We start from the raw sequence: 72,089 nt of genomic DNA, 5'->3' as shown, positions 1-72,089 counted from the left end.
AAGATATAGCATATAGGATTGGCAATATCGTCCGCTATTATTCTCAGTCATTTTCCATCCAAGTTGTCAGAGCCCGGTTGCTTGTCATTGCTGATAGACAATAAAAAATGTTTTAACTCCTGCACACTCACTTTACGGAATTCAAAATTACAATTATTGTCTTTCATCATTTGGTCAGATATACTTGGATGTGTAGTGTCTGTGTTTGTTGCTGGCATGTTATGCCTAAGTTTGCTAATCTTGGCAATGAAATAATAATTAAAATAGTTGGCAATATCAGTTGGTTTTGTGATGAATTAGCAATCTATTTCAATGAATGATGGACCTGAGGTTTCCTTTTTCCCCAAAATGTTATTTAAGGTGCTCCAAAGCTATTTACTATCATTCTTTATATCATTTATCTCTGTCTCATAGTATAGTTTATTCTTCTTTTTATTCAGTTTAGTCACATGATTTCTCCATTTGCAGTGTGTCCAGTGCAGCGACTGTTTGCTCCTCAATACACACCACGAACTAACAAATATTCTTTACATCAACAACATTGGAATAACTACAAAACTTATTGTATGACCTCTGATACACTATATTAGGCCCAGCCTGACCTCTTATACACTATATTAGGCCCAGCCTGACCTCTTATACACTATATTAGGCCCAGCCTGACCTCTTATACACTATATTAGGCCCAGCCTGACCTCTGATACACTATATTAGGCCCAGCCTGACCTCTGATACACTACATTAGGCCCAGCCTGACCTCTTATACACTATATTAGGCCCAGCCTGACCTCTGATACACTATATTAGGCCCAGCCTGACCTCTTATACACTATTAGTCCCAGCCTGACCTCTTATACACTATATTAGGCCCAGCCTGACCTCTTATACACTATATTAGGCCCAGCCTGACCTCTTATACACTATATTAGGTCCAGCCTGACCTCTGATACACTATATTAGGTCCAGCCTTTGGAACTTTGGTTTTCCTAGATATGGCTACTATATTGTGATCACTACATTCTATGGATTTGGATACTGCTTTAAAGCAAATATCTGCAGCATTAGTAAAGATGTGATCAATACATGTTGATGATTTAATTCCTGTGCTGTTTGTAACTACCTGGTAGGTTGACTGATAACCTGAACCAGGTTGCAGGCACTAGTTAGAGTTTGAAGCGTTTTCTTGAGTGGGCAGCTTGATGAAAGTTAGTCCATATTTAAATGACCCAGAAAATATACTTCTCTGTTCATACAATGTACAATATCAAGCATTTCACACATGTTATCCAGATACTGACTGTTAGCACTTGGTCTATAGCAGCTTCCCACCAGAATGGGCTTTAGGTGAGGTAGATGAACCTGTAGCCATATTACTTCCACAGTATTTAACATTATCCAGATACTGACTGTTAGCACTTGGTCTATAGCAGCTTCCCACCAGAATGGGCTTTAGGTGAGGCAGATGAACCTGTAGCCATATTACTTCCACAGTATTTAACATGAGATCCTCCCTAATCTTTACAGGAATGTGGCTCTGAATATAAACAGCAGCACCTCCGCCTTTGGCATTTCTGTATTTTCTATAAATGTAACATTGTATTGCTACCACTGTGTCATCAAAGGTATTGTCTAAGTGAGTTACAGAGATAGAATATGAATGTCATCTGTTACTCCAGACAAAGAGGGTTCCATTGGAGAACTCCATTATAAATCATAATCTGGGTCAGGTGGGCATCATTTCAAAGTTGACTATATTGCCAATATACCCAGCTAAGTTATAAAACATGATATTACAGTGTTAGGATTTCACAATGCAATTCAGAGAAACAGATGGTAATTCTTATGCGCATAGAAAGCAGTCATGAGGCTTTCAGGCAAATGTTCTTTCACAATAAACAACCATTCTGTCCAGGATGGAATTTAACATCCTTAGAAAGCATGAGCTCTTGAGTTGGGAAAATCTTGTGCAATACACCGACGCATGTCTTGTATTCAAGATCCTTAATAGCCTGGCTCCCCCTCCACTCAATATTTTTGTTAAACAGAAAACCCAAACATATGGCAGCAGATCCACAAGGTCTGCCATGAGAGGTGACTGTATAGTTCCCCTAAGGAAAAGCACCTTTAGTAAATCTGCATTCTCTGTGAGAGCTTCCCATGTCTGGAATACACTGCCATCAGACACACATAACTGCACCACATATCACACTTTCACAAAATGCTTGAAGACCTGGCTGAAGGTCAATCAGATTTGTGAACATGGTCCCTAGCTGTGTGTTGCCGCTTTCCATGTTGTCTGTTGTCTGTAGCTTGTGAGGTGTGGAAACACTTTGTTGATTTTATGAATTTTGTCTTGCTGCTTTTTGTCCTATGTTGCTCTGTCTGTATGCTATGTCTTGCTTGTCCTATGTTGCTCTGTCTGTATGCTACGTCTTGCTTGTCCTATGTTGCTCTGTCTGTATGCTACGTCTTGCTTGTTCTATGTTGCTCTGTCTGTATGCTACGTCTTGCTTGTTCTATGTTGCTCTGTCTGTATGCTATGTCTTGCTTGTTCTATGTTGCTATGTCTGTATGCTACGTCTTGCTTGTCCTATGTTGCTCTGTCTGTATGCTATGTCTTGCTTGTCCTATGTTGCTCTGTCTGTATGCTACGTCTTGCTTGTCCTATGTTGCTCTGTCTGTATGCTATGTCTTGCTTGTCCTATGTTGCTATGTCTTGCTTGTTCTATGTTGCTATTGTCTATATTGTAATTGTTTTTAATAACCTGCCCAGGGACTGCGGTTGAAAATTAGCCGGCTGGCTAAAACCGGCACTTTTACTGAAACGTTGATTAATGTGCACTGTCCCTGTAAAAATAAAAAATAAACTCAAACTCAAATAACCCAGGGTATGACGTCATGTCATCTTGTAGCTGTACATCTAACATCGTGATCAGAAACGTTGACACTGAATATGGCAGTTTTTACCCACAAGCCATATGACTCCTGAACAGGTAACCCGGACTATTTGCATTGTGTGCCCCCCATCCCAACCCCTCTTTTACGCTGCTGCTTACTGTCTGTTTATCATATTTGCATAGTAACTTTAACCATATCTACATGTACATACTACTTCAATCAGCCTGACTAACCGGTGTCTGTATAGAGCCTCTCTACTGTATATAGCCTCGCTACTGTAGATAGCCTCTCTGCTGTATATAGCCTCGCTACTGTATATAGCCTCGCTACTGTATATAGCCTGTCTTTTTACTGTTGTTTTATTTCTTTACCTAGCTATTATTCACCTAATACCTTTTTTGCACTATTAGTTAGAGCCTGTAAGTAAGCATTTCACTGTAAGGTCTACTACACCTGTTGTATTCAGCATTTCACTGTAAGGTCTACCTACACCTGTTGTATTCAGCATTTCACTGTAAGGTCTACTACACCTGTTGTATTCGGCATTTCACTGTAAGGTCTACTACACCTGTTGTATTCAGCATTTCACTGTAAGGTCTACTACACCTGTTGTATTCAGCATTTCACTGTAAGGTCTACCTACACCTGTTGTATTCAGCATTTCACTGTAAGGTCTACTACACCTGTTGTATTCAGCATTTCACTGTACGGTCTACCTACACCTGTTGTATTCAGCATTTCACTGTAAGGTCTACTACACCTGTTGTATTCAGCATTTCACTGTAAGGTCTACTACACCTGTTGTATTCAGCATTTCACTGTAAGGTCTACTACACCTGTTGTATTCAGCATTTCACTGTACGGTCTACTACACCTGTTGTATTCAGCATTTCACTGTAAGGTCTACTACACCTGTTGTATTCAGCATTTCACTGTAAGGTCTACTACACCTGTTGTATTCGGCATTTCACTGTGAGGTCTACTACACCTGTTGTATTCAGCATTTCACTGTACGGTCTACTACACCTGTTGTATTCAGCATTTCACTGTGAGGTCTACTACACCTGTTGTATTCAGCATTTCACTGTGAGGTCTACTACACCTGTTGTATTCGGCATTTCACTGTGAGGTCTACTACACCTGTTGTATTCGGCATTTCACTGTAAGGTCTACTACACCTGTTGTATTCGGCATTTCACTGTGAGGTCTACTACACCTGTTGTATTCAGCATTTCACTGTAAGGTCTACTACACCTGTTGTATTCGGCATTTCACTGTGAGGTCTACTACACCTGTTGTATTCAGCATTTCACTGTAAGGTCTACTACACCTGTTGTATTCGGCATTTCACTGTGAGGTCTACTACACCTGTTGTATTCGGCATTTCACTGTAAGGTCTACTACACCTGTTGTATTCAGCATTTCACTGTAAGGTCTACTACACCTGTTGTATTCGGCATTTCACTGTGAGGTCTACTACACCTGTTGTATTCAGCATTTCACTGTAAGGTCTACTACACCTGTTGTATTCAGCATTTCACTGTAAGGTCTACTACACCTGTTGTATTCGGCATTTCACTGTGAGGTCTACTACACCTGTTGTATTCAGCATTTCACTGTAAGGTCTACTACACCTGTTGTATTCAGCATTTCACTGTGAGGTCTACTACACCTGTTGTATTCGGCATTTCACTGTGAGGTCTACTACACCTGTTGTATTCAGCATTTCACTGTAAGGTCTACTACACCTGTTGTATTCAGCATTTCACTGTGAGGTCTACTACACCTGTTGTATTCAGCATTTCACTGTGAGGTCTACTACACCTGTTGTATTCAGCATTTCACTGTAAGGTCTACTACACCTGTTGTATTCAGCATTTCACTGTGAGGTCTACTACACCTGTTGTATTCGGCATTTCACTGTAAGGTCTACTACACCTGTTGTATTCAGCATTTCACTGTGAGGTCTACTACACCTGTTGTATTCAGCATTTCACTGTAAGGTCTACTACACCTGTTGTATTCAGCATTTCACTGTGAGGTCTACTACACCTGTTGTATTCAGCATTTCACTGTAAGGTCTACTACACCTGTTGTATTCAGCATTTCACTGTAAGGTCTACTACACCTGTTGTATTCAGCATTTCACTGTGAGGTCTACTACACCTGTTGTATTCAGCATTTCACTGTAAGGTCTACCTACACCTGTTGTATTCAGCATTTCACTGTAAGGTCTACTACACCTGTTGTATTCAGCATTTCACTGTAAGGTCTACTACACCTGTTGTATTCAGCATTTCACTGTGAGGTCTACTACACCTGTTGTATTCAGCATTTCACTGTGAGGTCTACTACACCTGTTGTATTCAGCATTTCACTGTAAGGTCTACTACACCTGTTGTATTCAGCATTTCACTGTGAGGTCTACTACACCTGTTGTATTCGGCATTTCACTGTGAGGTCTACTACACCTGTTGTATTCAGCATTTCACTGTAAGGTCTACTACACCTGTTGTATTCAGCATTTCACTGTGAGGTCTACTACACCTGTTGTATTCAGCATTTCACTGTAAGGTCTACTACACCTGTTGTATTCAGCATTTCACTGTGAGGTCTACTACACCTGTTGTATTCAGCATTTCACTGTAAGGTCTACTACACCTGTTGTATTCAGCATTTCACTGTGAGGTCTACTACACCTGTTGTATTCAGCATTTCACTGTAAGGTCTACTACACCTGTTGTATTCAGCATTTCACTGTAAGGTCTACTACACCTGTTGTATTCGGCATTTCACTGTGAGGTCTACTACACCTGTTGTATTCAGCATTTCACTGTAAGGTCTACTACACCTGTTGTATTCAGCATTTCACTGTGAGGTCTACTACACCTGTTGTATTCAGCATTTCACTGTAAGGTCTACTACACCTGTTGTATTCAGCATTTCACTGTGAGGTCTACTACACCTGTTGTATTCAGCATTTCACTGTAAGGTCTACTACACCTGTTGTATTCAGCATTTCACTGTGAGGTCTACTACACCTGTTGTATTCAGCATTTCACTGTGAGGTCTACTACACCTGTTGTATTCAGCATTTCACTGTAAGGTCTACTACACCTGTTGTATTCAGCATTTCACTGTGAGGTCTACTACACCTGTTGTATTCAGCATTTCACTGTAAGGTCTACTACACCTGTTGTATTCAGCATTTCACTGTAAGGTCTACTACACCTGTTGTATTCAGCATTTCACTGTGAGGTCTACTACACCTGTTGTATTCAGCATTTCACTGTAAGGTCTACTACACCTGTTGTATTCAGCATTTCACTGTAAGGTCTACTACACCTGTTGTATTCAGCATTTCACTGTAAGGTCTACTACACCTGTTGTATTCAGCATTTCACTGTGAGGTCTACTACACCTGTTGTATTCGGCATTTCACTGTAAGGTCTACTACACCTGTTGTATTCAGCATTTCACTGTAAGGTCTACTACACCTGTTGTATTCAGCATTTCACTGTGAGGTCTACTACACCTGTTGTATTCAGCATTTCACTGTAAGGTCTACTACACCTGTTGTATTCAGCATTTCACTGTAAGGTCTACTACACCTGTTGTATTCAGCATTTCACTGTAAGGTCTACTACACCTGTTGTATTCAGCATTTCACTGTAAGGTCTACTACACCTGTTGTATTCAGCATTTCACTGTAAGGTCTACTACACCTGTTGTATTCAGCATTTCACTGTAAGGTCTACTACACCTGTTGTATTCAGCATTTCACTGTAAGGTCTACTACACCTGTTGTATTCAGGCATTTCACTGTAAGGTCTACTACACCTGTTGTATTCAGCATTTCACTGTGAGGTCTACTACACCTGTTGTATTCAGCATTTCACTGTAAGGTCTACTACACCTGTTGTATTCAGCATTTCACTGTGAGGTCTACTACACCTGTTGTATTCAGCATTTCACTGTGAGGTCTACTACACCTGTTGTATTCAGCATTTCACTGTAAGGTCTACTACACCTGTTGTATTCAGCATTTCACTGTGAGGTCTACTACACCTGTTGTATTCAGCATTTCACTGTAAGGTCTACTACACCTGTTGTATTCAGCATTTCACTGTGAGGTCTACTACACCTGTTGTATTCAGCATTTCACTGTAAGGTCTACTACACCTGTTGTATTCAGCATTTCACTGTGAGGTCTACTACACCTGTTGTATTCAGCATTTCACTGTAAGGTCTACTACTACACCTGTTGTATTCAGCATTTCACTGTAAGGTCTACTACACCTGTTGTATTCAGCATTTCACTGTGAGGTCTACTACACCTGTTGTATTCAGCATTTCACTGTAAGGTCTACTACACCTGTTGTATTCAGCATTTCACTGTGAGGTCTACTACACCTGTTGTATTCAGCATTTCACTGTAAGGTCTACTACACCTGTTGTATTCAGCATTTCACTGTGAGGTCTACTACACCTGTTGTATTCAGCATTTCACTGTAAGGTCTACTACACCTGTTGTATTCAGCATTTCACTGTGAGGTCTACTACACCTGTTGTATTCAGCATTTCACTGTAAGGTCTACTACACCTGTTGTATTCAGCATTTCACTGTAAGGTCTACTACACCTGTTGTATTCAGCATTTCACTGTGAGGTCTACTACACCTGTTGTATTCAGCATTTCACTGTAAGGTCTACTACACCTGTTGTATTCAGCATTTCACTGTAAGGTCTACTACACCTGTTGTATTCAGCATTTCACTGTGAGGTCTACTACACCTGTTGTATTCAGCATTTCACTGTAAGGTCTACTACACCTGTTGTATTCGGCATTTCACTGTAAGGTCTACTACACCTGTTGTATTCAGCATTTCACTGTAAGGTCTACTACACCTGTTGTATTCAGCATTTCACTGTAAGGTCTACTACACCTGTTGTATTCAGCATTTCACTGTGAGGTCTACTACACCTGTTGTATTCAGCATTTCACTGTAAGGTCTACTACACCTGTTGTATTCGGCATTTCACTGTAAGGTCTACTACACCTGTTGTATTCAGCATTTCACTGTAAGGTCTACTACACCTGTTGTATTCAGCATTTCACTGTAAGGTCTACTACACCTGTTGTATTCAGCATTTCACTGTAAGGTCTACTACACCTGTTGTATTCAGCATTTCACTGTAAGGTCTACTACACCTGTTGTATTCAGCATTTCACTGTAAGGTCTACTACACCTGTTGTATTCAGCATTTCACTGTGAGGTCTACTACACCTGTTGTATTCGGCATTTCACTGTGAGGTCTACTACACCTGTTGTATTCAGCATTTCACTGTAAGGTCTACTACACCTGTTGTATTCAGCATTTCACTGTGAGGTCTACTACACCTGTTGTATTCAGCATTTCACTGTAAGGTCTACTACACCTGTTGTATTCAGCATTTCACTGTAAGGTCTACTACACCTGTTGTATTCGGCATTTCACTGTAAGGTCTACTACACCTGTTGTATTCAGCATTTCACTGTAAGGTCTACTACACCTGTTGTATTCGGCATTTCACTGTAAGGTCTACTACACCTGTTGTATTCAGCATTTCACTGTAAGGTCTACTACACCTGTTGTATTCAGCATTTCACTGTGAGGTCTACTACACCTGTTGTATTCGGCATTTCACTGTAAGGTCTACTACACCTGTTGTATTCAGCATTTCACTGTAAGGTCTACTACACCTGTTGTATTCGGCATTTCACTGTGAGGTCTACTACACCTGTTGTATTCAGCATTTCACTGTAAGGTCTACTACACCTGTTGTATTCAGCATTTCACTGTAAGGTCTACTACACCTGTTGTATTCAGCATTTCACTGTAAGGTCTACTACACCTGTTGTATTCAGCATTTCACTGTAAGGTCTACTACACCTGTTGTATTCAGCATTTCACTGTAAGGTCTACTACACCTGTTGTATTCAGCATTTCACTGTAAGGTCTACTACACCTGTTGTATTCAGCATTTCACTGTGAGGTCTACTACACCTGTTGTATTCAGCATTTCACTGTAAGGTCTACTACACCTGTTGTATTCAACATTTTACTGTAAGGTCTACTACACCTGTTGTATTCAGCATTTCACTGTAAGGTCTACTACACCTGTTGTATTCGGCATTTCACTGTAAGGTCTACTACACCTGTTGTATTCAGCATTTCACTGTAAGGTCTACTACACCTGTTGTATTCAGCATTTCACTGTAAGGTCTACTACACCTGTTGTATTCAGCATTTCACTGTAAGGTCTACTACACCTGTTGTATTCAGCATTTCACTGTAAGGTCTACTACACCTGTTGTATTCAGCATTTCACTGTAAGGTCTACTACACCTGCTGTATTCAGCATTTCACTGTAAGGTCTACTACACCTGTTGTATTCAGCATTTCACTGTAAGGTCTACTACACCTGTTGTATTCAGCATTTCACTGTGAGGTCTACTACACCTGTTGTATTCAGCATTTCACTGTAAGGTCTACTACACCTGTTGTATTCAACATTTCACTGTAAGGTCTACTACACCTGTTGTATTCAGCATTTCACTGTAAGGTCTACTACACCTGTTGTATTCAACATTTTACTGTAAGGTCTACTACACCTGTTGTATTCAGCATTTCACTGTAAGGTCTACTACACCTGTTGTATTCGGCATTTCACTGTGAGGTCTACTACACCTGTTGTATTCAGCATTTCACTGTAAGGTCTACTACACCTGTTGTATTCAACATTTCACTGTAAGGTCTACTACACCTGTTGTATTCAGCATTTCACTGTAAGGTCTACTACACCTGTTGTATTCAGCATTTCACTGTAAGGTCTACTACACCTGTTGTATTCAGCATTTCACTGTAAGGTCTACTACACCTGTTGTATTCAGCATTTCACTGTAAGGTCTACTACACCTGTTGTATTCAGCATTTCACTGTAAGGTCTACTACACCTGTTGTATTCAGCATTTCACTGTAAGGTCTACTACACCTGTTGTATTCAGCATTTCACTGTAAGGTCTACTACACCTGTTGTATTCAGCATTTCACTGTAAGGTCTACTACACCTGTTGTATTCAGCATTTCACTGTGAGGTCTACTACACCTGTTGTATTCAGCATTTCACTGTAAGGTCTACTACACCTGTTGTATTCAACATTTTACTGTAAGGTCTACTACACCTGTTGTATTCAGCATTTCACTGTAAGGTCTACTACACCTGTTGTATTCGGCATTTCACTGTGAGGTCTACTACACCTGTTGTATTCAGCATTTCACTGTAAGGTCTACTACACCTGTTGTATTCAACATTTCACTGTAAGGTCTACTACACCTGTTGTATTCAGCATTTCACTGTAAGGTCTACTACACCTGTTGTATTCGGCATTTCACTGTAAGGTCTACTACACCTGTTGTATTCAGCATTTCACTGTAAGGTCTACTACACCTGTTGTATTCAGCATTTCACTGTAAGGTCTACTACACCTGTTGTATTCAGCATTTCACTGTAAGGTCTACTACACCTGTTGTATTCAGCATTTCACTGTAAGGTCTACTACACCTGTTGTATTCAGCATTTCACTGTAAGGTCTACTACACCTGCTGTATTCAGCATTTCACTGTAAGGTCTACTACACCTGTTGTATTCAGCATTTCACTGTAAGGTCTACTACACCTGTTGTATTCAGCATTTCACTGTGAGGTCTACTACACCTGTTGTATTCAGCATTTCACTGTAAGGTCTACTACACCTGTTGTATTCAACATTTTACTGTAAGGTCTACTACACCTGTTGTATTCAGCATTTCACTGTAAGGTCTACTACACCTGTTGTATTCAACATTTTACTGTAAGGTCTACTACACCTGTTGTATTCAGCATTTCACTGTAAGGTCTACTACACCTGTTGTATTCGGCATTTCACTGTGAGGTCTACTACACCTGTTGTATTCAGCATTTCACTGTAAGGTCTACTACACCTGTTGTATTCAACATTTTACTGTAAGGTCTACTACACCTGTTGTATTCAGCATTTCACTGTAAGGTCTACTACACCTGTTGTATTCGGCATTTCACTGTAAGGTCTACTACACCTGTTGTATTCAGCATTTCACTGTAAGGTCTACTACACCTGTTGTATTCAGCATTTCACTGTAAGGTCTACTACACCTGTTGTATTCAGCATTTCACTGTAAGGTCTACCTACACCTGTTGTATTCAGCATTTCACTGTAAGGTCTACTACACCTGTTGTATTCAGCATTTCACTGTAAGGTCTACTACACCTGTTGTATTCAGCATTTCACTGTAAGGTCTACTACACCTGTTGTATTCAACATTTCACTGTGAGGTCTACTACACCTGTTGTATTCAGCATTTCACTGTGAGGTCTACTACACCTGTTGTATTCAACATTTCACTGTCAGGTCTACTACACCTGTTGTATTCAACATTTCACTGTGAGGTCTACTACACCTGTTGTATTCAGCATTTCACTGTAAGGTCTACTACACCTGTTGTATTCAGCATTTCACTGTAAGGTCTACTACACCTGTTGTATTCAGCATTTCACTGTAAGGTCTACTACACCTGTTGTATTCAACATTTCACTGTGAGGTCTACTACACCTGTTGTATTCAGCATTTCACTGTGAGGTCTACTACACCTGTTGTATTCAACATTTCACTGTCAGGTCTACTACACCTGTTGTATTCAGCATTTCACTGTGAGGTCTACTACACCTGTTGTATTCAACATTAACGTAGATTTTATTTGAGTTTGAATGAAAGCTGTATTTATTATAATCCTTAACATCTCATCTTTATATATACACTGCTCAAAAAAATAAAGGGAACACTAAAATAACACATCCTAGATCTGAATGAATGAAATATTCTTATTAAATACTTTTTTCTTTACATAGTTGAATGTGCTGACAACAAAAATCACACAAAAATTATCAATGGAAACCAAATTTATCAACCCATGGGGGTCTGGATTTGGAGTCACACACAAAATTAAAGTGGAAAACCACACTACAGGCTGATCCAACTTTGATGTAATGTCCTTAAAACAAGTCAAAATGAGGCTCAGTAGTGTGTGTGGCCTCCACGTGCCTGTATGACCTCCCTACAATGCCTGGGCATGCTCCTGATGAGGTGGCGGATGGTCTCCTGAGGGATCTCCTCCCAGACCTGGACTAAGGCATCCGCCAACTCCTGGACAGTCTGTGGTGCAACCACAGGTGGATGGAGCGAGACATGATGTCCCAGATGTGCTCAATTTGATTCAGGTCTGGGGAACGGGCGGGCCAGTCCATAGCATCAATGCCTTCCTCTTGCAGGAACTGCTGACACACTCCAGCCACATGAGGTCTAGCATTGTCTTTCATTTCACGGTGTTTGGCTGTAAGCACCTGTGGACGTCGGGCCCTCATGCCACCCTCATGGAGTCAGCGGTCCTGTTTCTGACCGTTTGAGCATGCACATTTGTGGCCTGCTGGAGGTAATTTTGCAGTGCTCTGGCAGTGCCCCTCCTGATCCTCCTTGCACAAAGGCAGAGGTAGCGGTCCTGCTGCTGGGTTGATGCCCTCTTACGGCCTCCTCCACATCTCCTGATGTACTGGCCTGTCTCCTGGTAGCGCCTCCATGCTCTGGACACTACGCTAACAGACACAGCAAACCTTCTTGTCACAGCTCGCATTGATGTTCCATCCTGGATGAGCTGCACTACCTGAGCCACTTGTGTGGGTTGTAGACTCCGTCTCATGCTACCACTAGAGTGAAAGCACCGCCAGCATTCAAAAGTGACCAAAACATCAGCCAGGAAGCATAGGAACTGAGAAGTGGTCTGTGGTCACCACCTGCAGAACCACTCCTTTATTGGGGGTGTCTTGCTAATTGCCTATAATTTCCACCTGTTGTCTATTCCATTTGCACAACAGCATGTGAAATGTATTGTCAATCAGTGTTGCTTCCTAAGTGGACAGTCTGATTTCACAGAAGTGTGATTGACTTGGAGTTGCATTGTGTTGTTTAAGTGTTCCCTTTATTTTTTTGAGCAGTGTATATAGAGTCATCTTAATTGACAGAATTGTCCTTACTCAGACAACAAAACATTTGCAAAAGTTTCCCTGATTAGACCGGCTGTCAGGCAAAACCCATACAGAGCAGAGCCAGAGATCTGACGTCATGTTTTGCATGTTACTGTACAGCCACTATGTTCCAATTTAGGTGTCTATTAGTGCCCAAATCTACCATTGTCAAACCGTATACGGGTACGAGTGTAAAGGGCCACACTAATGAGGAAATATATATAATTATTGAACAAATCTGTGAGTTTACTTTCTTTACTATATTTTGCCATATCTAGTTAATTTATATTACGCTACTGTACATGATGTGGGCAGCACAGGAGACTGCCGAGGGGAGAAATTCTCATAATAATGACCGGAACAGAGCAAATAGAATGGCAGCCAACACATGGAAACCATGGAAACCAATGTGTTTGATGTATTTGATTCCATTCCACCAATTCTGCTCCAGTTCTTACCAGCAGCCCGTCCTCCATCATTACAAAGTGACGTTTTGACCGCATGGAATTGGGGAGAATCACACATCCCTTTGACCTCAGATTGGTGATGTTGGTAGAAGAGCTTACAGTTAGCACGATGACACAATATTAGTTGCTTTAAACAGATATCTTTGGTTCTGTACTGTTGATTTTGTCATACGCGCTGGGGGTCGCAGCTATTATTTTCTTTCTCAAACGGCAAGGATCATTTCTGGGAGGTCTTTCTATAAGAGTTGCTGACCGCACACCAACACATGGATTTGAGAGTCAAACTGTCAACGAGTAAGATTTTTGCAACAATCCAAAATGCAGCTGGCTGTCTTCTACAACTTGCACTCTAACCAGTAATATAAATATTATTCCCAGATTCTGTGTGTTTTTATAGTAAGGTTAGTTTGAACAGGACGTGTTCAAGAGGAGGCTGGTGGGAGGAGCTGTAGGAGGACGGGCTCATTGTAATGCCTGGAATAGAATACATGAAACGGTATCAAACACAGTGAACTCAGTTCCATTGATTCCATTCCAGCCGTTACAATGAGCCCGCCCTCCTATAGTTCCTCCCACCAGCCTCCTCTGAACCCCTTATTCTATTGAATGCAATGTGATATCAATATGAGTGATTGATAAATAAGTGTTGCGTTTCTCTTTCCGTTTTGATTATGCATCACTCCAATGGAGCTGACTGTCCTCTACATGTTGTCCTCACATAACCAGTAATACATATCTCCAGTTGCCATGGTTTTTTGGTTAGTTTCAACAGAGTGTACAACCTTGATTTCCCCCCTAATCAATATGAGTGATGACTTGCCACTTGTCAAAATAAGTGTTTTTGGTGTGTGTGCAGTTTAAAAGGTGTTATTTTAAAATATAACAGTAATATGATTACTATTGTTTCACATGTATCGGCAGGCATAACATTTTCTATTTAGGTTTTCAATATGTCACTAACTGTTTCTGCATATTGGTTATTGATTTGGACATGTTAATTAAAACTGTGTTTGGGATTATTTATCCAAACGTCTTGTCAACAGGAAGCAGCAACAGCTTAACACTTAATAGGATAAATAAATAAAATTAATAAATTTAACTTTACAAAATGTATTTCCAATGGTACTTAATGAGGTAATAAGTGATGAATGAGTCCCAAAACGTGCTGCGGGTGATTGTGATCGTGTTCGCCCTGCTTAGGGCAATACTACAATACTCTGACTCCTGGAAAATAATGCAAGCCTTTTCGATTTGATTATTTTCTGTGAATCTTTGAACATTTTCCAGACAAATCTGTAAGAGCGTGTGTGTAGGTGGCAGGAAGTCAGGCGCAGGAGAATCGAACTTGGTATAAATGGAGTCGTTTAATAAACTATACAAAACTCCATAACCAAAAGTACAAAATAAATAACAGTGGGTACAAGGACCCGTCGCGCACCAAAAACATTATACACCAACATACAATAAAACAATCTCCAACAAGGACATGAGGGGAAACAGAGGGTTAAATACACAACATGTAATGGATGGGATTGGAACCAGGTGTGAAGGAAGACAAGACAAAACAAATGGAAAATAAAACATAGATCAACGATGGCTAGAAGGTCGGTGACGTCGACCGCCGAACAAGGAGAGGGACCGTCTTCGGCGGAAGTCGTGACAAAGTCGCTATTGATAAAGTGCAGAATATGTCCAAACTGATGTGTAAAGGTACATAACTTTCTATAAGAATGAGCGAGGCCACTGTCCAATATGATGTACAATACCAAGGATTCTTTGGGCTACTTTCAGATTGATACTTTATTCCTTTATGAAGACATAGTATTTATTCCTTTATGAAGACAGTATTTATTCCTTTATGAAGACATAGTATTTATTCCTTCATGAAGACATAATATTTATTCCTTTATGAAGACATAGTATTTATTCCTTTATGAAGACATAATATTTATTCCTTTATGAAGACATAGTATTTATTCCTTTATGAAGACATAGAACCTTATTCCCTTCATAAAGGAAAAAATGCTATTTGTAGTGCACTATGTAGGGAATAAGGTTCTATTTGTAGTGCACTATGTAGGGAATAAGGTTCTATTTGGGACGTAGACCTCATCCACTCCTGTACGATGACCTGTATTCCACCTCAGAACATTCATTTTCCTGGCCTTGACGGACGGTGACCTGTATTCCACCTCAGAACATTCCTTTTCCTGGTCTTGAGGGATGGAGACCTGTATTCCACCTCAGAACATTCCTTTTCCTGGTCTTGAGGGACGGAGACCTGTATTCCACCTCAGAACATTCCTTTTCCTGGTCTTGACGGAGGGTGACCTGTATTCCATCTCAGAACATTCCTTTTCCTGGTCTTGACGGACGGAGACCTGTATTCCACCTCAGAACATTCCTTTTCCTGGTCTTGACGGGGGATGACCTGTATTCCACCTCAGAACATTCCTTTTCCTGCTCTTGACGGACAGTGACCTGTATTCCACCTCAGAACATTCCTTTTCCTGCTCTTGACGGACAGTGACCTGTATTCCACCTCAGAACATTCCTTTTCCTGGTCTTGACAGACGGTCCTTTGAACAGCAGGTTTCTCTGATTGTGTTCTCGGCTTTATTGAAATGTGACTTTCTCCTCACATACCATGGGAGGGCTTTTCACATAGCATGGGAGGGCTTTTCACATACCATGGGAGGGCTTTTCACATACTATGGGAGGGCTTTTCACATACTATCGGAGGGCTTTTCACCTACTATGGGAGGGCTTTTCACATACCATGGGAGGGCTTTTCACATACTATGGGAGGGCTTTTCACCTACTATGGGAGGGCTTTTCACATACCATGGGGGGGCTTTTCACATACTATGGGAGGGCTTTTCACATACTATGGGAGGGCTTTTCACATACCATGGGAGGGCTTTTCACATACTATGGGAGGGCTTTTCACATACTATCGGAGGGCTTTTCACCTACTATGGGAGGGCTTTTCACATACCATGGGAGGGCTTTTCACATACCATGGGGGGCTTTTCACATACTATGGGAGGGCTTTTCACATACTATGGGAGGGCTTTTCACATACTATGGGAGGGCTTTTCACATACTATGGGAGGGCTTTTCACATACCATGGGAGGGCTTTTCACATACTATGGGAGGGCTTTTCACATACTATCGGAGGGCTTTTCACCTACTATGGGAGGGCTTTTCACATACCATGGGAGGGCTTTTCACATACTATGGGAGGGCTTTTCACCTACTATGGGAGGGCTTTTCACATACCATGGGGGGGCTTTTCACATACTATGGGAGGGCTTTTCACATACTATGGGAGGGCTTTTCACATACCATGGGAGGGCTTTTCACATACTATGGGAGGGCTTTTCACATACTATCGGAGGGCTTTTCACCTACTATGGGAGGGCTTTTCACATACCATGGGAGGGCTTTTCACATACCATGGGGGGCTTTTCACATACTATGGGAGGGCTTTTCACATACTATGGGAGGGCTTTTCACATACTATGGGAGGGCTTTTCACATACTATGGGAGGGCTTTTCACATACCATGGGAGGGCTTTTCACATACTATGGGAGGGCTTTTCACATACTATCGGAGGGCTTTTCACCTACTATGGGAGGGCTTTTCACATACCATGGGAGGGCTTTTCACATACTATGGGAGGGCTTTTCACCTACTATGGGAGGGCTTTTCACATACCATGGGGGGGCTTTTCACATACTATGGGAGGGCTTTTCACATACTATGGGAGGGCTTTTCACATACCATGGGAGGGCTTTTCACATACTATGGGAGGGCTTTTCACATACTATCGGAGGGCTTTTCACCTACTATGGGAGGGCTTTTCACATACCATGGGAGGGCTTTTCACATACCATGGGGGGCTTTTCACATACTATGGGAGGGCTTTTCACATACTATGGGAGGGCTTTTCACATACTATGGGAGGGCTTTTCACATACTATGGGAGGGCTTTTCACATACCATGGGAGGGCTTTTCACATACTATGGGAGGGATTTTCACCTACTATGGGAGGGCTTTTCACATACTATGGGAGGGCTTTTCACATACCATGTGAGGGCTTTTCACATACCATGGGAGGGCTTTTCACATACCATGGGAGGGCTTTTCACATACCATGGGAGAGCTTTTCACATACCATGGGAGGGCTTTTCACATACCATGGGAGGGCTTTTCACCTACTATGGGAGGGCTTTTCACATACCATGGGAGGGCTTTTCACATACCATGGGAGGGCTTTTCACATACCATGGGAGGGCTTTTCACATACTATGGGAGGGCTTTTCACATACTATGGGAGGGCTTTTCACATACCATGGGAGGGCTTTTCACATACTATGGGAGGGCTTTTCACATACTATGGGAGGGCTTTTCACATACCATGGGAGGGCTTTTCACATACCATGGGAGGGCTTTTCACATACCATGGGAGGGCTTTTCACCTACTATGGGAGGGCTTTTCACATACCATGGGAGGGCTTTTCACATACCATGGGAGGGCTTTTCACATACCATGGGGGGCTTTTCACATACTATGGGAAGGCTTTTCACATACTATGGGGGGGCTTTTCACATACCATGGGAGGGCTTTTCACATACTATGGGAGGGCTTTTCACCTACTATGGGAGGGCTTTTCACATACCATGGGAGGGCTTTTCACATACCATGGGAGGGCTTTTCACATACTATGGGAGGGCTTTTCACATACTATGGGAGGGCTTTTCACCTACTATGGGAGGGCTTTTCACATACCATGGGAGGGCTTTTCACATACTATGGGAGGGCTTTTCACCTACTATGGGAGGGCTTTTCACATACTATGGGAGGGCTTTTCACCTACTATGGGAGGGCTTTTCACATACCATGGGAGGGCTTTTCACATACCATGGGGGGCTTTTCACATACCATGGGAGGGCTTTTCACATACCATGGGAGGGCTTTTCACATACCATGGGAGGGCTTTTCACATACCATGGGGGGGCTTTTCACATACCATGGGATGCGCTTTTCACATACTATAGGAGGGCTTTTCACATACCATGGGGGGGCTTTTCACATACCATGGGGGGGCTTTTCACATACCATGGGAGGGCTTTTCACATACTATGGGAGGGCTTTTCACATACCATGGGAGGGCTTTTCACATACTATGGGAGGGCTTTTCACATACTATGGGAGGGCTTTTCACCTACTATGGGAGGGCTTTTCACATACCATGGGAGGGCTTTTCACATACCATGGGGGGCTTTTCACATACTATGGGAGGGCTTTTCACATACTATGGGAGGGCTTTTCACATACCATGGGAGGGCTTTTCACATACCATGGTGGGGGATTTTCACAATCTCAAGCTCTGATGTACTAGCCTAATATACATTAGTCTAGTGAGGCCAGAAGTGAACTGGTTAAATCACAGCTCCTGGGTAACCGGTTAAATCACAGCTCCTGGGTAACCGGTTAAATCGCAGCTCCTGGGTAACCGGTTAAATCGCAGCTCCTGGGTAACCGGTTAAATCACAGCTCCTGGGTAACCGGTTAAATCACAGCTCCTGGGTAACCGGTTAAATCACAGCTCCTGGGTAACTGGTTAAATAGGGAATAGGGTTCTATAGGACTCTGGTCTAAAGTAGTGTACTATATATAGGGAATAGGGTTCTATAGGACTCTGGTCTAAAGTAGTGTACTCTATATAGGGTACTATAGGGCTCTGGTCTAAAGTAGTGTACTATATAGGGAATAGGGTTCTATAGGGCTCTGGTCTAAAGTAGTGTACTATATATAGGGAATAGGGTTCTATAGGGCTCTGGTCTAAAGTAGTGCATTATATATAGGGAATAGGGTTCTATAGGGCTCTGGTCTAAAGTAGTGTACTATATATAGGGAATAGGGTTCTATAGGGCTCTGGTCTAAAGTAGTGTACTCTATATAGGGAATAGGGTTCTATAGGACTCTGGTCTAAAGTAGTGTACTCTATATAGGGAATAGGGTTCTATAGGACTCTGGTCTAAAGTAGTGTACTCTATATAGGGAATAGGGTTCTATAGGGCTCTGGTCTAAAGTAGTGTACTATATAGGGAATAGGGTTCTATAGGGCTCTGGTCTAAAGTAGTGTACTATATATAGGGAATAGGGTTCTATAGGGCTCTGGTCTAAAGTAGTGTACTCTATATAGGGTACTATAGGGCTCTGGTCTAAAGTAGTGTACTATGTACAATCACATTGAGGTGCTTAATTGTTACTCAGAAGTGATTTGATGTTGAGATAAAAACGGCTGCATTGGACCTTTAACGTTGAGCTCATTCTTGTTCTATTGTTTAACTCCGCCTATAGACCCTTTAACCCCGCCTATAGGCTAGATCACAGACCTTCCCTCCCTTGTCTTGTCTGCCGCTTATTGGTTGAATCCTTTCCCTCCGACCCCAGCGGACTTCGAGCAGTTAACAGCCCAGATGATGAAAACATATCGGCATACTACAATGTATATACCGCATACAAGGCAATGTAGATCGCGTTCAGGATTCCAATAACTTAACCTGACATTTGAGTGAATGACATCATTTGGTCTGGTAAATCCTCGCCGTGCAATCGGAAGCAGCATGTTTCGATTAGTTTATCTGACTTCTGAGTGTTTCATGGATTCTTTGCGGGAATTTTGTTCAGTAGTCTACTCAGAATAGAGGTAAGTTGACGTTTTGTAACTGAAGTTTATTTGTTATTAGTCTGACCGACTTTGCACCGCTAATGATTATTTGAAGATGATTGATCATGTCAATCACGATATTAGAATGTGGATTTCTTTTCACAGGTCACGATTGCTTAGAGAATATTTTGTTGAACTTCAGTGACCCATTGGTGCACGCAGCCACGTGAAAAGTAACGCTGATACTTTGTATCGATGGATGCAATCATGAAACTGTCGCAACAACTGCCGCGTTCAAAATAACTGGGAACTCGGAAAACTCCGACTTCAGTTTTTTCAAGACAAATGAGAAATTGCAAAAAATGAACTCCCACTGGGAAAAATCGTTTTGTACGGTCATCCAACTCGGAATTCCACGATGGGAACTCTGCATCTTTCTGTGGCTCTGACTTTCCGAACAGAAGATCACTAACGTTATGGTTTTTCCAGCGGTCTTGGAAGCGCCAAACGTCCACTAGAGCACGTTTGCATGGCCTGGTGCTCGGGTGGATGGAGATTTCACTTCATGACCAATGGAATGGTCTAAATAATTTAATTCCGCCCCTCCGGCGCACCGGGCCATGCAAAATCGATCCGCCCATTGTAGTGCGTTGAATCACCTAGCCAGACACTGTTCACATGCTAGTAGGAACAACGAAACTCAGACATTTCCGACTTGCTAATTGGTTGTAGTTATACACTCGCTGCGTTCAACCAGTTAGCAAGTCAGATACAAAAAAATTAAGCAAATATTTGTTACTCAATTGCATTGATATAAATGTATTTCAAGTCCATCTCAGAAAGGCATACTAGTTTCAGATTCCCCGAGCCCTGACACAGTAGGCTTACCCCATTACCACAATGGTGTTAAAGTTTTCCTGAAAATGTATGGGGGCTCCGAGTCCAATAGTGGGCTACAGGAGCCTAACGTTCTTCCTTATAGTCTAAGGATCTTACATGTTCTAGTTAAAGGAGAATTGGCTCTGGAAACCAAAACAGCTAAATACTCCATCTAAACATGAATCGATTCTCAAATGTGGTGTGGTTTTAGAAACATAACTTCCTCTACTTTCATATCACATCAAAATAATGTCACGAATGCAAAATACATTTACTGCTCAGTTTTAACCTGGTTTAACAGTTGTAGCCGACAGAGTTTTTTTCAGTGACAACAGGTTTGTGGCGTCTGTCTTCCGTTTACACACAGGTGTTCAGAGACGCAGATGGCTAATTAGCACAGGTAGTCAGTTCTGTCTTCCGTAAACAAGCGCTGTAAAATGGAAATATGTCCGTGTGGGCACGTTAACCCTATAAAGGTCTGTATCAATTTAATTTTTTAAAAATGTATTTTGTATTATTTCTTGCTGTTATAAAATATAATGTCCGTATGCTTTCAAAACCACAAACTCTGTCTGTTAATGTTTAGGCCGAGCGTCGCAGCTCTTTAACAAAACTCCCCTGTACAGAAGACTCCTTCATCCAAACACTCTGTAATGGAATGGAACTCAGAATCATGATCACGTGCTAGGGAGCTTCAGGATGGCTGCATCAGTTGGTTGAATCTTATAAACCTGTGCATGGTTTTACATAGTGACATTTGCATACTTTCCCTAAGAGGCTATTCATGCAAACAGCTATTAGACTATTCTGTGTCAAAGGTAGCCTACGTATTTGCAAATGCATCAACTTAATTTGCTTTAGAAAGTTGAGCTTCTTTGCAAACCTTTCTTTGTTGCAGCAGGAGGTATGACAATGACATGTCAGAGGCTAGACATGTAAATTCACTATCTAGACTCCATTGGCACGTCTAGCATATACCGTATGTGTGTGTATATATACATATGTACAGTGCCAGTCAAAAGATTGGAAACCTACTCATTCAAGGGGTTTTCTTTATTTTTACTATTATCTACATTGTAGAGTAGTGAAGACGTCAAAACTATGAAATAATATACAGTTGAAGTCGGAAGTTTACATACACTTAGGTTGGAGTCATTAAAACTAGTTTTTCAACCACTCCACACATTTATTGTTAACAAACTATAGTTTTGGCAAGTCGGTTGGGGCATCTGCTTTGTGCATCACGCAAGTAATTTTTCCAACAATTGTTTACAAACAGATTATTTCACTTATAATTCACTGTATCACAATTCCAGTGGGTCAGAAGTTTACATACACTAAGTTGATTGTGCCTTTAAACAGCTTGGAAAATTCCAGAAAATAATGTCCTGGCTTTAGAAGCTTCTGATAGGCTAATTGACATCATTTGAGTCAATTGGAGGTGTACATTTGGATGTATTTCAAGGCCTACCTTCATTTACATTACATTTACATTTAAGTCATTTAGCAGACGACTTACAAATTGGTGCGTTCACCTTATGACCTTCAAACTCAGTGCCTCTTTGCTTGACATCATGGGAAAATCAAAAGAAATTAGCCAAGACCTCAGAAAATAAATTGTAGACCACAAGTTTGATTCATCCTTGGGAGCAATTTCCAAATGAGGTACCACGTTCATCTGTACAAAATTGTCTGTACAAACAATAGTATGCAAGTATAAATGCCATGGGACCACGCAGCTGTCATACCGCTCAGGAAGGAGACGCGTTCTGTCTCCTAGAGATGAACGCACTTAGGTGCGAAAATCCCAGAACAGCAAAGGACCTTGTGAAGATGCTGGAGGAAACGAGTACAAAAGTATTTATATCCACAGTAAAACGAGTCCTATATCGACACAACCTGAAAGGCCGCTCAGCAAGGAAGAAGCCACTGCTCCAAATCCGCCATAAAAAAGCCAGAGGTTTGCAACTGCACATGGGGACAAAGATTGTACTTTTTGGAGAAATGTCCTCTGGTCTGATGAAACAAAAATAGAACTGTTTGGCCAGAATGACCATTGTTATGTTTGGTGGAAAAAGGGGGATGCTTGCAAGCCAAAGAACACCATCCCAACCGTGAAGCATGAGGGTGGCAGCATCATGTTGTGGAGGTGCTTTGCTGCAGGAGGGACTGGTGCACTTCACAAAATAGATGGCATCATGAGGATGGACAATTATGTGGATATATTGAAGCAATATCTCAAGACATCAGTCAGGAAGTTAAAGCTTGGTCCCAAATGAGTCTTCCAAATAGACAATGACCCCAAGCATACTTTCAAAGTTGTGGCAAAATGGCTTAAGGGCAACAAAGTCAAGGTATTGGAGTGGCCATCACAAAGCACTGACCTCAATCCTATAGAAAATTTGTGGGCAGAACTGAAAAGCATGTGCGAGCAAGGAGGCCTACAAACCTGACTCAGTTACACCAGCTATGTCACGAGGAATGGGCCAAAATTCACTCAACTTATTGTGGGAAACTTGTGGAAGGCTACCCAAAACATTTGACCCAAGTTAAACAATTTAAAGGCAATGCTACCAAATACTAATTGAGTGTATGTAAACTTCTGACCCACTGGGAATGTGATGAAAGAAATAAAAGCTGAAATAAATAATTATCTCTACTATTATTGAGATTATTGGGATTGTTTACTAGGATTAAATGTCAGGAATTGTGACATACTGAGTTTAAATGTATTTGGCTAAGGTGTATGTAAACTTCTTCATGAATCAATTGGACATTTTTAATAAGAAAGGAAGATGTTCCTAACCAAATACAGTTTGTTTTGTTTTCTCAGATGTATAAACTGAAGGTAGAAGCCTAAGTATTATTGTTTATTAGTTTACTCCAATTGGGGGAAGGGTTGTTGGGGAATATTTTACCCCAAAAAGATATGGGGGATTGGAAATGATGCAGACAGTTACATTGTTGCTTCCATCAATCTTTCCTCAATATTAAGCTGATCCACCCCTTTAAAAAATATATAAAACAATTAACCGCAGAGGGTATCCACATCCAATGGACAGCAGTGGAGAAGGTGGAAAGTTATAAGTTCCTAGGCATACACATCACAGACTAACTGAAATGGTCCACTCACAAAGACTGTGTGGTGAAGAATGCGCAACAGGCGCCTCTTTAACCTCAGGAGGCTGAAGAAATTTGTCTTGTCACCCAAACATTTACAGGTGCACAATCGGGCTGTATGTCAGCCTGGTACGGCAACTGCATCGCCCTCAACCGCAAGGCTCTCCAGAGTGTGGTGCGGTCTGCACAACGCATCACTGGGGGCAAACTACCTGCCCTCCATGACACCTACAGCACCCGATGTCACAGGAAGGCCAAAAAGATAATCAAGGACATCGACCACCCGAGCCACTGCCTGTTCACACTGCTACCATCCAGAAGGATATATATATATATATATATATATGGAATCATGTAGTAATTTGTTAAACAAATCAAAATATATTTGAGATTCTTCAAAGTAGCCACCCTGTACCTTGATGACAGCTTTGCACACTCTTGGCATTCTCTCAACCATCTTCACCTGGAATGCTTTTCCAACAGCATTGAAGGAATTCCCACATGCTGAGCACTTGTTGGCTGCTTTTCGTTCACTCTGCGGTCCAAGTCATCCCAAACCATCTCAATTGGTTTGACGCCGGGTGATTCTGGAGGTCATCTGATGCAGCAGTCCATCACTCTCCTTCTTGGTCAAGTAGCCCTTACATAGCCTGGAGGTGTGTTGATCATTGTCCTGTTGAAAAGCGCAAACCAGATGGGATGGCGTATTGCTGCAGAATGCTATGGTAGCCATGCTGGTTGTGTGCCTTGAATTCTAAATAAATCACAATGTCACCAGCAAAGCACCATCACACCACCTCCTCCATGCTTCACGGTTGGAATCACACATGTTGAGACCATCCATTCACCTACTCTGTGTCTCACAAAGACACAGTGGTTGGAACCAAAAATCTCACATTTGTCCATTACTCGTGTTTCTTGGCCCAAGCAAGTCTCTTCTTCTTATTGGTGTCCTTTAGTAGTGGTTTCTTTGCAGTAATTTGACCATGAACGTCTGATTCAAGCAGTCTCCTCTGAACAGCTGATGTTGATGTGTCTGTTACTTGAACTCTGTGAAGCATTTATTTGGGCTGCAATTTCTGAAGCTGTTAACTCTACTGAACTTATTCTCTGCAGCAGAGGTAACTCTGGGTCTTCCTTTCCATGAGAGCCATGTTCATCATAGCGCTTGATTTTCTAAAAGTAATAATGGACTATTGTTTCTCTTTGCTTATTTGAGCTTTTCTTGCCATAATATGGACTTGGTCTTTTACCAAGTAATCTTCTGTATATCACCCCTACCTTGTCACAACACAACTGATTTGGCTCCAACTCCTTAAGAAGGAAAGAAATTCCACAAATGAACTTTAACATCTACATGATCCGTGTGTCCCCCCTCTAACTGCACTGTCCAATTTACAGTGAAAGAATACCATGCTACTGTTTGAGGAGAGTGCACAGTTATGAACTTGTATTAATAAATCAATTAGGCACATTTGGGCAGTCTTGATACAACATTATGAAGAGATGTGCAATGGTTGATTGGATCAGTCTAAAACTTTGCACACACTGCTGCCATCTTGTGGCCAAAACCTAAATTGCGCCTGGGCTGGCATAATACCAATAATAATAATATCCTTTCTCTTGCATTTCAAAGATGGTACAAAAAAATATTTCTCCTACATTTGATTGCACATTTCCACAAACTTCAGTATTTCCCTTTTCAAATGGTATCAAGAATATGCAAATCATTGTGTTAGGTCCTGAGATGCAGGCAGTAAGATTTGGGTATGTCATTTTAGGCGAACATTTGAAAAAAGGGTCGGCTCCATTTAAACAAGGCACACCTGTTAATTTAAATGCATTCCAGGTGACTACCTCGTGAAACTGGTTGAGATAATGCCAAGAGTGCGAAAAGATGTCATTAAGACAAAAAGTGGCTACTTTTTTTATTTATTTTTTATTTCACCTTTATTTAACCAGGTAGGCTAGTTGAGAACAAGTTCTCATTTACAACTGCAACCTGGCCAAGATAAAGCAAAGCAGTGTGACACAGACAACAACTATATACAATAGTCTATATACAATGTGTGCAAAAGGCATGAGGAGGTAGGCGAATAATTACAATTTTGCAGATTAACACTGGGGTGATAAATGATCAGATGGTCATGTACAGGTAGAGATACTGGTGTGCAAAAGAGCAGAAAAGTAAATAAATAAAAACAGTATGGGGATGAGGTAGGTAAATTGGGTGGGCTATTTACCAATGGACTGTACAGCTGCAGCGATCGGTTAGCTGCTCAGATAGCAGATGTTTGAAGTTGGTGAGGGAGATAAAAGTCTCCAACTTCAATGATTTTTACAATTCATTCCAGTCACAGGCAGCAGAGAACTGGAAGGAAAGGCGGCCAAATGAGGTGTTGGCTTTAGAAGAATCTCAAATATAAAATATATTTGGATGTCTTTAACTTGTTGTTGTTGCTTACTACATGATTCCTTATGTTTTGTTTCATATTTTGGACGTCTTCGCTATTAATTTAAATAAAGAAATCTACTCATTCCAGGGGATGTGTCCAAACGTTTGACTGGTAGTGTGTGTGTGTTTTGTATGTATCCACACACTGAGTATAACAAACACCAGGAACACCTTCCTAATATTGAGTTGCACCCCCTTTTGCCCTCAGAACAGCCTCAATTGCCGGGGAATGGATTCTACAAGGTGTCAAACATTCCACAGGTATGCTGGCCCATGTTGACTCTGATACGTCACAGTTGTGTTAAGTTGGCTGAATGTCCTTTGGGTGGTGGACCATTCTTGATACACACGGGAAAACTATTGAGCGTGAAAAACCCAGCAGCGTTGCAGTTCTTGCATCTACTACCATACCCCGGTCAAAGGCATTTAAATCTTTTGTATTGCCCATTCACCCTCTGAATGGCACAAATACACAATCCATGTCTCTGTTGTCTCAAGGCTGAAGAATCCTTCTTTAACCCGTCTCTTCCCCTTCATCTACATGTCTCCTCCCCTTCATCTACATGTCTCCTCCCCTTCATCTACATGTCTCCTCCCCTTCATCTACATGTCTCCTCCCCTTAATCGACACTGAATGAAGTGGATTTAACAGGTGACATCAATAATGTCATGGAAAGAGCAGGTGTTACTCATGTTTTGTTCACTCAGTGTATGGATAACATCTAGTAAAATTAAATGATCCTTGGCCTGCTGGCCATCCAGTCCGTGGTCCTCTCTTCCCAACTCCAGGGGTGGGTGGGTTGGGGTCGACTCCAGGGGTGGGTGGGTTGGGGTCGACTCCAGGGGTGGGTGGGTTGGGGTCGACTCAGGGGTGGGTGGGTTGGGGTCGACTCCAGGGGTGGGTGGGTTGGGGCCGACTCCAGGGGTGGGTGGGTTGGGGCCGACTGGGTGGGTTGGGGTCGACTCCAGGGGTGGGTGGGTTGGGGCCGACTCCAGGGGTGGGTGGGTTGGGGCCGACTCCAGGGGTGGGTGGGTTGGGGCCGACTCCAGGGGTGGGTGGGTTGGGGCCGACTCAGGGGGGGGGTTGGGTCGACTCCAGGGGTGGGTGGGGGGTTGGGGTCGACTCCAGGGGTGGGTGGGTGGGTTGGGGCCGACTCCGGGGTGGGTGGGTTGGGGTCGACTCCAGGGGTGGGTGGGTTGGGGCCGACTCCGTGGGGTGGGTTGGGCCGACTCCGTGGGGTGGGTTGGGGCCGACTCCGTGGGTTGGGGCCGACTCCGTGGGGTGGGTTGGGGCCGACTCCGTGGGGGTGGGTTGGGGCCGACTCAGGGGTGGGTTGGGGCCGACTCCAGGGGGTGGGTTGGGGCCGACTCAGGGGTGGGTGGGTGGGTTGGGTCGACTCCAGGGGTGGGTGGGTTGGGGCCGACTCCAGGGGGGGTGGGTTGGGGCCGACTCCGTGGGGTGGATTTGGGCCGACTCCGTGGGGTGGGTTGGGGCCGACTCCGTGGGTTGGGGCCGACTCCGTGGGGTGGGTTGGGGCCGACTCCAGGGGTGGGTTGGGGCCGACTCCAGGGGGTGGGTTGGGGCCGACTCCAGGGGTGGGTTGGGGCCGACTCCGTGGGGTGGGTTGGGGCCGACTCCGTGGGGTGGGTTGGGGCCGACTCCGTGGGGTGGGTTGGGGCCGACTCCGTGGGGTGGGTTGGGGCCGACTCCAGGGGTGGGTTGGGGCCGACTCCAGGGGTGGGTTGGGGCCGACTCCAGGGGTGGGTTGGGGCCGACTCCATGGGGTGGGTTGGGGCCGACTCCATGGGGTGGGTTGGGGCCGACTCCATGGGGTGGGTTGGGGCCGACTCCATGGGGTGGGTTGGGGCCGACTCCATGGGGTGGGTTGGGGCCGACTCCATGGGGTGGGTTGGGGCCGACTCCATGGGTGGGTTGGGGCCGATTCCAGGGGTGAAAAAGCTGTGTGATTCAGAGTTGGTGTTTGTGTCACCAGGCTTTTTGTTTCAGGGGAAAATATGTCCTCTGGTCACTCAATATATAATTCGTCATAATGATGGGTAGCCACATTGTTTATATAGCTCTGGTCATGTCTAGTTTATCTAGACTCTTCATTCCATGGCAGCTAGATATAATAGCTAAAGGGCTAACCAAGAAAACATCCAAAAAGGACTCATTTGAGGCAAACAGGAGACACTTTACTTCTGACGCTAAGGCTTTATACCATTGTCTAAATATTCTATTATTGTGACTAATGACACAACTTTCCGAATGCACCGTATTCAGACCCTTACCATTTTTCCACGTTTTGTTACATTACTGCCTTATTCTAAAATGTATTTAAATGATTTGTTTTCAACACACAATACCCCATATTGGCAAAGTGAAAACAGGTGTTTGCAAATAAAATCAAATAAAAAATAAACATACCTTATTTCCGTAAGTATTCAGACCCTTTTCTATGAGACTCGAAATTGAGCTCAGGTGCATCCTGTTTCTATTGATCATCAATTGATTGGACATGATTTGGAAAGGCACACGTCTGTCTATATAAAGGTCTCACATTTGACGGAATTGTCCTTAGAGCTCCGAGACAGGATTGTGTCAAGGCACAGATCTTTGGAAGGGTACCAAAAAGTGTCTGCCACATTGAAGGTCCTCAAGAACACAGTGGCCTCCCTCATTCTTAAATGGAAGAAGTTTGGATCCACCAACACTTTTCCTAGAGCTGGCCGCCCAGCTAAACTGAACAATTGGGGGAGCAGGGCCTTGGTCAGGGAAGTGATGAAGAACCCGATGGTCACACTGACAGAGCTCCAGAGTTCCTCTGTGGAGATGGGAGAACCTTCCAGCAGGACAAACATCTCTGCAGCACTCCACCAATCAGGCCTTTTATGGTAGAGTGGCCAGACGGAAGGCACTCCTCAGTAAAAGCCATTTGACAGCCCGCTTGGAGTTTGCCAAAAGCATCTAAAGGACCCTCAGACTATCCCTACGGTGAAGCATAGTGGTGGCAGCATCACGCTGTGGGGATGTTTTTCAGCGGCAGGGACTGGCAGACCAGTCAGGATCGAGGTAAAGATGAACAGAGCAAAGTACAGAGAGATCCTTGATGAAAACCTGCTCCAGAGCGCTCAGGACCTCAGACTGGGGCGAAGGTTCACCTTCCAAAAGGAAAACAACCCTAAACACACAGCCAAGACAATGCAGGAGTGGCTTCGGGTCTCTAAATGTCCTTGAGTGGCCCAGCCAGAGCTCGGACGAACCCGATCAACCATCGCTGGAGAGACCTGAAAATAGCTGTGCAGCGACGCTCCTCATCCAACCTGACTTGAGAGGATCTGCAGAGAAGAATGGGAGAAACTCCCCAAATACAGGTGTGCCAAGCTTGTTGCGTCATACCCAAGAAGACTCGGCTGTAATCGCTGCCAAAGGTGCTTCAATAAAGTACTGAGTAAACTGTCTGAATACTTATGTAAATGTTATTTTTCAGATTTTTGTCATGCAGTCAAAGGCTCTGGATGCTTTCCGAATGCACTGCGTGTGTATATATACAAAGGTATGTGGACACCCTTCATATTATTGGATTAGGCTATTTCAGCCACACCCGTTGCTGGCAGGTGTATAGAATCGAGCACACCGCCATGCAATCTCCATAGACAAACAGTGGCAGTAGAATGACCTTTCCAACAAGTCAGTTCATCAAATTTCTGACTTGCTAGAGCTGCCCCAGTCAACTGTAAGTACTATTATTGTAAACTGGAAACATCTAGGAGAAACAACGGCCCAGCCATGAAGTGGTAGGTCACACAAGCTCACAGAATGGGACCGCTGAAGCGCGTAACGTGTAAATATCATCTGTCCTTGGTTGCAACACCCAGGAGAAAACTACCTGCCCGAATGCATAGTACCAACTGTAAAGTTTGGTGGAGGAGGAATAATGGTCTGGGGCTGTTTTTCATGGTTCGGGCCCCTTAGTTCCGGTGAAGGGAAATCTTAACACTACAGCATACAATTACATTCTAGATGATTCTGTGCTTCTAACATTGTTGCAACAGTTTGGGGAAGACCCTTTCCTAGTTCAACATGACAATGCCCCGTGCACCAAGCAAGGTCCATACAGAAATAGTTTGTCGATAGTTGTGGAAGAACTTGACTGGCCTGCTCAGAGCCCTGACCTCAACCCCATCAAACACCTTTGGGATGAATTGGAACGCAGACTGCGAGCCAGACCTAATCACCATAAATCAGTGCGTGACCTCACTAAATATCTAACATCTAGTGGAAAGCCTTCCCAGAAGTGTGGAGGCTGTTTTATAGCGGCAAAGGGGAAACAACTCAATATTAATGCCGATGATTTTGGAATGAGATGTTTGACGAGCAAGTGTCCACATACTTTTGGTCGTGTAGTGTATGTAACCTCACAATGTACTGTGGTTCATAGACTTACTGCTTTCCTTGGTATCGGTCAATCAATGTGCCGTTTTCCTCCTGTTTTGTTTCACTGATAACGTTGTATTGAAGAGAATGTAATGTTGTGTTGAAGAGAATGTCATGTTGTGTGACAGCAGAATGTAATGTTGTGTTGAAGAGAATGTAATGTTGTGTGACAGCAGAATGTAATGTTGTGTTGAAGAGAATGTAATGTTGTGTGACAGCAGAATGTAATGTTGTGTTGAAGAGAATGTAATGTTGTGACAGCAGAATGTTGTGTTGAAGAGAATGTCATGTTGTGTGACAGCAGAATGTAATGTTGTGACAGCAGAATGTTGTGTTGAAGAGAATGTCATGTTGTGTGACAGCAGAATGTAATGTTGTGACAGCAGAATGTTGTGTTGAAGAGAATGTAATGTTGTGTGACAGCAGAATGTTGTGTTGAAGAGAATGTAATGTTGTGTTGAAGAGAATGTAATGTTGTGACAGCAGAATGTTGTGTGACAGCAGAATGTTGTGTGACAGCAGAATGTAATGTTGTGTGACAGCAGAATGTTGTGTGACAGCAGACACAGTGAACTCTAAGGTCCACCCCTGAACTCACTGCAGGAAGGATAATTATTAATTGGTCACGCTGGTCAGACTGACCCCGTACCAGAACCTGCTTTTCTACGTGTCAATAAGTAATATGTCATGAATCATAAGCCAACATCTCTCTTCAGTTGGTGTGTGTGTGTGTGTGTGTACACCTCTATCCTCCTGACGTGTGGCTAGCTAACCACCAGTCCCTCCTACCTGAGGTGTTGGAGAGATGAGACTGTAGAGCGCCTCGGCGTGGACTGTAGAGCGCCTCTGCGTGGGCTGTAGAGCGCCTCTGCGTGGGCTGTAGAGCGCCTCTGCGTGGGCTGTAGAGCGCCTCTGCGTGGGCTGTAGAGCGCCTCTGCGTGGGCTGTAGAGCGCGTGGGCTGTAGAGCGCGTGGGCTGTAGAGCGCCTCTGCGTGGGCTGTAGAGCGCCTCAGCGTGGGCTGTAGAGCGCCTCAGCGTGGGCTGTAGAGCGCGTGGGCTGTAGAGCGCCTCTGCGTGGGCTGTAGAGCGCGTGGGCTGTAGAGCGCCTGCGTGGGCTGTAGAGCGCGTGGGCTGTATAGCGCCTCGGCGTGGGCTGTATAGCGCCTCGGCGTGGGCTGTAGAGCGCCTCGGCGTGGGCTGTAGAGCGCCTCGGCGTGGGCTGTAGAGCGCCTCTGCGTGGGCTGTAGAGCGCCTCTGCGTGGGCTGTAGAGCGCCTCTGCGTGGGCTGTAGAGCGCCTCTGCGTGGGCTGTAGAGCGCCTCTGCGTGGGCTGTAGAGCGCCTCTGCGTGGGCTGTAGAGCGCGTGGGCTGTAGAGCGCCTCTGCGTGGGCTGTAGAGCGCGTGGGCTGTAGAGCGCCTCTGCGTGGGCTGTAGAGCGCGTTGGCTGTAGAGCGCCTCGGCGTGGGCTGTAGAGCGCCTCGGCGTGGGCTGTAGAGCGCGTGGGCTGTAGAGCGCGTGGGCTGTAGAGCGCGTGGGCTGTAGAGCGCGTGGGCTGTAGAGCGCCTCGGCGTGGGCTGTAGAGCGCCTCGGCGTGGGCTGTAGAGCGCCTCGGCGTGGGCTGTAGAGCGCCTCGGCGTGGGCTGTAGAGCGCCTCTGCGTGGGCTGTAGAGCGCGTGGGCTGTAGAGCGCCTCTGCGTGGTATGTAGAGCGCGTGGGCTGTAGAGCGCCTCTGCGTGGGCTGTAGAGCGCCTCTGCGTGGGCTGTAGAGCGCGTGGGCTGTAGAGCGCCTCTGCGTGGGCTGTAGAGCGCGTGGGCTGTAGAGCGCGTGGGCTGCGTGGGCTGTAGAGCGCCTCTGCGTGGGCTGTAGAGCGCCTCTGCGTGGGCTGTAGAGCGCCTCTGCGTGGGCTGTAGAGCGCCTCGGCGTGGGCTGTAGAGGGCGTGGTATGTAGAGCGCCTCGGCGTGGGCTGTAGAGGGCGTGGTATGTAGAGCGCCTCTGCGTGGGCTGTAGAGCGCCTCTGCGTGGGCTGTAGAGCGCCTCTGCGTGGGCTGTAGAGCGCCTCTGCGTGGGCTGTAGAGCGCCTCGGCGTGGGCTGTAGAATACCCCTGTGCGCTAGATGGGGCGACCTGTCTACGTCTGTGGTTAGGTTGTGGCCCACATGAGTTAAATGTACTTCACCATGATGGTATTTCCATGTCCTCTGCAAAGAGGTTGATAACACATCTCAGTATTACTGACAAAGCATCGGTGGTGTTTCCTTGAGAAGGTTTGAAATACATTCTTCAGTTTACTCCCCCTCAATATGTTCTGAAGTTACAGTTCTGTGGTGAAGGGGGATTTAATCACGTTTGTGTGAAGCAGAAATGACAGAGGGCAGAACACATGTGGAGTCTCCATTCCAACCTCACCACAGTAAATGGCGTGAGTCATACGTGTTGCCTATATTGCCTTATATAGCAAAACACAAGACAGGAATGGGCTGGAGACTTACAGCACTGTTTGGAGATGTAGAAGGTGGTACGTTAAACAGAGGCTGCTTTAAACTACTGTACTTTACTTCTTGTCCAGCTATTTTGGGACAAATGCTATTTTATCGTGATCTGTTTTCTTTCTTCCTGACAAGGTCACAAGCTCCCAAGGCCTTGTGATGTTGTACTTGTCTTCTCTCTGAACAGGAAGAGGTGGATGCTTGTATTTTCAACAGATGTACTTATTCTTGTTTTGGTATTTGACTGTGAGTTGAGATGTTTTGTTGTTGCTCGTAAGTGAACAGAGGTAGCCTGGTTCCTAGTCTGTTTGTGATAATATTCCACTCCTGTTTGACATATGACACGGAGTGGAATGTTAGCACAAAACAGGTCTGGATTTCAGGCTAGATCAGAAGAACTAAAACGTTGAACTTTTGACCTGAGTGACCTCATGTCTGAGACCTCTTTTTAACAGAAACACTCTATATTATTGTGTTTTTGAAAGACATGAACATTGATATTCATATTTGTAACCATAGAGTTGATCAAATGGGGACAGAGGAGCTAGAAACTCACTAGAACTTCAACTTTTGAAATCATTTGAATCGAACGACCTCATATCTGTTAAGCACTTTGAACAGCATTTGTAGTGAGAAATGTGCTGTATAAACATCTATTCTCTCCTGTGTCTCAGATCCTGGTCTATTATCGGACCACCACAGAGTCAACACATGATGAGCAACAGCAGTAAACGAGTCCAGTCAGGCTTCACTGTCGCCCCGGTGGTCCAGAGCAAGATGCCCCGGCTGGAAGGGCCCATCATTGGTAGAGTGGCATCTACAGAGGCAGGAGGGCTCTCTAAACCAGCCAGCCTGGCTCACTACCCCTCTGCCCCCCACCACACACCCCAGACCCAGCAGAACAACAGGGCCTACTTCACCTATGACCTTGGGGGTCACGACCTCTCTGACCCTGACCTCCGACCTTCCGGGAGCCCCTCTGAGGGGTTGCTGCTGAACAGGAGGAATGTGGGGGTTTCCCCTCAGAGCACGGAGGAGGGGTCGTTACGAAACCAGGTAGATTACAGCAGGACAGAGACATTTTCTACTGAGAGTCGTAGTGTTAGTGGTAGTAACTCTGTCTCAGCTACTGCTCAGGACACTCCAGCTAAGCAGGGTTTTACCTACTACACCAGGAGCCCAGGTGGGCTGAGGAGTCCCACCAGCGGGCCTGGGACCATCGCTATGCCCATTGCTGTGAGGAAGCAGCCCCCTGTTGGAGGAGTTAGCCTCTCCCCTCAGTCTGACAACTCTGTCTGTCTGAGTCTGGCTGTTCCCAAACCGCTCTACGGACATCCCTCCCCCTGCTGTTCTGAGCTGGGCTGTACTGTAGGACAGAGGCACAGTCTGGAGCAGAGGGGGGGAGTACACAGGATCCATCCCCATCTTAATGTGTATGAGGGGTGGATGTATAGTCCTAGCTCCCACCACCACCCCAGGGCTCTGCAGCCGGAGCACGGTGTTGAGACAGAGAGACTATCAGACAGATTGCCTCTAAAAGATGGCAAGGACCACCAACACCACCCCAATGGAATCCCCAACAGAGCAGCATCGGCACAAAGGTTTCCTGTCTTCATGGAACCAACCTACAGCATTGGTTACCCATGTTCCCCGGCCCGTGCCGTACTAAGCCCCTCCTCATTTACATGTGACCCCCTCTCTTCACAGTTAAGCGCCTCCCCCTATGGGGCTGATCAATGCCAACGTCTACAAATCCCCTCTAAACGTCCAACCTATCACAGCTTGGTCTCTTCCCACCCCTCCTGCTCTTCCTCTCACCCCTCCTGCTCTTCCTCTCACCCCTCCTGCTCTTCCTCTCACCCCTCCTGCTCTTCCTCTCACCGCTCCTGCTCTTCCTCTCACCCCTCCTCCCATCCCTCTCACCCCTCCTCCCATCCCTCCTGCCATCCCTCTCATCCCTCCTGCCATCCCTCTCATCCCTTCCACCCGACAACATACAAACCCATGACCCCTTTGCACCATGGCGTTCCGGTAACATCACAGGTTTATCAGGGCCGCTCTCCTCCCAATGTGGCCAAATACAGCCAGCTCCCAATCACACAGCCCATGTTTTACTACCATCCTCAGGCAAATGTGGAGGGAGAGAGTGAGAGTTGTGGAGCAGGGTTTAAAGATGCAGGAGGAGGAATGCACAGAGACTGGGAGGACGTTATGGTCCCTAAAGGTTCTAAACGAGCCCTACCTCCCAGTCCCACCCAGACAGGACCCCACCTAGCTTCTCATCTTCCCAGCAAAGCAACCCCCTCCCACTACCTTGTCACCCAGTCTATGTACAGTACTGATGTCCCCATGTCTAGCCACATGGCTCCTAGTAGCCACCCATACCTCAGGAGTTTTGACCAGCCCTCCTATCATCAATTGTACAGGATGCCCCTGAATGCAGCAGGTCAGATGAGAACCCCTGCTATAGCCCCAGAGAGACCCTGTGCCTCTCCATCTCCCCCCAGCAGCCTACAGCGGACTGAGAGACCCCTGGACTACTCCCTGACTCAGTACAGATCTCCAGTCACCTCTCCTCAGGTCTCCTCCCCCAGGAGATACCACCTATCTCGGGGACACTCTGACTCCACACTCCCTGGAGCCCCACTGACTGTCTCCACCACACTGTCACAGGCTGACTATGGCCATCACAACCACCCAGCCAACCACCACCACCACAGAAACAACCATGCTACTACAGCCATGTGTACAACTGCTGTAAACTATGGCAACCACAACCACCACACAACTACAGCCAACCAGAACAACCACCAACACACAACTACACGTAACCATCACAACGCCACGTGTCGGGGAATGACTGGTTCTACTGTAGTGAGGCTTCGAGACAGTCCTGTCCCTCAGTCTAATGTGCATGGAGACATGATCACTACTGGTACAGAAACGCTGAAGAGATGTGTCTCAGTCTCAGACCGACCCATCAACATAGACTCTCCCTCACCAAAACACACACAGGACAATGGGGATGACGTCATTGATGTGGAACTGTATCAGAAACGACAGAAGATGAAGACGAACGGAGAGGGAGAGAGAGCAGAGGGATATAGAGCAGAGGGAGGGAGAGCAGAGGTGAACGGAGAGGGAGGCGGACTCGATAGCTGTCAGTCTCCCTCTCCTCCCATGCCAGTCATCAACAATGTTTTCAGCCTGGCTCCATACAAGGCTTACCTAGAGGCTGCTGGCATGCTGTCTCTACCTGTTAGAGGATCTCAGAAAACTGACAGCCATCCTTCTGGACACTGTGTGCTCAAACCTGAGACCCAATCAGACCCTCACAGACGTCATCAACACAGACAGGAAACAGGCCCTACATCTGACCCACACAGGCCTGAGAGAGACCCTGAACGAGAGGAAGGGAAGCCTGTATCAATCAATCACAGGATTGGTAACCATGTAGTCCGACCAGCCTCAGAACAGCAGAGGCCTGTAGTCCAGCAGAGGATTCTGGGTACTGTAGTCAGATCAGACACTACACAGAAGAAGCCTGTAGTGCCTGTTTTTAGTGAACCACCGCAGGAACCAGAGAGGGAGGTGGAAGTGAAGACTGACGATTTGCAGATTAAAGTCGTTAAGGAAGAGGAGGAGGAACCACAGCAAGAACCAGAGAGGGAGGTGGAAGTGAAGACTGATGACGACATGCAGACTAAAGTGGTTATTAAGGAAGAGGAAGAGATGGAGGTGGCAGCAGCAACAACAGAGCCGGGTGTGTTTGTACATGATCTCACCGTGGGTGTTATTAAGAAATGTGAATCTGATCAACTGGACAGTAAATTGTCAATAGCGTCAGATAAATATATTTCTATTATGTCAGCTACAGATAGATGTGTGATGGAAGGATCTTTTACTTACAACGAGCACCACCATCAGCCCCTGTCCAACCACCATCCATCCCATCCCCTGTCCAACCACCATCCATCCCATCCCCTGTCCGACCACCATCCATCCCATCCCCTGTCCAACCACCATCCATCCCATCCCCAGTCCAACCACCATCCATCCCATCCCCTGTCCAACCACCATCCATTCCAGCCCCTGTCCAACCACCATCCATTCCAGCCCCTGTCCAACCACCATCCATTCCAGCCCCTGTCCAACCACCATCCATCCCAGCCCCTGTCCAACCACCATCCATCCCATCCCCTGTCCAACCACCATCCATCCCATCCCCAGTCCGACCACCATCCATCCCAGCCCCAGTCCGAGCACCATCCATCCCAGCCCCAGTCCGAGCACCATCCATCCCAGCCCCAGTCCGAGCACCATCCATCCCAGCCCCAGTCCGAGCACCATCCATCCCAGCCACAGTCCAACCACCATCCATCCCAGCCCCTGTCCAACCACTATCCACCCAATCCGCCGCAGCCCCACCTACGTCCCAAATCAACAACTCCACCCCAACCCCTCTCAATAAGGCATAGGATAGTTGGCGCGTTCACCCATAACATGCACCACCCTCCCCAGGCCCATCAGAAGCCCTATGACCAGACTGCTACACCACACCCCAAATCATCCAGCCCTCCCCAATCCGCCAACCCAGCCACCACCAAACTGAACCTTCAAAACATCCCTCCTCAATGTCTCAAACTATCCACTTATAAGATCGTCCTGCCAGATAACATGCTCCGGGCTGTTGCTCCCCCTCCCTGCTCTACAGAGGTCCCACAGTCACCCACTGACGCTACAGCTGTAGCCAAATCCAGCCGCAGCCCTCATGCCCTTTCAGACAGCAACTACAGCTCCCGACCAGCCAGACAGCACTTCCTAGAGCTGCACCTCTTACTTTGTAACCTGGTTTCCAGCTGTGTGTCCCACACCCCACCCACAGAGCTCCAAACCTGGCTGTCCCAGCTGGACATCTCCCTTACCTCCACCGCCATTTCCCCACCCAAGGCCCAGAAGGTGACCTCTCTGCTGGGTTCTGAGGCCAGGGAGGTGTGGCTGAGGGGACCAGAGACCCAGGCTGCCCTCCAGAATGTGCTCCAGAGACTGGGGCAGTATGTAGCCCAGAAGCAGTGTCCCTTCCCCCATGTGATGAGGGCAGGTGCGGTGTTTGTTCCCATGCTGGTGGTCAAGGAGCTGCTCTTCCCTCAGGTCCAGGGGGTCTACATCGACCAGGTTCTCCAGGTACAGTTGTGACGTACTGGATCTCGATCTAATCTTAAATCAATACATTTTAGCACCATACATAACGTCACTCATTTTCATTACACGTGACAGGTCACTCATTTCATTACACGTGACAGGTCACTCATTTCATTACACGTGACAGGTCACTCATTTCATTACACGTGACAGGTCACTCATTTCATTACACGTGACAGGTCACTCATTTCATTACACGTGACAGGTCACTCATTTCATTACACGTGACAGGTCACTCATTTTCATTACACGTGACAGGTCACTCATTTCATTACACGTGACAGGTCACTCATTTCATTACACGTGACAGGTCACTCATTTCATTACACGTGACAGGTCACTCATTTCATTACACGTGACAGGTCACTCATTTCATTACACGTGACAGGTCACTCATTTTCATTGCAGTGCATTCGGAAAGTATTCAGACCCCTTGACTTTTTCCACGTTACGTTACAGCCTTATTCTGAAATGGATTAAATTGTTTTTTTCCTCATCAATCTACACACAATACCCCATAATGACATCACAATACCCCATAATGACATCACAATACCCCATAATGACATCACAATACCCCATAATGACATCACAATACCCCATAATGACATCACAATACCCCATAAGGACATCACAATACCCCATAAGGACATCACAATACCCACCCCATAATGACAAAGCAAAAACAGGTTTAGATATTTTTGCAAATTTATAAAAAATAAAACTGAAATATACCATTTTACATAGTACTGAGTAAAGGGTCTGAATACTTTTGTTGAAGTACCTCTGCCAGCGATTACATCCTCGAGTCTTCTTGGGTATGACGCTACAAGCTTGGCACACCTGTATTTGAGGAGTTTCTCCCATTCTTCTCTGCAGATCCTCTCAAGCTCTGTCAGGTTGGATGGGGAGCGTCGCTGCACAGCTATTTTCAGGTCTCCCCAGAGATGTTTGATCGGGTTCAAGTCCGAGCTCTGGCTGTGCCACTCAAGGACATTTAGAGACTTGTCCAGAAGCCACTCCTGTGTTGTCTTGGCTGTGTGCTTAGGGTCGTTGTCCTATTAGTCTGGGGCGAAGATTCACCTTCCCGAGCTCCTGGTTTTCATAAGGATCTCTCTGTACTTTGCTCTGTTCATCTTTCCCTCGATCCTGACTAGTCTTCCAGTCCCTGCTGCTGAAAAACATTCCCACAACATGATTCCACCATGCTTCACCGTAGGGATGGTGCCTGGCTTCCTCCAGATGTGACGCTTGGCATTTCGGCCAAAGAGTTCAATCTTGATTTCATCAGGCCAGAGAATCTTGTTTTGCATCATCTGAAAGTCCTTTAGGTGCTTTTTGGTAAACTGATCTGCTTTTTACTGAGGAGTGGATTCAGTCTGGCCACTCTACCATAAGGTCTGATTGGTGGAGTGCTGCAGAGATTGTTGTCCTGCTGGAAGGTTTTCCCATCTCCACAGAGGAACTCTGGAGCACTGTCAGAGTGACCATCGGGTTCTTGGTCACCTCCATGTCCAAGGCCCTATTCCCCCAAATGTTCAGTTTGGCTGGGTGGCCAGCTCTAGGAAGAGTCTTGGTGGTTCCAAACTTCTTCCATTTAAGAAAGAGGGAGGCCACTGTGTTCTTGGGGACCTTCAATGCTGCAGACATTTTTTTGGTACCCTTCCCCAGATCTCTGCCTCGACACAATCCTGTCTCTGAACTCTACGGACAGTTCCTTCAACCCTCATGGCTTGGTTTTTGTTCTGACATGCACTGTGGACTGTAGGACCTTATATAGACAGGTGTGTGCCTTTCCAAATCATGTCCAATCAATTCAATTTACCACAGGTGGACTCCAATCAAGTTGCAGAACTCAATTCCGAGTCTCATAGCAAAGGGTCTGAATACTTATGTATTTCTGTTTTTTTAAAAATAGATTTTCAAAAATATATAAAAACCTGTTTTCGCTTTGTCATTTTGGGGTATTGTGTGTAGATCGATGTCATTTTGGGGTATTGTGTGTAGATCGATGACATTTTGGGGTATTGTGTGTAGATCGATGTCATTTTGGGGTATTGTGTGTAGATCGATGACATTTTTACATTTTCTTTACCTATTATAGAATAAGCCCATAACGTAATAAAATGTGGAAAAAGTCAAGGGTCTGAATACTTTCTGAATGCACTGTATATAAAAGTATGTGGACACCCCTTCAAATGAGTGTATTCTGCTATTTTAGCCACACCCATTGCTGAAGTGCGTAGCACATAAAACTCGTCTGTCCTCGATTGCAAGACTCACTACCGAGTTAGAAACTGCCTCTGGAAGCAACGTAAGAAGAACTGTTTGTCGGGAGCTTCATGAAATGGGTTTTCATGGCCGAGCAGCCGCACACAAGCCTAAGATCACCATGCGTAACACCAAGCGTTGGCTGGAGTGGTGTAAAGCTCACCGCCATTGGACTCTGGAGCAGTGGAAACACGTTCTCTGGAGTGATGAATCACGCTTCACCATCTGGCAGTCCGACTGACTTATCTGGGTTTGGTGGATGCCAGGAGAACGCTGCCTGCCCGAATGCGTAGTTCCAATTTGACTGGCCTGCACAGAGCCCTGACCTCAACCCCATTGAACACCTTTGCGATGAATTGGATGCCTACTGCGAGCCAGGCCTAATCGCTCAACATCAGTGCCGACCTCACTAATGTTCTTGTGGCTGAATGGAACCAAGTCCCCACTGCAATGTTCCAACATCTATTGGAAAGCCTTCCCAGAAGAGTGGGGGCTGTTATAGCAGCAATGTTCCAACATCTATTGGAAAGCCTTCCCAGAAGAGTGGAGGCTGTTATAGCAGCAATGTTCCAACATCTAGTGGAAAGCATTCCCAGAAGAGTAGAGGCTGTTATAGCAGCAATGTTCCAACATCTAGTGTAAAGCCTTCCCAGACGAGTGGAGGCTGTTATAGCAGCAATGTTCCAACATCTAGTGGAAAGCATTCCCAGAAGAGTGGAGGCTGTTATAGCAGCAATGTTCCAACATCTAGTGGAAAGCCTTCCCAGAAGAGTGGAGGCTGTTATAGCAGCAATGTTCCTACATCTAGTGGAAAGCCTTCCCAGAAGAGTGGAGGCTGTTATAGCAGCAATGTTCCAACATCTAGTGGAAAGCATTCCCAGAAGAGTAGAGGCTGTTATAGCAGCAATGTTCCAACATCTAGTGGAAAGCCTTCCCAGACGAGTGGAGGCTGTTATAGCAGCAATGTTCCAACATCTAGTGGAAAGCATTCCCAGAAGAGTGGAGGCTGTTATAGCAGCAATGTTCCAACATCTAGTGGAAAGCCTTCCCAGAAGAGTGGAGGCTGTTATAGCAGCAATGTTCCATCATCTAGTGGAAAGTCTTCCCAGAAGAGTGGAGGCTGTTATAGCAGCAATGTTCCAACATCTATTGGAAAGCATTCCCAGAAGAGTGGAGGCTGTTATAGCAGCAATGTTCCAACATCTAGTGGAAAGCCTTCCCAGAAGAGTGGAGGCTGTTATAGCAGCAATGTTCCATCATCTAGTGGAAAGCCTTCCCAGAAGAGTGGAGGCTGTTATAGCAGCAATGTTCCAACATCTATTGGAAAGCATTCCCAGAAGAGTGGAGGCTGTTATAGCAGCAATGTTCCAACATCTAGTGGAAAGTCTTCCCAGAAGAGTGGAGGCTGTTATAGCAGCAATGTTCCATCATCTAGTGGAAAGCCTTCCCAGAAGAGTGGAGGCTGTTATAGCAGCAATGTTCCAACATCTATTGGAAAGCCTTCCCAGAAGAGTGGAGGCTGTTATAGCAGTGAAGGGGGGAGAAACTCAAAATTAATGCCCATGATTTTGGAATGAGATGTTGGAAGAGCAGTTGTCCACATACTTTTGGTCATGTAGTGTATCACATTTCATTTGCTGTTTGTGTCTGATGAATTACCCATGTCAAGTCTCTGCTTTTTCTGTACGTCAAGCACATTTCTGTCAAGACTACAAAGTAGCCTGGGTACCAGTTTGTTTTGTGCTAACATTCCACTCCATCTACTTGTTGGCATATGACACATAGTATGAGGAGTGGAATGTTAGCACAAAACAGTTCTGTATTTCAGGCTTACAATAAAGTTGATCTAATGTAATGACAGGAGCACAAGGTGGAGTTGAGACCTACCACTCTGTCTGAGGAGAGACACCTGGTGACGCTGCAGAAACGACCATGGTCCTCCAAGCTCCGCAGGCTCCTGTCACTCAAACACCTGCCTAACATCTACCCTGACGTTCTCAACCTCTACTATCACAGCTGTGTCTGCAAGAGCCTGGGTGAGTTAGTCGTTAGCCTGCTAGCCTGGCCCTTGATAGAGCCTGGGTGAGTTAGCCGTTAGCCTGGCCCCTGATAAAGCCTGGGTGAGTTAGTTGTTAGCCTGCTAGCCTGGCCCTTGATAGAGCCTGGGTGAGTTAGTCGTTAGCCTGCTAGCCTAGCCCTTGATAGAGCCTGGGTGAGTTAGCCGTTAGCCTGGCCCCTGATAAAGCCTGGGTGAGTTAGCCCTTAGCCTGCTAGCCTGGCCCTTGATAGAGCCTGGGTGAGTTAGCCGTTAGCCTGGCCCCTGATAAAGCCTGGGTGAGTTAGCCCTTAGCCTGCTAGCCTGGCCCTTGATAGAGCCTGGGTGAGTTAGCCGTTAGCCTGGCCCCTGATAAAGCCTGGGTGAGTTAGCCCTTAGCCTGCTAGCCTGGCCCTTACATTTACATTTACATTTAAGTCATTTAGCAGACGCTCTTATCCAGAGCGACTTACAAATTGGTGCTTTCACCTTATGACATCCAGTGGAACAGCCACTTTACAATAGTGCATCTAGGTCTTTTAAGGGGGAGGGGGAGAAGGATTACTTTATCCTATCCTAGGTATTCCTTAAAGAGGTGGGGTTTCAGGTGTCTCCGGAAGGTGGTGATTGACTCCGCTGTCCTGGCGTCGTGAGGGAGTTTGTTCCACCATTGGGGGGCCAGAGCAGCGAACAGTTTTGACTGGGCTGAGCGGGAACTGTACTTCCTCAGTGGTAGGGAGGCGAGCAGGCCAGAGGTGGATGAACGCAGTGCCCTTGTTTGGGTGTAGGGCCTGATCAGAGCCTGGAGGTAGTGAGGTGCCGTTCCCCTCACAGCTCCGTAGGCAAGCACCATGGTCTTGTAGCGGATGCGAACTTCAACTGGAAGCCAGTGGAGAGAGCGGAGGAGCGGGGTGACGTGAGAGAACTTGGGAAGGTTGAACACCAGACGGGCTGCGGCGTTCTGGATGAGTTGTAGGGGTTTAATGGCACAGGCAGGGAGCCCAGCCAACAGCGAGTTGCAGTAATCCAGACGGGAGATGACAAGTGCCTGGATTAGGACCTGCGCCGCTTCCTGTGTGAGGCAGGGTCGTACTCTGCGGATGTTGTAGAGCATGAACCTACAGGAACGGGCCACCGCCTTGATGTTATTTGAGAACGACAGGGTGTTGTCCAGGATCACGCCAAGGTTCTTAGCGCTCTGGGACGAGGACACAATGGAGTTGTCAACCGTGATGGCGAGATCATGGAACGGGCAGTCCTTCCCGGGAGGAAGAGCAGCTCCGTCTTGCCGAGGTTCAGCTTGAGGTGATGATCCGTCATCCACACTGATATGTCTGCCAGACATGCAGAGATGCGATTCGCCACCTGGTCGTCAGAAGGGGGAAAGGAGAAGATTAATTGTGTGTCGTCTGCATAGCAATGATAGGAGAGACCATGTGAGGTTATGACAGAGCCAAGTGACTTGGTGTATAGCGAGAATAGGAGAGGGCCTAGAACAGAGCCCTGGGGGACACCAGTGGTGAGAGCACGTGGTGAGGAGACGGATTCTCGCCACGCCACCTGGTAGGAGCGACCTGTCAGGTAGGACGCAATCCAAGCGTGGGCCGCGCCGGAGATGCCCAACTCGGAGAGGGTGGAGAGGAGGATCTGATGGTTCACAGTATCGAAGGCAGCCGATAGGTCTAGAAGGATGAGAGCAGAGGAGAGAGAGTTAGCTTTAGCAGTGCGGAGCGCCTCCGTGATACAGAGAAGAGCAGTCTCAGTTGAATGACTAGTCTTGAAACCTGACTGATTTGGATCAAGAAGGTCATTCTGAGAGAGATAGCGGGAGAGCTGGCCAAGGACGGCACGTTCAAGAGTTTTGGAGAGAAAAGAAAGAAGGGATACTGGTCTGTAGTTGTTGACATCGGAGGGATCGAGTGTAGGTTTTTTCAGAAGGGGTGCAACTCTCGCTCTCTTGAAGACGGGAGGGACGTAGCCAGCGGTCAGGGATGAGTTGATGAGCGAGGTGAGGTAAGGGAGAAGGTCACCGGAGATGGTCTGGAGAAGAGAGGAGGGATAGGGTCAAGCGGGCAGGTTGTTGGGCGACGGCCGTCACAAGACGCGAGATGTCATCTGGAGAGAGAGGGGAGAAAGAGGTCAGAGCACAGGGTAGGGCAGTGTGAGCAGAACCAGCGGTGTCGTTTGACTTAGCAAACGAGGATCGGATGTCGTCGACCTTCTTTTCAAAATGGTTGACGAAGTCATCTGCAGAGAGGGAGGAGGGGGGGGGAGGAGGATTCAAGAGGGAGGAGAAGGTGGCAAAGAGCTTCCTAGGGTTAGAGGCAGATGCTTGGAATTTAGAGTGGTAGAAAGTGGCTTTAGCAGCAGAGACAGAGGAGGAAAATGTAGAGAGGAGGGAGTGAAAGGATGCCAGGTCTGCAGGGAGGCGAGTTTTCCTCCATTTCCGCTCGGCTGCCCGGAGCCCTGTTCTGTGAGCTCGCAATGAGTCGTCGAGCCACGGAGCGGGAGGGGAGGACCGAGCCGGCCTGGAGGATAGGGGACATAGAGAGTCAAAGGATGCAGAAAGGGAGGAGAGGAGGGTTGAGGAGGCAGAATCAGGAGATAGGTTGGAGAAGGTTTGAGCAGAGGGAAGAGATGATAGGATGGAAGAGGAGAGAGTAGCGGGGGAGAGAGAGCGAAGGTTGGGACGGCGCGATACCATCCGAGTAGGGGCAGTGTGGGAAGTGTTGGATGAGAGCGAGAGGGAAAAGGATACAAGGTAGTGGTCGGAGACTTGGAGTGGTTGCAATGAGGTTAGTGGAGGAACAGCATCTAGTAAAGATGAGGTCGAGCGTATTGCCTGCCTTGTGAGTAGGGGGGGAAGGTGAGAGGGTGAGGTCAAAAGAGGAGAGGAGTGGAAAGAAGGAGGCAGAGAGGAATGAGTCAAAGGTAGACGTGGGGAGGTTAAAGTCGCCCAGAACTGTGAGAGGTGAGCCGTCCTCAGGAAAGGAGCTTATCAAGGCATCAAGCTCATTGATGAACTCTCCGAGGGAACCTGGAGGGCGATAAATGATAAGGATGTTAAGCTTGAAAGGGCTGGTAACTGTGACAGCATGGAATTCAAAGGAGGCGATAGACAGATGGGTAAGGGGAGAAAGAGAGAATGACCACTTGGGAGAGATGAGGATCCCGGTGCCACCACCCCGCTGACCAGAAGCTCTCGGGGTGTGCGAGCACGTGGGCGGACGAAGAGAGAGCAGTAGGAGTAGCGGTGTTGTCTGTGGTGATCCATGTTTCCGTCAGAGCCAAGAAGTCGAGGGACTGGAGGGAGACATAGGCTGAGATGAACTCTGCCTTGTTGGCCGCAGATCGGCAGTTCCAGAGGCTACCGGAGACCTGGAACTCCACGTGGGTCGTGCGCGCTGGGACCACCAGATTAGGGTGGCTGCGGCCATGCGGTGTGGAGCGTTTGTATGGTCTGTGCAGAGAGGAGAGAACAGGGATAGACAGACACATAGTTGACAGGCTAGAGAAGAGGCTACGCTAATGCAGAGGAGATTGGAATGACAAGTGGACTACACGTCTCGAATGTTCAGAGAGTTAAGCTTACGTAGCAAGAATCTAATTGACTAAAATGATTAAAATGATAGAGTACTGCTGGGGTAGGCTAGCTGCGTTGTTGACACTACCCTAATCAAGTCGTACCGTTGAGTGTGAAGTTTCTACAATGCTGCTTATCGGGAGCTAGCTGGCTAGCTAGCAGTGTTGGTTACGTTACGTTGCGTAGGAGAACGACAATAGCTGGCTAGCTAACCTAGAAAATCGCTCTAGACTACACAATTATCTTTGAAACAAAGACGGCTATGTAGCTAGCTACGATCAAACAAATCACACCGTTGGGACTGTAATGAAATGAAGTGAAAAAGTGATACTACCTGTGGAGCGACGCGGAATGCGACCGGAATGCGAAAGTTCTATTCAGTAGACGTTGGCTGGCTATTGGCTAGCTAGGAGTGTCTCCTACGTTAAGGACGACAAAATAGCTGGCTAGCTAACCTCGGTGAATTAAGATAATCACTCTAAGACTACACACTCTAAACTACACAATTATCTTGGATACGAAGACAGCAAAGACAACTATGTAGCTATCTAATACTACACTAATCAAGTCGTTCGGTTGAGTGTGATAGTTACTACAGTGCTACGGTAGCCGGTGAACGTATGCTAGCTGGCTAGCTGCTAGGCAGATAGGAGGGCGACGAAATACGATAATAACGCAATTATCACTCTAAGACTCCACACTCTAAGCTACACAATTATATTGGATACGAAGACAGCAAAGACAACTATGTAGCTAGCTATGTAGCTAGCTAACACTACACTAATCAAGTCGTTCAGTTGAGTGTGATAGTTACTACAGTGCTACGGTAGCCGGTGAACGTATGCTAGCTGGCTAGCTGCTAGGCAGATAGGAGGGCGACGAAATACGATAATAACGCAATTATCACTCTAAGACTCCACACTCTAAGCTACACAATTATCTTGGATACGAAGACAGCAAAGACAACTATGTAGCTAGCTAACACTACACTAATCAAGACGTTCAGTTGAGTGTGATAGTACTACAGTGCTACGGTAGACGGTGAACGTGTTGGACAGATAGGAGATGACGAAATACGATAATTACGCAATTATCTTTGATACAACGACGACTATGTAGCTAGCTAAGAGGAAATTGCTAAGATTAGACAAATCAGACCGTTGTACTATAATGAAATGTAATGAAATGTAATGAAAAAGTTATACAACCTGCAGACCGACCTTGATAGAGCCTGGGTGAGTTAGCTGTTAGCCTGCTAGCCTGGCCCTTGATAGAGCCTGGGTGAGTTAGCCTGCTAGCCTGGCCCTTGATAGAGCCTGGGTGAGTTAGCTGTTAGCCTTGGCCCCTGATAGAGCTTGGGTGAGTTAGCTGTTAGCCAGGCCCCTGATAGAGCTTGGGTGAGTTAGCCTGCTAGCCTGGCCCTTGATAGAGCCTGGGTGAGTTAGCTGTTAGCCTTGGCCCCTGATAGAGCTTGGGTGAGTTAGCTGTTAGCCAGGCCCCTGATAGAGCTTGGGTGAGTTAGCTGTTAGCCAGGCCCCTGATAGAGCCTGGGTGAGTTAGCCTGCTAGCCTGGCCCTTGATAGAGCCTGGGTGAGTTAGCTGTTAGCCTTGGCCCCTGATAGAGCTTGGGTGAGTTAGCTGTTAGCCAGGCCCCTGATAGAGCTTGGGTGAGTTAGCCGTTAGCCTTGGCCCCTGATAGAGCCTGGGTGAGTTAGCTGTTAGCCTGCTAGCCTGGCCCTTGATAGAGCCTGGGTGAGTTAGCTGTTAGCCTGGCCCCTGATAAAGCCTGGGTGAGTTAGCTAACTTTGACAAATAAACGGAAATAGCTGTTGAGTGTCTGGTTCATTTAGAAAGCTAAACTTCTACCTGTGTTTGGTTGTTGAGCCCATTTTAAGATTATCAACAACAACAAAAATTTGTTATTTCAGAATATTTAGATAAGTTAGCTGGCTAATTCATTGAATCTAATTTGTAGTATACCACTCGGATGCTTGTATCTCAATCACTGGTGTACATACACATTAGTAAAGATACATGTTCTAGATAGTGGAAATCTAATTTACTTGTCATTGACATTGTCCATATCCTTGACATCCGTCACAATGTCGGCCAGTCATTCATTTATTTATTTTGGTTCCCATTTAGCTGTTAGAATCAGCTTTTCCTGGGGTCATGCCAAGAAATATTGTTATGTTTAGACCATAATGGACTGTCTCTTTAGCAGAAAACTGCACTGTTGGCTCTTATTTTTCTGATAACAAAAGTATAAATAATTTCAAATTCCGTATAATAAGCAAACCGGCTGGCATGATTTTCTAGTTTTCAACAAATGAATTTATTGAAAAAACAAAGCAAGTGTCTTTTTTTCCCCCTCACTTAGCTAGCAAATGGTGCTAGCTAGTTTAGTTACTCATACAGAGAGATGCTATGTTAGTTAGCTGGCTATGGCTATCCAACAGAGAGGGATGCTATGTTAGTTAGCTGGCTATGGCTATCCAACAGAGAGGGATGCTATGTTAGTTAGCTGGCTATGGCTATCCAACATAGAGGGATGCTATGTTAGTTAGCTGGCTATGGCTATCCAACACTGGAACTCTTCCAAATCAAGGTAAGCTTTTGGTTGTATTAATTCATTGCCACCGGGGCAATAATAAACCGGAGTAGCTAATAAACTGCTTACTGACTGCACACAGTAACGTTACTGCATGATTGTAGCTGGTTTACTAACGCATTAGTTCTATTAGCTATGTTGACTAGGATGTTACTTTAGCTAATACGGGGACAACGATCTAGGCTGTGTGTAGCGGTTTGGCTTGTAAAGATTTTTTCCGCCTGGTCACATACCGCTGATGTGTTGCTCATTTGAAGTCCACAAACGAAGGGAAAAGGTGAGAGGAGGAGAGTGCATAGAGGTTAGAATGAATACAACATGGCTGCTATGAAAGTGAACTGTGTTTTATGCGTGATCAGGGGTGTATTCATTCCGCCGATTCTGTTGAAAAACATTTCTTAAACCATCAATCAATCAAATGTATTTATAAAGCCCTTTTTACATCAACTGATGCTGTACAGAAACACAGCCTAAAACCCCAAACAGCAAGCAATGCAGGTGTAGAAGCACGGTGGCTCGGAAAAACTCCCAAGAAAGGCCAAAACCTAGGAAGAAACCTAGAGAGGAGCCAGGCTATGAGGGGTGGCTAGTCCTCTTCTGGCTGTGCCAGGTGGAGATTATAACAGAACATGGCCAAGATGTTCATAAATGACCAACAGGGTCACATAATAATAATCACAGTCGTTGTCGAGGGTGCAACAGGTCAGCACCTCAGGAGTAAATGTCAGTTGGCTTTTCATAGCCGATCATTGAGAGTATCTCTACCTCTCCTGCTGTCTCTAGAGAGTTGAAAACAGCAGGTCTGGGACGTGTGTGTGTGTGTCTCCATTGTGGCCTGACTGACGGCTGCATGGCGTTTCAGTTTGGAATCTGGGTGAAAGCAGAAGCAAATGTCTTACATTGAGTATTACTGAGAGGCTGAACAGAAACATAGTCACAGGCCTGCTATCTGTGTGAACTGGAGATGTTGCATGGGGACCTGGATAAAATGGGGACCTTGAAGGGGACCTGGATAAAATGGGGACCTTGGTGGTGTTATGGAGTTTCCCCAGACATAGGAAGCTTACTTAAGCCTGGACTAAAAAGTTGTTTCAATGGAGTTGAGACTCCTCTGTTATTCAGTTGGTCTCCTTTTTGTTACTGGCACACACACTGAGCTTTTGTTGTTTTTATTACCCTTTATTCACTTAATTACTTTCCTATTGTTGAGAGGTGAACCTGCAAGTAAACATTTTCATTGCACTGTGTGCTCAACATGCTGTATCATGTGTATATGCCAAATAAGCAAACGTGAACCCTAACCCCCCCAACCCTAACCCCCAACCCTAACCCCCAACCCCCAACCCTAACCCCCAACCCTAACACCCAACCCTAACCCCCACCCCCCAACCCTAACCCCCAACCCCAACCCTAACCCCCAACCCTAACCCCCACACACACTGTCATGTTTGGTGATGAAAAAGTATGTGTTTGCAGAGGAAGGTACTGTGTGTTCAGTATGTCTCCAGTAATCAGTCTGTGATTGATCGAAATCACTGATGATGTCATGTCTGTTTTTGTCACACAAACCCTTCTGTTAACCAGATCCAGGTTGGTTTAGAAAATAACATTTGGATTTAGCTGAGGGACTGGATCTGGTTAAATCGTATGATCCTATTGGCTTGTTTGATTTGGGAGTCCATTCATTGCTAAACCCAGAATGGCAGTATTAAATGCAGAAAGAATGTCAACAACTTCAAGGCTTGCATGGTGTTAAATGTGTGCTGTTGCTACAGTATTATATTTCCCATTTCCCATATATAGGGCCCTACTGTTGACCAGGGTTCATATATAGGGCTCTACTGTTAACCAGGGTCCATATATAGGGCTCTTCTGTCGACCAGGGTCCATATATAGGGCTCTACTGTTGACCAGGGTCCATATATAGGGCTCTTCTGTTGACCAGGGTTCATATATAGGGCTCTACTGTTAACCAGGGTCCATATATAGGGCCCTACTGTTAACCACGATCCATATATAGGGCTCTACTGTTGACCAGGTTTCATATATAGGGCTCTACTGTTAACCAGGGTCCATATATAAGGCTCTACTGTTAACCAGGGTCCATATATAGGGCTCTTCTGTTGACCAGGGTTCATATATAGGGCTCTACTGTTAACCAGGGTCCATATATAGGGCTCTACTGTTGACCAGGGTCCATATATAGGGCTCTTCTGTTGACCAGGGTCCATATATAGGGCTCTTCTGTTGACCAGGGTCCATATATAGGGCTCTACAGTTGACCAGGGTTCATATATAGGGCTCTACTGTTGACCAGGGTAGGGTCCATATATAGGGCTCTACTGTTGACCAGGGTCCGTATATAGGGCTCTACTGTTGACCAGGGTAGGGTCCATATATAGGGCTCTACTGTTGACCAGGTTCCATATATAGGGTTCTATTGTTGACCAGGGTCCATATATAGGGCTCTACTGTTGACCAGGGTCCATTTATAGGTGCCTACTGTTGACCAGGGTCCATATATAGGGCTCTACTGTTGACCAGGATAGGGTCCATATATAGGGCTCTACTGTTGACCAGGGTTCATATATAGGGCTCTACTGTTGATCAGGGTAGGGTCCATATATAGGGCTCTACTGTTGACCAGGGTAGGGTCCATATATAGGGCTCTACTGTTGACCAGAGTCCATATATAGGGCACTACTGTTGACCAGGGTCCATATATTGGGCTCTACTGTTGACCAGGGTTCATATATAGGGCTCTACTGTTGACCAGGGTCCATATATAGGGCTCTACTGTTGACCAGGGTCCATATATAGGGCCCTACTGTTGACCAGGGTAGGGTCCATATATAGGGCCCTACTGTTGACCAGGGTAGGGTCCATATATAGGGCCCTACTGTTGACCAGGGTCCATATATAGGGCCCTACTGTTGACCAGGGCCCAAATATAGGGCTCTACTGTTGACCAGGGCCCAAATATAGAGCTCTACTGTTGACCAGGGTCCATATATAGGGCTCTACTGTTGACCAGGATAGGGTCCATATATAGGGCTCTACTGTTGACCAGGGTAGGGTCCATTTTTAGGGCCCTACTGTTAACCAGGGTACATATATAGGGCTCTACTGTTGACCAGGGTTCATATATAGGGCTCTACTGTTGACCAGGGTAGGGTCCATATATAGGGCTCTACTGTTGACCAGGGTCCATATATAGGGCTCTACTGTTGACCAGGGTCCATATATAGGGCCCTACTGTCGACCAGGGTCCATATATAGGGCCCTACTGTTGACCAGGGTCCATATATAGGGCCCTACTGTTGACCAGGGTTCATATATAGGGCTCTACTGTTGACCAGGTTTCATATATAGGGCTCTACTGTTGACCAGGGTCCATATATAGGGCTCTACTGTTGACCAAGGTCCATATATAGGGTGCTACTGTTGACCAGGGTCCATATATAGGGCTCTACTGTTGACCAGGGTCCATATATAGGGCTCTACTGTTGACCAGGGTCCATATATAGGGCCCTACTGTTGACCAGGGTCCATATATAGGGACCTACTGTCGACCAGGGTCCATATATAGGGCCCTACTGTTGACCAGGGTCCATATATAGGGCCCTACTGTTGACCAGGGTCCATATATAGGGACCTACTGTCGACCAGGGTCCATATATAGGGCCCTACTGTTGACCAGGGTCCATATATAGGGCCCTACTGTTGACCAGGGTCCATATATAGGGCCCTACTGTTGACCAGGGTTCATATATTGGGCTCTACTGTTGACCAGGGTCCATATATAGGGCGCTACTGTTGACCAGGGTCCATATATAGGGCGCTACTGTTGACCAGGGTCCATATATAGGGCTCTACTGTTGACCAGGGCCCAAATATAGGGCTCTACTGTTGACCAGGGTCCATATATAGGTGCCTACTGTTGACCAGGGTCCATATATAGGGCTCTACTGTTGACCAGCATAGGGTCCATATATAGGGCTCTACTGTTGACCAGGGTAGGGTCCAGTTTTAGGGCCCTACTGTTAACCAGGGTACATATATAGGGCTCTACTGTTGACCAGGGTTCATATATAGGGCTCTACTGTTGACCAGGGTAGGGTCCATATATAGGGCTCTACTGTTGACCAGGGTCCATATATCGGGCTCTACTGTTGACCAGGGTCCATATATAGGGCTCTACTGTTGACCAGGGTCCATATATAGGGCTCTACTGTTGACCAGGATAGGGTCCATATATAGCGCTCTACTGTTGACCAGGGTAGGGTCCATTTTTAGGGCCCTACTGTTAACCAGGGTACATATATAGGGCTCTACTGTTGACCAGGGTTCATATATAGGGCTCTACTGTTGTCCAGGGTAGGGTCCATATATAGGGCTCTACTGTTGACCAGGGTCCATATATAGGGCTCTACTGTTGACCAGGGTCCATATATAGGGCTCTACTGTTGACCAGGGTCCATATATAGGGCCCTACTGTTGACCAGGGTCCATATATAGGGCCCTACTGTTGACCAGGGTCCATATATAGGGCCCTACTGTTGACCAGGGTCCATATATAGGGCCCTACTGTTGACCAGGGTTCATATATAGGGCTCTACTGTTGACCAGGGTAAGGTCCATATATAAGGCCCTACTGTTGACCAGGGTAGGGTCCATATATAAGGCCCTACAGTTGACCAGGGTAGGGTCCATATATAGGGCCCTACTGTCGACCAGGGTCCATATATAGGGCCCTACTGTCGACCAGGGTCCATATATAGGGCCCTACTGTTGACCAGGGTCCATATATAGGGCCCTACTGTTGACCAGGGTTCATATATAGGGTCCTACTGTTGACCAGGGTTCATATATAAGGCTATACTGTTGACCAGGTTCCATATATAGGGCTCTACTGTTGACCAGGGTCCATATATAGGGCTCTACTGTTGACCAGGGTCCATATATAGGGCGCTACTGTTGACCAGGGTCCATATATAGGGCGCTACTGTTGACCAGGGTCCATATATAGGGCTCTACTGTTGACCAGGGTCCATATATAGGGCGCTACTGTTGACCAGGGTCCATATATAGGGCTCTACTGTTGACCAGGGTCCATATATAGGGCTCTACTGTTGACCAGGGTCCATATATAGGGCCCTACTGTTGACCAGGGTCCATATATAGGGCCCTACTGTTGACCAGGGTCCATATATAGGGCCCTACTGTTGACCAGGGTCCATATATAGGGCCCTACTGTTGACCAGGGTCCATATATAGGGCCCTACTGTTGACCAGGGTTCATATATAGGGCTCTACTGTTGACCAGGGTAAGGTCCATATATAGGGCCCTACTGTTGACCAGGGTCCATATATAGGCCCTACAGTTGACCAGGGTAGGGTCCATATATAGGGCCCTACTGTTGACCAGGGTCCATATATAGGGCCCTACTGTTGACCAGGGTTCATATATAGGGCTCTACTGTTGACCAGGGTAAGGTCCATATATAAGGCCCTACTGTTGACCAGGGTAGGGTCCATATATAAGGCCCTACAGTTGACCAGGGTAGGGTCCATATATAGGGCCCTACTGTTGACCAGGGTCCATATATAGGGCCCTACTGTCGACCAGGGTCCATATATAGGGCCCTACTGTCGACCAGGGTCCATATATAGGGCCCTACTGTCGACCAGGGTCCATATATAGGGCCCTACTGTCGACCAGGGTCCATATATAGGGCCCTACTGTTGACCAGGGTTCATATATAGGGTCCTACTGTTGACCAGGGTTCATATATAGGGCTATACTGTTGACCAGGTTCCATATATAGGGCTCTACTGTTGACCAGGGTCCATATATAGGGCTCTACTGTTGACCAGGGTCCATATATAGGGCGCTACTGTTGACCAGGGTCCATATATAGGGCGCTACTGTTGACCAGGGTCCATATATAGGGCTCTACTGTTGACCAGTGTCCATATATAGGGCGCTACTGTTGACCAGGGTCCATATATAGGGCTCTACTGTTGACCAGGGTCCATATATAGGGCTCTACTGTTGACCAGGGTCCGTATATAGTGCTCTACTGTTGACCAGGGTCCGTATATAGGGCTCTACTGTTGACCAGGATAGGGTCCATATATAGGGCTCTACTGTTGACCAGGGTAGGGTCCATATATAGGGCACTACTGTTGACCAGGGTCCATATATTGGGCTCTACTGTTGACCAGGGTTCATATATAGCGCTCTACTGTTGACCAGGGTCCATATATAGGGCTCTACTGTTGACCAGGGTCCATATATAGGGCCCTACTGTTGACCAGGGTAGGGTCCATATATAGGGCCCTACTGTTGACCATGTTAGGGTCCATATATAGGGCCCTACTGTTGACCAGGGTCCATATATAGGGCCCTACTGTTGACCAGGGCCCAAATATAGGGCTCTACTGTTGACCAGGGCCCAAATATAGGGCTCTACTGTTGACCAGGGTCCATATATAGGGCTCTACTGTTGACCAGGGTCCATATATAGGGCTCTACTGTTGACCAGGGTCCATATATAGGGCGCTACTGTTGACCAGGGTCCATATATAGGGCTCTACTGTTGACCAGGGTCCATATATAGGGCTCTACTGTTGACCAGGGTCCATATATAGGGCCCTACTGTTGACCAGGGTCCATATATAGGGACCTACTGTCGACCAGGGTCCATATATAGGGCCCTACTGTTGACCAGGGTCCATATATAGGGCCCTACTGTTGACCAGGGTTCATATATTGGGCTCTACTGTTGACCAGGGTTCATATATAGGGCTCTACTGTTGACCAGGATCCATATATAGGGCTCTACTGTTGACCAGGGTCCATATATAGGGCGCTACTGTTGACCAGGGTCCATATATAGGGCGCTACTGTTGACCAGGGTCCATATATAGGGCTCTACTGTTGACCAGGGCCCAAATATAGGGCTCTACTGTTGACCAGGGTCCATATATAGGTGCCTACTGTTGACCAGGGTCCATATATAGGGCTCTACTGTTGACCAGGATAGGGTCTATATATAGGGCTCTACTGTTGACCAGGGTAGGGTCCATTTTTAGGGCCCTACTGTTAACCAGGGTACATATATAGGGCTCTACTGTTGACCAGGATTCATATATAGGGCTCTACTGTTGACCAGGGTAGGGTCCATATATAGGGCTCTACTGTTGACCAGGGTCCATATATAGGGCTCTACTGTTGACCAGGATCCATATATAGGGCCCTACTGTTGACCAGGGTCCATATATAGGGCCCTACTGTTGACCAGGGTCCATATATAGGGCCCTACTGTTGACCAGGGTCCATATATAGGGCCCTACTGTTGACCAGGGTCCATATATAGGGCCCTACTGTTGACCAGGGTTCATATATAGGGCTCTACTGTTGACCAGGGTAAGGTCCATATATAAGGCCCTACTGTTGACCAGGGTAGGGTCCATATATAAGGCCCTACAGTTGACCAGGGTAGGGTCCATATATAGGGCCCTACTGTCGACCAGGGTCCATATATAGGGCCCTACTGTCGACCAGGGTCCATATATAGGGCTCTACTGTTGACCAGGGTCCATATATAGGGCTCTACTGTTAACCAGGGTCCATATATAGGGCTCTACTGTTGACCAGGGTCCGTATATAGTGCTCTACTGTTGACCAGGGTCCGTATATAGGGCTCTACTGTTGACCAGGGTTCATATATAGGGCTCTACTGTTGATCAGGGTAGGGTCCATATATAGGGCTCTACTGTTGACCAGGGTCCATATATAGGGCACTACTGTTGACCAGGGTCCATATATTGGGCGATACTGTTGACCAGGGTCCATATATAAGGCTCTACTGTTGACCAGGGTCCATATATAAGGCTCTACTGTTAACCAGGGTCCGTATATAGGGCTCTACTGTTGACCAGGGTCCATATATAGGGCTCTACTGTTGACCAGGGTCCTGTAGGGTATAGGGCTCTACTGTTGACCAGGGTAGGGTAGGGTCCATATATAGGGCTCTACTGTTGACCAGGGTAGGGTCCATATATATGGCTCTACTGTTGACCAGGGTCCATATATAGGGCTCTACTGTTGACCAGGGTAGGGTCCATATATAGGGCTCTACTATTGACCAGGGTCCATATATAGGGCCCTACTGTTGACCAGGATCCATATAAAGGGCTCTACTGTTGACCAGGGTCCATATATAGGGCTCTACTGTTGACCAGGGTCCATATATAGGGCTCTACTGTTGACCAGGGTCCATATATAGGGCTCTACTGTTGACCAGGGTAGGGTCCATATATAGGGCCCTACTGTTGACCAGGGAAGGGTCCATATATAGGGCCCTACTGTTGACCAGGGTCCATATATAGGGCTCTACTGTTGACCAGGGCCCAAATATAGGGCTTTACTGTTGACCAGGGTCCATATATAGGTGCCTACTGTTGACCAGGGTCCATATATAGGGCCCTACTGTTGACCAGGGTCCATATATAGGGCTCTACTGTTGACCAGGGCCCAAATATAGGGCTTTACTGTTGACCAGGGTCCATATATAGGTGCCTACTGTTGACCAGGGTCCATATATAGGGCTCTACTGTTGACCAGGGTCCATATATAGGGCTCTACTGTTGACCAGGGTCCATATATAGGGCACTACTGTTGACCAGGGTCCATATATTGGGCTCTACTGTTGACCAGGGTCCATATATAAGGCTCTACTGTTGACCAGGGTCCATATATAAGGCTCTACTGTTAACCAGGGTCCGTATATAGGGCTCTACTGTTGACCAGGGTCCATATATAGGGCTCTACTGTTGACCAGGGTCCGTATATAGGGCTCTACTGTTGACCAGGGTAGGGTCCATATATAGGGCTCTACTGTTGACCAGGGTAGGGTCCATATATATGGCTCTACTGTTGACCAGGGTCCATATATAGGGCTCTACTGTTGACCAGGGTAGGGTCCATATATAGGGCTCTACTATTGACCAGGGTCCATATATAGGGCCCTACTGTTGACCAGGATCCATATAAAGGGCTCTACTGTTGACCAGGGTCCATATATAGGGCTCTACTGTTGACCAGGGTCCATATATAGGGCTCTACTGTTGACCAGGGTCCATATATAGGGCTCTACTGTTGACCAGGGTAGGGTCCATATATAGGGCCCTACTGTTGACCAGGGAAGGGTCCATATATAGGGCCCTACTGTTGACCAGGGTCCATATATAGGGCTCTACTGTTGACCAGGGCCCAAATATAGGGCTTTACTGTTGACCAGGGTCCATATATAGGTGCCTACTGTTGACCAGGGTCCATATATAGGGCTCTACTGTTGACCAGGGTCCATATATAGGGCTCTACTGTTGACCAGGGTAGGGTCCATATATAGGGCCCTACTGTTGACCAGGGTCCATATATAGGGCTCTACTGTTGACCAGGGCCCAAATATAGGGCTTTACTGTTGACCAGGGTCCATATATAGGTGCCTACTGTTGACCAGGGTCCATATATAGGGCTCTACTGTTGACCAGGGTCCATATATAGGGCTCTACTGTTGACCAGGATAGGGTCCATATATAGGGCTCTACTGTTGACCAGGGTAGGGTACATTTTTAGGGCCCTACTGTTAACCAGGGTACATCAAATCAAATCACATTTATTTATATAGCCCTTCGTACATCAGCTGATATCTCAAAGTGCTGTACAGAAACCCAGCCTAAAACCCCAAACAGCAAGCAATGCAGGTGTAGAAGCACGGTGGCTAGGAAAAACTCCCTAGAAAGGCCAAAACCTAGGAAGAAACCTAGAGAGGAACCAGGCTATGTGGGGTGGCCAGTCCTCTTCTGGCTGTGCCGGGTGGAGATTATAACAGAACATGGCCAAGATGTTTAAATGTTCATAAATGACCAGCATGGTCGAATAATAATAAGGCAGAACAGTTTAAACTGGAGCAGCAGCACAGTCAGGTGGAAGTTGAAACTGGAGCAGCAGCATGGCCAGGTGGACTGGGGACAGCAAGGAGTCATCATGTCAGGTAGTCCTGGGGCCCTACATATATAGGGCTCTACTGTTGACCAGGGTTTATATATAGGGCTCTACTGTTGACCAGGGTAGGGTCCATATATAGGGCTCTACTGTTGACCAGGGTCCATATATAGGGCTCTACTGTTGACCAGGGTCCATATATAGGGCCATACTGTTGACCAGGGTCCATATATAGGGCCCTACTGTTGACCAGGGTCCATATATAGGGCTCTACTGTTGACCAGGGTTCATATATAGGGCTCTACTGTTGATCAGGGTCCATATATAGGGCTCTACTGTTGACCAGGGTAGGGTCCATATATAGGGCTCTACTGTTGATCAGGGTCCATATATAGGGCTCTACTGTTGACCAGGGTCATACGGAATAGGGGGCCATTTCAGATGCTTCCTGGAGTTTTTCTACCATCTCATAATACTAGTGCTTCACTCCCAGCAGGTCACCATGGTAACAGGCTGGTTCTGGAAATCCCCCTCTACTGCGCTGTTATTTCCTTCCTTTAACAATGAGAGCTGAGTCTGTACTGAGTCGTTCCTCTATATGCATAGTCACACTACTGTACTGAGTCGTTCCTCTATATGCATAGTCACACGACTGTACTGAGTCGGTCCTCTATATGCATAGTCACACTACTGTACTGAGTCGGTCCTCTATATGCATAGTCACACTACTGTACTGAGTCGGTCCCCTATATGCATAGTCACACTACTGTACTGAGTCGGTCCCCTATATGCATAGTCACACTACTGTACTGAGTCGGTCCCCTATATGCATAGTCACACTACTGTACTGAGTCGGTCCTCTATATGCATAGTCACACTACTGTACTGAGTCGGTCCCCTATATGCATAGTCACACTACTGTACTGAGTCGGTCCTCTATATGCATAGTCACACTACTGTACTGAGTCGGTCCTCTATATGCATAGTCACACTACTGTACTGAGTCGGTCCTCTATATGCATAGTCACACTACTGTACTGAGTCGTTCCTCTATATGCATAGTCACACTACTGTACTGAGTCGGTCCTCTATATGCATAGTCACACTACTGTACTGAGTCGTTCCTCTATATGCATAGTCACACTACTGTACTGAGTCGTTCCTCTATATGCATAGTCACACTACTGTACTGAGTCGGTCCTCTATATGCATAGTCACACTACTGTACTGAGTCGTTCCTCTATATGCATAGTCACACTACTGTACTGAGTCGGTCCTCTATATGCATAGTCACACTACTGTACTGAGTCGGTCCTCTATATGCATAGTCACACTACTGTACTGAGTCGGTCCTCTATATGCATAGTCACACTACTGTACTGAGTTGTATAGTCACTACTGTACTGAGTCGTATAGTCACTACTGTACTGAGTCGTATAGTCACTACTGTTCTGAGTCGTATAGTCATTACTGTTCTGAGTCGTATAGTCATTACTGTTCTGAGTCGTATAGTCATTACTGTTCTGAGTCGTATAGTCATTACTGTACTGAGTCGTATAGTCACTACTGTACTGAGTCGTATAGTCACTACTGTACTGAGTCGTATAGTCACTACTGTACTGAGTCGTATAGTCACTACTGTACTGAGTCGTATAGTCACACTACTGTACTGAGTCGTATAGTCACACTACTGTACTGAGTCGTATAGTCACACTACTGTACTGAGTCGTATAGTCACACTACTGTACTGAGTCAAAGTCGGGGTAAATCATATTTTCACTTGCATTGATCTCAATGGGAGACTGAACTTTCATGGAAGTTAGGATTCACTCCATTCTTTATAAAATGTTTAGTAGGCAAAAACGGTTCTCAGGTTTTATAAATGTGATTTCAGGTCCTTGAATATAATTTCTAGTAATGGGAGAGATACTACTATAATTGTATTCATAAGCATGTTTTCCATTCCCTCTCTATTTTAGAACTGTTTACATTTTCATTTCATTTCAAATCCATTCCATTCATTGTTTTGCAGAGTCGCCGTCACCTGATGCTCCCCAAAAGACAGCCCAGGTATCTGCTGCTTTCTGCTCTGTTAACCCCCCCCCACTTACTACATCACTGGCTACGTTTCCATGCACACTAACAATCTGATATTAAACTGATCTATGGCAGTAGGCAGAGTACGACATTAGTCATGTAAACACCTTTTCTCTGCTTATCTTAAATCGGCGTAAGGTCAACATCTAAGTAAGCATACGACGATGCTAACAAAAAAAATAAAAAATGTTTCAATCTTTTATTTATTTAAACAGGAAGGGCTCATTGAGATTTAAAATCTCTTTTTCAAGAGCGTCCTGGCCAAGATTACAGACAAACAACATGTAAAACTACAAGTAATCTAGTAAAAACCATAGAATTCACAAGAGTATAACAAAATCAAAAACGGCAAATTAAAAACATTGACAGGTCAGGAAATCAGTCTCAAGATTATTCATCGGTGATTTAAAAACACAGATCGGGACAAGTTCTTCCAGTTTTAAAGTATTTTGTAAGGCGTTCCAAGACGATGGGACATAAAAGCCCTTTTACCAAATTCAGTTCGGACATTTGGAACAGTTAGCAGGATAAAGTCCAGCGAACAAAGAGACGACCCACCACATTTCTGAACAATACAAATGCCCAAATAAAAAGGTAGTAAACCCCAAATGGCTTTGTAAATTAAAGTATACCAGTGACTGAGCCTACAAGTGACTAGAGAAGGCCAGCCAACCCTGGTATATAAAGTGCAGTGGTGCGTAAGGGTTTTGCAGTTTAAAATAAATCTCAAAGTGCCATGGTAAAGGGTGTCAATTGATCTCAAACACTGAGCATTCATATAATGATGTAATGTTTAGGACATGTAAACAGCTTCATCAGAGTTCCAGTGGCGTGTTTGATCTGAGCATGTGCCAGGAGAGACTCCCCTTCACTAGTTCTAACCACACAACTCAAGTTCTGGTCTGGTTGGTGTTTGATCTGAGCATGTGCCAGCAGAGACTCCCCTTCACTAGTTCTAACCACACAACTCACGTTCTGGTCTGGTTGGTGTTTGATCTGAGCATGTGACAGCAGAGACTCCCCTTCACTAGTTCTAACCACACAACTCAAGTTCTGGTCTGGTTGGTGTTTGATCTGAGCATGTGCCAGCAGAGCCTCCCCCTCACTAGTTCTAACCAACTCAAGTTGGTAGAGTGGTCTGGTTGGTGGTAGAGTGGTCTGGTTGGTGGTAGATTGGTCTGGTTGGTGGTAGAGTGGTCTGGTTGGTGGTAGAGTGGTCTGGTTGGTGGTGGAGTGGTCTGGTTGACTGGTGGTGGAGTGGTCTGGTTGACTGGTGGTGGAGTGGTCTGGTTGACTGGTGGTGGAGTGGTCTGGTTGACTGGTGGTGGAGTGGTCTGGTTGACTGGTGGTGGAGTGGTCTGGTTGACTGGTGGTGGAGTGGTCTGGTTGACGGTGTGGTAGAGTGGTCTGGTTGACGGTGTGGTAGTCTGGTTGGTGGTGGGGTGGTCTGGTTGGTGGTGGAGTGGTCTGGTTGGTGGTAGAGTGGTCTGGTTGGTGGTAGAGTGGTCTGGTTGGTGGTAGAGTGGTCTGGTTGGTGGTAGAGTGGTCTGGTTGGTGGTAGAGTGGTCTGGTTGGTGGTAGAGTGGTCTGGTTTGTGGTAGAGTGGTCTGGTTGGTGGTAGAGTGGTCTGGTTGGTGGTAGAGTGGTCTGGTTGGTGGTAGAGTGGTCTGGTTGGTGGTAGAGTGGTCTGGTTGGTGGTAGAGTGGTCTGGTTGGTGGTAGAGTGGTCTGGTTGGTGGTAGAGTGGTCTGGTTGGTGGTCTGGTTGGTGGTGGAGTGGTCTGGTTGGTGGTGTGGTGGAGTGGTCTGGTTGGTGGTGGAGTGGTCTGGTTGGTGGTGGAGTGGTCTGGTTGGCGGTGTGGTGGAGTGGTCTGGTTGACGGTGTGGTGGAGTGGTCTGGTTGACGGTGTGGTGGAGTGGTCTGGTTGACGGTGTGGTGGAGTGGTCTGGTTGACGGTGTGGTGGAGTGGTCTGGTTGACGGTGTGGTGGAGTGGTCTGGTTGACGGTGGAGTGGTCTGGTTGACGGTGGAGTGGTCTGGTTGGCGGTGTGGTGGAGTGGTCTGGTTGACGGTGTGGTGGAGTGGTCTGGTTGACGGTGTGGTGGAGTGGTCTGGTTGACGGTGTGGTGGAGTGGTCTGGTTGGCGGTGGAGTGGTCTGGTTGGCGGTGGAGTGGTCTGGTTGGCGGTGGAGTGGTCCGGTTGGCGGTGGAGTGGTCCGGTTGGCGGTGGAGTGGTCCGGTTGGCGGGGTGGTGGAGTGGTCTGGTTGACGGGGTGGTGGAGTGGTCTGGTTGACGGGGTGGTGGAGTGGTCTGGTTGACGGGGTGGTGGAGTGGTCTGGTTGACGGTGTGGTGGAGTGGTCTGGTTGACTGGTGGTGGAGTGGTCTGGTTGACTGGTGGTGGAGTGGTCTGGTTGACTGGTGGTGGAGTGGTCTGGTTGGTGGTGGAGTGGTCTGGTTGACTGGTGGTGGAGTGGTCTGGTTGACGGTGTGGTGGAGTGGTCTGGTTGACGGTGTGGTGGAGTGGTCTGGTTGACGGTGTGGTGGAGTGGTCTGGTTGACGGTGTGGTGGAGTGGTCTGGTTTACGGTGTGGTGGAGTGGTCTGGTTGACGGTGTGGTGGAGTGGTCTGGTTGACGGTGTGGTGGAGTGGTCTGGTTGACGGTGTGGTGGAGTGGTCTGGTTGGTGTTTGATCTGCTTCACAAAAATAACATGTTTGAACGTTTATTTTGATTTGCCGATTTTTCTGCATTTATCATGTAGCCTGATTTCAGATGTCGTGTAACAAGATTATTAGGGAACCGTTCTTCTTGCAACGCATGTAAACGTTTAAATCAAACTATATCAATCTGACTTCACACTAATCATATTGTTGTGTGCATGTAACAATACTCACAAACAATCCAGTATCACACTAGTTCTAACCACACAACTCAAGTTGAAATGTCAACAAACTCTACCTATGATTATTGAACTAATAACCCTTAGAGTTAATAACACTGTGATAACTGCTGTTAATAATCATATTAACAACATGACTACCTTCTTCCTGTACATGCATCTTTATGTGCATTTTATATCATCATGGTGTGGCTGGTGACACTTCTGCTTCTTGAAAGTCCAATATCTTGAAAACTTGACTGCTGACATGTAAAACATTTTTTGGGACTGTATCAACACTGGTCTAATGAAAACAATGGATTTTTCCCTTCTGTAGGATTACTCATAGAACAGCTAGCCTGGTCCCAGATCGTGTTTGGCATGACCATGGGAGTTGGCTTTACAGCCCAAACAGATCTGGGATCAGGGTATAGAACAACTAGCCTGGTCCCAGATCGTGTTTGGCATGACCATGGGAGTTGGCTTTACAGCCCAAACAGATCTGGGATCAGGGTATAGAACAACTAGCCTGGTCCCAGATCGTGTTTGGCATGATGATGGGAGTTGGCTTTACAGCCCAAACAGATCTGGGATCAGGGTGTAGAACAGCACCATGTGATACAGTGCAACTAAAACTCAGACGTTCGTTGTAAGGAAGGAAGTGGTGGACCATTTAGGGACCTGTATTCTGTCCTCTGGGTTAGTGACCAGATGTAGTAGTTAAACGTGTCCATAACCAAGCTACCCCTCTCTCTCCTTTTCACATCTCTTTCTTTTGTCCGTTTCATTTCAAATGTCCATTTTGCCTTTTTATTTTTAACCAAGCCCCCCCACCCAAAAATGAACTATTTTAAATTCGCCTTTCACCCTTTCATCTCATTTGTCCCCTACAGAAATGTGTTGGAAAAAACAACACTGACATCATATCACTAGCATCTCTAACTCTCTTTTTTTATGAAGTAGATTTTAAACTTGATATTTATTTGGTAAAGTTTGGTTAGAAACACACGCTAGTCTTTGACATTATCTCAACAGTTGTGACTGATTTAATCTTTTGACCTCTGTCAACATAACTGATTTCACTAACTGAATCATCTAATCCAGCCAGATAGTTGGTTATTTCCTGTTCTCTGCTGAGTGCTGACTTTGTTAGTGTTCACATGTGGGTCACATGGGGGTCACATGGGAACTTGACTTCTATCTGACCCTTTTCTTCCTGTATTAGCAAAAAAAAATATTCAGACCTGGGTTCAAATACTTACACTAGGCTGGATTGTGCTTTGCCTTGCACAAAGGAACCAATGGAAGTTACAATTTACTAACCCTGCCCAAATGGAACTGTAGGCAGGCTAAAGCAAACACAAAGTATTTGAAAGATGTTGAAACCCAGGTGTGTTGGTTTATTCATGTTGATCTTCTGTAGCAGCAGACTGTGTTGTCATGTAGCCTGTATACTGCAGCACTATTAGTATTCTCACCTTTCACTCTGAGGCTGAGGTCAACACTGTTCAGTCATTGGGTGCCTGCCAAATGAGTCCTGGTCAAAAGTAGTGCACTATTTCAGGAATAGGGTGCCATTTGGGACTCATAGTTTTCTGATTTTAATAGATGAACACTGTTCTAGTCTTTCAGCGAAATATGAGTTGGGTGGAGGGGCTTGGTGGAGGGGCCTGGTTGGTGTGGTGGAGGGTCCTGGTTGGTGGTGTGGTGGAGGGTCCTGGTGGAGTGGTGTGGTGGAGGGTCCTGGTGGAGTGGTGTGGTGGAGGGGCCTGGTGGAGTGAACTGGTGGAGGGGACTGGTGGAGTGAACTGGTGGAGGGAACTGGTGGAGTGGTCTGGTTGGCGGTGTGGTGGAGGGAACTGGTGGAGTGGTCTGGTTGGCGGTGTGGTGGAGAGAACTGGTGGAGTGGTCTGGTTGGCGGTCTGGTGGAGGGAACTGGTTGGTGGTATGGTTGGCGGTGTGGTGGAGGGAACTAGTGGAGTGGTGTGGTGGAGGGAACTGGTGGAGTGGTCTGGTCGGTGGTGTGGTGGAGTGGTCTGGTTGGCGGTGTGGCGGAGGGAACTAGTGGAGTGGTGTGGTGGAGTGGTCTGGTTGGTGGAGTGGTGTGGTGGTGTGGTGGAGTGGTCTGGTTGGTGGTGTGGTGGAGTGGTCTGGTTGGTGGAGTGGTCTGGTTGGTGGTGTGGTGGAGTGGTCTGGTTGGTGGTGGAGTGGTCTGGTTGGTGGTGTGGTGGAGTGGTCTGGTTGGTGGTGTGGTGGAGTGGTCTGGTTGGTGGAGTGGTGTGGTCTGGTGGAGTGGTCTGGTGGAGTGGTCTGGTTGGTGGTATGGTGGAGTGGTGTGGTGGAGTGGTCTGGTTGGTGGTCTGGTTGGTGGTGTGGTGGAGTGGTGTGGTGGTCTGGTGGAGTGGTCTGGTGGAGTGGTATGGTGGAGTGGTCTGGTTGGTGGAGTGGTATGGTGGAGTGGTCTGGTTGGTGGAGTGGTCTGGTTGGTGGAGTGGTCTGGTTGGTGGTGTGGTGGAGTGGTCTGGTTGACGGTGTGGTGGAGTGGTCTGGTTGACGGTGTGGTCTGGTTGACGGTGTGGTGGAGTGGTCTGGTTGGTGGTAGAGTGGTCTGGTTGGTGGTAGAGTGGTCTGGTGGACGGTGTGGTGGAGTGGTCTGGTTGGCGGTGTGGTGGAGTGGTCTGGTTGGCGGTGTGGTGGAGTGGTCTGGTTGACGGTGTGGTGGAGTGGTCTGGTTGATGGTGTGGTTGGCGGTGTGGTGGAGTGGTCTGGTTGGCGGTGTGGTGGAGTGGTCTGGTTGGCGGTGTGGTGGAGTGGTCTGGTTGACGGTGTGGTGGAGTGGTCTGGTTGACGGTGTGGTGGAGTGGTCTGGTTGACGGTGTGGTGGAGTGGTCTGGTTGACGGTGTGGTGGAGTGGTCTGGTTGACGGTGTGGTGGAGTGGTCTGGTTGACGGTGTGGTGGAGTGGTCTGGTTGACGGTGTGGTGGAGTGGTCTGGTTGACGGTGTGGTGGAGTGGTCTGGTTGACGGTCTGGTGGAGTGGTCTGATTGACGGTCTGGTGGAGTGGTCTGGTTGACGGTCTGGTGGAGTGGTCTGCTTGACGGTGTGGTGGAGTGGTCTGGTTGACGGTGTGGTGGAGTGGTCTGGTGGGTGGAGTGGTCTGGTGGAGGGAACTAGTGGAGTGGTCTGGTTGACGGTGTGGTGGAGTGGTCTGGTGGTGGAGGGGCCTGGTGGAGGGAACTGGTGGAGGGGTCTGGTTGGTGGAGTGGTCTGGTTGGTGCACTGGTCTGGTGGAAGGAACTGGTGGAGTGGTCTGGTTGGTGGTGTGGTGGAGTGGTCTGGTTGGTGGAGTGGTCTGGTTGGTGGAGTGGTCTGGTTGGTGGAGTGGTCTGGTTGGTGGTGTGGTGGAGTGGTCTGGTTGGCGGTGTGGTCTGGTTGGTGGAGTGGTCTGGTTGGCGGTAGAGTGGTCTGGTTGGTGGTAGAGTGGTCTGGTTGGTGGTAGAGTGGTCTGGTTGGTGGTAGAGTGGTCTGGTTGGTGGTAGAGTGGTCTGGTTGGTGGTAGAGTGGTCTGGTTGGTGGTAGAGTGGTCTGGTTGGTGGTGGAGTGGTCTGGTTGGTGGTGTGGTGGAGTGGTCTGGTTGGTGGTGGAGTGGTCTGGTTGGTGGTGGAGTGGTCTGGTTGGCGGTGTGGTGGAGTGGTCTGGTTGACGGTGTGGTGGAGTGGTCTGGTTGACGGTGTGGTGGAGTGGTCTGGTTGACGGTGTGGTGGAGTGGTCTGGTTGACGGTGTGGTGGAGTGGTCTGGTTGACGGTGTGGTGGAGTGGTCTGGTTGACGGTGTGGTGGAGTGGTCTGGTTGACGGTGGAGTGGTCTGGTTGACGGTGGAGTGGTCTGGTTGGCGGTGTGGTGGAGTGGTCTGGTTGACGGTGTGGTGGAGTGGTCTGGTTGACGGTGGAGTGGTCTGGTTGGCGGTGGAGTGGTCTGGTTGGCGGTGGAGTGGTCTGGTTGGCGGTGGAGTGGTCCGGTTGGCGGTGGAGTGGTCCGGTTGGCGGTGGAGTGGTCCGGTTGGCGGTGGAGTGGTCTGGTTGACGGGGTGGTGGAGTGGTCTGGTTGACGGGGTGGTGGAGTGGTCTGGTTGACGGGGTGGTGGAGTGGTCTGGTTGACGGGGTGGTGGAGTGGTCTGGTTGACGGGGTGGTGGAGTGGTCTGGTTGACGGGGTGGTGGAGTGGTCTGGTTGACGGGGTGGTGGAGTGGTCTGGTTGACGGTGTGGTGGAGTGGTCTGGTTGGTGGTGTGGTGGAGTGGTCTGGTTGACTGGTGGTGGAGTGGTCTGGTTGACTGGTGGTGGAGTGGTCTGGTTGACTGGTGGTGGAGTGGTCTGGTTGGTGGTGGAGTGGTCTGGTTGACTGGTGGTGGAGTGGTCTGGTTGACGGTGTGGTGGAGTGGTCTGGTTGACGGTGTGGTGGAGTGGTCTGGTTGACGGTGTGGTGGAGTGGTCTGGTTGACGGTGTGGTGGAGTGGTCTGGTTTACGGTGTGGTGGAGTGGTCTGGTTGACGGTGTGGTGGAGTGGTCTGGTTGACGGTGTGGTGGAGTGGTCTGGTTGACGGTGTGGTGGAGTGGTCTGGTTGGTGTTTGATCTGCTTCACAAAAATAACATGTTTGAACGTTTATTTTGATTTGCCGATTTTTCTGCATTTATCATGTAGCCTGATTTCAGATGTCGTGTAACAAGATTATTAGGGAACCGTTCTTCTTGCAACGCATGTAAACGTTTAAATCAAACTATATCAATCTGACTTCACACTAATCATATTGTTGTGTGCATGTAACAATACTCACAAACAATCCAGTATCACACTAGTTCTAACCACACAACTCAAGTTGAAATGTCAACAAACTCTACCTATGATTATTGAACTAATAACCCTTAGAGTTAATAACACTGTGATAACTGCTGTTAATAATCATATTAACAACATGACTACCTTCTTCCTGTACATGCATCTTTATGTGCATTTTATATCATCATGGTGTGGCTGGTGACACTTCTGCTTCTTGAAAGTCCAATATCTTGAAAACTTGACTGCTGACATGTAAAACATTTTTTGGGACTGTATCAACACTGGTCTAATGAAAACAATGGATTTTTCCCTTCTGTAGGATTACTCATAGAACAGCTAGCCTGGTCCCAGATCGTGTTTGGCATGACCATGGGAGTTGGCTTTACAGCCCAAACAGATCTGGGATCAGGGTATAGAACAACTAGCCTGGTCCCAGATCGTGTTTGGCATGACCATGGGAGTTGGCTTTACAGCCCAAACAGATCTGGGATCAGGGTATAGAACAACTAGCCTGGTCCCAGATCGTGTTTGGCATGATGTGGAGTGGTCTGGTTGGTGGAGTGGTCTGGTTGGTGGTGTGGTGGAGTGGTCTGGTTGGCGGTGTGGTCTGGTTGGTGGAGTGGTCTGGTTGGCGGTGTGGTGGAGTGGTCATGTGGAGTGGTCTGGTGGAGTGGTCTGGGTGGCGGTGTGGTGGAGTGGTCTGGTCGTGGAGGGGCCTGGTGGAGGGACTGGTGGAGGGGTCTGGTTGGTGGAGTGGTCTGGCGGAGTGGTCTGGTTGGCAGTGTGGTGGAGCGGTCTGGTTGGTGGAGTGGTCTGGTTGGTGGAGTGGTCTGGTTGGTGGACTGGTCTGGTGGAAGGAACTGGTGGAGTGGTCTGGTGGAAGGAACTGGTGGAGTGGTCTGGTTGGTGGTGTGGTGGAGTGGTCTGGTTGGTGGAGTGGTCTGGTTGGCGGTGTGGTGGAGTGGTCTGGTTGGCGGTGTGGTGGAGTGGTATGGTTGGCGGTGTGGTGGAGTGGTCTGGTTGGCGGTGTGGTGGAGTGGTCTGGTTGGCGGTGTGGTGGAGTGGTCTGGTTGGTGGTGTGGTGGAGTGGTCTGGTTGGTGGTGGAGTGGTCTGGTTGACGGGTGGTGGAGTGGTCTGGTTGACGGTGTGGTGGAGTGGTCTGGTTGACGGTGTGGTGGAGTGGTCTGGTTGGCGGTGTGGTGGAGTGGTCTGGTTGGCGGTGTGGTGGAGTGGTCTGGTTGGCGGTGTGGTGGAGTGGTCTGGTTGGTGTTGGAGTGGTCTGGTTGGTGGTGGAGTGGTCTGGTTGGTGGTGGAGTGCAGTTATCTGGTCTGTTGCAGTTCTGTGTCTAGTCACTGTGGCAGTTTAGACTGGATGTGGGATTTTGTCTGCTCTCCTTCTCCTTTCTCCAGGGAAATGTTCAACTTTGATTTACTTTTTCTGTCATCCCCGTTAACGTCTTTCTGTCCTCCCGTTAACGTCTTTCTGTCCTCCCGTTAACGTCTTTCTGTCCTCCCGTTAACGTCTTTCTGTCCTCCCGTTAACGTCTTTCTGTCCCCCGTTAACGTCTTTCACTCTTTTCTTCTTCATATCTCTTGATTATTTTTGGTGAACTGCAATCAAAGAACAATGTGATTTATCCTCCTGTCATTTCAAGTTGACACATTATGCTAATGTAAAGACATCCTAACGGCCATGTTGCCTGTGTTTCAGGTGTAGAGCCATGTGACACGGCCAGGACACCAGAAGGAACGCTGTGTTCAGAGTATCGTTTGAATAGCTCACTGGCCACTAACACTGGACCATGTTCACAACCCAACAACCGCTGTGACATTGGAACACAGACCACCACCTCACCACAACACCTGGAGGAATGTATCAGTCTGTCTCCGTCTCAGACCCCGAGCTGCAGAGCCACAGCTAGCCTCTCCTCTCAGAGACCGAGCTGCAGAGCCACAGCTAGCCTCTCCTCTCAGAGACCGAGCTGCAGAGCCACAGCTAGCCTCTCCTCTCAGAGACCGAGCTGCAGAGCCACAGCTAGCCTCCCTTACAGAGACCGAGAGAGGACCCGAAGAGAGGATCATCATCATCCTCACACTTTAAGATGCACAAGAGGAAAGAGGGGAAAGGCAAGAAGAAGAAGAAGAGCTTCCCCAAACCTCTGTTTGTAGGGACGAGGGATCGCACGGTGTTGGAGGGTGGTGGGAGCACAGAGCAAGCTGGAGACTGGAACATTCTAAAGAACACTGTTAATCAGGAGGAGGAGGAAAGGAACGGCCGGCCGGTGTGGAGCAGTGATGCAGGCAGTGACTCTGACAGGAGGGATGGAGAGAGTGATGGAGAGAGGGATGGAGAGAAAAGGGGAAAGGGGGATGGAGAGAAAAGGGGAAAGGGGGATGGAGAGAAAAGGGGAAAGGGGGATAGAGAGAGGGATGGAGAGAAAAGGGGAAAGGGGGATGGAAAGAGTGATGGAGAGAAAAGGGGAAAGGGGGATGGAGAGCGGAATGGAGGCAATAAGCTGGAGGAAGAGGAGGAGCCATCAGCCACACCCCTGCTGGAGGTGGAGGAGGAGTCTAACTCCTGGACGTGCCCTTTGACCTCAGACGAGCTGTCTTCGTCTCCTAGCAACAGGGATCGAGCCTCCACACTATTGTCCGTGCCGTCCTACAAGACCCCATCCTCAGGTTCAGCCTGGTCCCAGGGCCTCAGGACGAAGAGCCAGTCAGGGATGATCCTCAAGCTGAGGAAGGTGTTGTTTCCTGAGGGACTTAAAGGACAACAGACGCGATACCAGGCTGTCTCTGTCCCTGAACTGCGTCGACACAGTCCGCCTCCTCTCTCAGACAGCCAGCCTCTCCTCTCAGAGACAGAGGATGGGGAGGCCAGGGGAAAGAGGGACAGGGAGGGGGACAGAGGAGAGGCCAGGGAAAGAACCAGTGATGTATGTCTTTCCAGGAGGATGTCCTCCAAGCTCCCCCAGCGAGGGCTGCATTTCAGC

General features: G+C 46.9%; 1 protein-coding gene across 3 annotated transcripts; it reads left to right on the top strand.

Moving 5' to 3' along the window:
* Positions 1–19,970: 19,970 nt before the first annotated feature.
* Positions 19,971–71,455, top strand: lg9ah15orf39 (linkage group 9a C15orf39 homolog). 3 transcript variants are annotated; one of them, XM_065022180.1, is made up of 5 exons: positions 23,831–26,902; positions 34,240–38,749; positions 42,900–43,074; positions 61,315–61,352; positions 70,805–70,891. In XM_065022180.1, exons 1-5 carry the CDS (start codon positions 26,871–26,873, stop codon positions 70,808–70,810), a joined length of 4,761 nt encoding a protein of 1,586 aa, XP_064878252.1. In that variant the 5' UTR covers positions 23,831–26,870; the 3' UTR covers positions 70,811–70,891. The 3 variants fall into 3 exon arrangements, with proteins under 3 accessions (XP_064878251.1, XP_064878252.1, XP_064878250.1); XM_065022179.1 differs by lacking the exons at positions 23,831–26,902; positions 61,315–61,352 and adding an exon at positions 19,971–20,226 and having other exon boundaries at positions 70,805–71,455; XM_065022178.1 differs by lacking the exon at positions 61,315–61,352 and having other exon boundaries at positions 23,832–26,902; positions 70,805–71,455.
* Positions 71,456–72,089: the final 634 nt, after the last annotated feature.

The sequence above is a fragment of the Oncorhynchus nerka genome, linkage group LG9a, assembly GCF_034236695.1.
Source record: "Oncorhynchus nerka isolate Pitt River linkage group LG9a, Oner_Uvic_2.0, whole genome shotgun sequence".
NCBI classification, from domain to species: Eukaryota; Metazoa; Chordata; class Actinopteri; order Salmoniformes; family Salmonidae; genus Oncorhynchus; species Oncorhynchus nerka.
The sequence above is the reverse complement of the archived record's forward strand: the minus strand, read 5'-3'. Positions and strand labels throughout refer to the sequence as shown.

What these genes read in the sequence shown, in the direction of transcription:
- lg9ah15orf39 (XM_065022178.1), top strand. Translation starts at nt 26,871, where the DNA reads ATGGATTCTACAAGGTGTCAAACATTCCACAG. An exon ending in AGGTGTCAAACATTCCACAG is followed by an intron (nt 26,903 to 34,239) that starts GTATGCTGGCCC and finishes CCTGTGTCTCAG; the next exon opens with ATCCTGGTCTATTATCGGAC. An exon ending in CTGTGTCTGCAAGAGCCTGG is followed by an intron (nt 43,075 to 70,804) that starts GTGAGTTAGTCG and finishes CCTGTGTTTCAG; the next exon opens with GTGTAGAGCCATGTGACACG.